This window comes from Nelumbo nucifera, chromosome 2 (assembly GCF_055504915.1).
Source record: "Nelumbo nucifera cultivar China Antique chromosome 2, China Antique-T2T, whole genome shotgun sequence".
Taxonomy (NCBI): domain Eukaryota; kingdom Viridiplantae; phylum Streptophyta; class Magnoliopsida; order Proteales; family Nelumbonaceae; genus Nelumbo; species Nelumbo nucifera.
Genome location: NC_142650.1, coordinates 112,444,471 through 112,516,559, shown reverse-complemented (window position 1 = coordinate 112,516,559; position 72,089 = coordinate 112,444,471). Strand labels below are relative to the sequence as shown.

Genomic DNA, 72,089 nt, shown 5'->3' with positions numbered 1-72,089 from the left:
GAGACAGAGACAGAGACAGAGTTGTTGCTTGGATAACATCTTCTCATAATACAGAAACTAACAGCAGAAGCATCAGGTGAATTGTTGTATTGTATGCAAAAGGCATGAAATATATGCAGATACCTTTTTAGAGTTTGTACTTGGTTATGACTGACTGTTTTAGCATCTATTAGGCAGAGGCGTTATCATGAGCTCGTGGTGGGGAAGAAGAGGAACAGTTATCCACTCGCAACTTTTTAAGTAAGAGTTGCTTTTAGTCAAAGACACCAATTTGAATAATATAAATATTATTATAGAAGATGACTGGGCACACGACCAACCACAAAAGTACCTCATGAACTTTTCCCATAAAATCTTCATAACACAAAATTTCATTCGCCATAAATGGATTTCTTACCAGCTAGGGTTGATTTAGTATAAGAATATAATATATTGGTCGTAAGATAGGAGGTCCATACAATGTACAAAGCATCTTCTATGATTCTACCAATGCCAGTCAGGAATATGTGAAAGCCAGTAAAATAGTCATATGATTAACTGTACTTCTGCAAATAAGTGCATTTTGGGGGATTACCAAGACCTTAACTTTTTTTCAGCAAGAGATAGATGCTAGCAAAAAATGATATAAGCATGTAGCAACAATGATAATTACAAAAGCAATAGTATAAGAAGCAAATCAAGCAATTAAGCAATAAAGCACTCTTAACGGGAAAAAACATGGGTCTCGAGAAACCTCACCAAAGTAGCATAAAATATTAATTTTATAACAAATGATAGCAAAGGGAAAGCATAAGTTGACAAATTAAGGATATAAAATAAACCTAGCCTCTTCGCACATAAGACAGTGTAATTGTTGAAAAATAGAATAATAAAGAATTAGAATGAGTCCATGTGCCAGATTTCCTACATACATAGGTATTGAAGAGATGATTGAGGTAAGGGGAAGTGACTTAGGTCTTAGGGAACTATTACAGCTTTTTCCTTTTTATTATAATTAGGAAGAACAAAGGTGCTTCTCTATACTAGGGCTGCAAGTCGGGCTGAGTTAGGTCGGGTTGAGGCCAACTCTAGACCAACCCTAAGTTCTAAACCCCCAACCCTAACCCTAACCCAATCTGGCCCTTCAACCCGACCTATACAACCCTAACCCAACTAAATTCCTTCAACCCTAACCCAACCCAACCTAATCCAAAGCCAACTTTGGGTTGGGCTGGGCTCAGGTTGGACCCAACCCAACCTTCTTCCCATCCCTTATAATCTCGTAGAACTTAATCTTAGATCTTAACTCAACTTTCACTACATATATAAATCCTATGTTTTATTAGTATTTGTTTGTTGATATTTTTATTGGTTCTTTAAGTACAAAATTCAAAAAAAAAGGATTTGAAACAACTATAATTTATTATGAGTTGTGACCTCTAATAGATTTTTTATGGGCATCAAGCTATGGGTGGCAAAAACTAAGAGGAGATAAAGAATAAAATATTCAAAAAACATAAAATATGTTACTAAGGTTTTAGCATTTTCAATTAGCATTAAGTGAAGTGATTATATTAAAAGAAATAAATGATAGTACGTGGTGGGGGCTATACAACTATCATGCATCTAAACAAATCAATATGAGTTGGGTTCGGATTGCCCTAGAGGTCAACCCAACCCAACCTGAAGTCAGGTTCATAAATTTCAACCCTAACCCTAACCCTAATCCTAACCCGAGCATCAACACGACCCTACCCAACCTGTCTATTTCGGGTAGAGGTCAACCATAATCAAGCCCAAAGTAAAGTCAGGCTCATAAATTTCAATCCTAACCCTAACCCAAGCATCAAAACGACCCAACCCAACCCAACTTTTTCAGGTTGGGTTCAGGCCAACCTGGCCCAAGTTGCAGCCTTACTCTATACACAATATAAGTCTCTAAATGAGGGGATTAGAGAAAGGAAGAGGTGATTGTGGTAAGGGTAAGCGACGTAGGGAACTATTGCAGCTTTTCCTTTCTATTATAATTAGAAAGAACAAAGGTGGTTCTCTTTAAACAAGATTAGGCTCTAAATGAGGGGATTAAAGAACGGAGGAGATGATTGAGGTAAGGGGAAGCAGGTAGGAACTATCGCAGCTTTTTCCTTTCTATTAAAATTAGGAAGAACAAAGGCGGTTCTCTATACACAAGATTAGTTTCTAAATGACGAGATTAAAGAAAGGAAAACTCCGAAGTAAGGAATAAGTCGATTGAATAGACTTCAATGCTCCTGTATCACTGAAAAGTTTTTACGACTTCATGTTAGAGTTGAAATTGAATAGAATCATGTGTTCCCACAGCTCTTGATTCCCGCCCATCAGTCCATTTGCAATTAACATTGGTTGAAGTGAACCAAATTTGCATACCAGAATTTACATTAGTTGAACTGACTTGAATGCTCCTGTATCACTTAAGAGCTTTCGGGACTTCATGTAAGAGTTCAAACCGAATAGAATCATGTGTTCTCACAATTCGTAATTCCAGTCCACGAGTCTATTTACAACTAGCATTGATTGAAGCAAAACAATTTTGTATCGTGTAAAGGTCTAAAGATTTTTTTTTTCGATGAATGAATGGTTGTAAAGGTCTAAAGATTCATTTTACCAGGAATAATATGGCAGTGGCCAGTGCTATGAAAATCAAAATGAACTGGAGCATAAACAATTATTGAAATTTTCTGGTAGATTCATTCATAAAAAAAAAAAAAAAAAAAAAAAATCCAGTAGATTCCCCACAAAATTCCATCAGCGTTAACCAAACTAAAAAAAATAGCATTTCAATTAAAAAACAACTTCAAACCGGTTTGGCGACAAAACCTAGCCCATCAGAAAATCAAGAACACTCTATACAATTGAAAACCCTCAACAGGTATCAATAAGAATAGAGTTGGTGAAAAAGAACGAACTCTAAAGATCGACAGACAAGAAAAAGGATGGAACCTGTTTGCATCGATCGCAGGTAAACGGCAAGAAATCAATTTGCTTACAATCGTCGACGCTGCAATGCTGGCCGAGATTGGGAAACATAGGAGTTCCCATCGAATCGAAAGAACGCGACAGAGAGAACAAAGAAAGATTCTACAAACGAATTTCACGGAGTAAATCCAAATCTCCGACTTTTCATCCGAGATTTGGATAGTCTATATCGGAAGCTTTCGATTTCCGCGTGAAGGAACCGCGGAATCGAAAGTTCCGAGAAACCGTTTCGATTATTCTCCTACTTCCAAAACTCGGTTTAAATGAACGCAGCACACAAATGTCAACGTATTGAACTCGGCACTGGTTTGCCTCGAGCTGAACCCGACCCTCCTACACACTAAGTCAAAACCCGATACCGACCCGAGTCAAACCCGACCCTCCTATTCTTTTAGAAATTCCTATTTCAAAATAAGAATTTTATTTATTGTTCCTTAAGATTAATAGATATGTTTGACAAATGGTTTTTCGAGAATTTTTTGTTTTATAGGAACAAAAATATCATTTGGATAATGAAACTATTTCTTAACATCAGTTTTGCAAACCTATCCACATTAAACCTAAAACTTTAACCATAAAAAACACATGCCATTGTCATAACGATGTCTTTATATTATCACCACCTAATCCTTAATTACTTGAGGATCAAAACAAAACATATAAGTAATAAAACAAAAACCCAACATGCCATGATACAACAGCACCCGCAAGTAGTAATGGTAACAACATGCCATCATGGCATGGCAACAACACATGCCATGATGCAACAATACATGTCATTCTTTGCTTGGTTCTTTTTGCACTTCAACATGTCTTCCACCATCACGGGGCATGAATTGGTCTACCCAAATGAAGTCATTTCTGTTTGCCTGCTTATAAAAAAACTTTTATTATTAAATATCCAAAATATTTCATAACAAAAAACACATAATCGATAAGAGATGTACTATTCTAGTAGGGCATCGATAGAACCACCGTCCATAATTTCTTTTCATTTTTGTCATAAATAGATGCATCCAGCCACGTCCACAAGCACAAATTGGGTGTTGATTCTTGACTTCCATACTTCATAAAAAAAAAAAGCAAAACAAATACAAGCACAATACATGTAGAGGTTATCAAATGTTTCGTAGCAAAGTATCATATACACAATCCATTCATAAATCATAACCAAAGTGCCATTTTGCTAGTCATTGTTACACTATCCATAACAAACAATGCAAAATAAGGAAACCAAACTATATCCTAGGCCATCTGATTAAATCATCTATTTGATTTGCAATTTCTCGTTGAAGTTTTGTCATTTTGACACATTATCTGCATTCACTTCATTATTGACCGGTTGATGTCCATCATTTGGATCTTCTTTCACTTCAAGATTATCATTCCCATATTCATTAAAAAGATCATCATCAATCTTATCTCTCTTAATTTCACCTCAAACAAAATTATGAATCACACATGCAATTACCACTATCTTGCACCGTGTTCTCAAAGAAAATGATGGCATGAGTTTTAAGATTGGAAATCTTGCTTTCAGAACACCAAAACACCGTTCTATACAGTTACACAAGCTTGAATGCCAGTAGTTAAACTACTCTCTCGCACCCCTTAGATGTCTTTGTCTTCGAAAGTCGGACAAGTGGTATCTCTCTCCTCGAAATGGCACAAGAAAGTCAATTTGGCTAGGGAACTCCAAATCAGTAAGATAGTATTTTCCTATTGTAATAAAATACACAACTAAATATTTATCACATTTGATGAAAATCCAAAAAATGTGAAAAATTTTACCTTGTGGTGCGAGAGGAAAATCGACACTAGTTGTAGTTAGTGTTTCCAAAAGAACACATGAATCATTAGTGGAGCCTTCCCATTCCGCATACACAAATGTAAAGCGCATATCATACATTTTGTGTGGTAGTTTGCTTCCTACCACGATACGGGATTTGTTGGTTTGCTTACACACTTGCATGAATATGTGTCCCATCTATGGCACTAATACAATCCTAAAAAATGATAGAGAACAATTAACTCGAATATCAGTGATATGGTATGAGTCTTAATAATCATGATATTAAATGTGCATATTGTCTTACTTTGAAGAATGGATACAACTTAGGATTGGTAGCAATCTCCGAAGGAGTGTTAAATGTAGTAGGGGTGTTATAAGATCGCGTGCCAGTTTGACAATTGCATTCAACACATCCTTGAAATGATGGTAAATTGTCTCACTAGAGTGCTGCCAAAAATCAGCTACCATCCTATTGGATAATCGATAGCACATTATCAACAAAAAAATTCCCATATGCTCCTCCACTGATACAAACCTAGAATCTTTCAATAACTCATTCTCCCTTAAAATTTTACACAAGTTAATGAACATGTAAGGATCCATCCTAAAACCATCTTGGCACCTTTCATGGTGTCCATTAAGCACTGTGAAAATATACCTCATACCTTTATCCGAATATATTCTTTTTGGCTCTTTATTCATTTAATTTTCATGATGCCAAATGATATTTGTCAAGAATATGTAAAATAACTCAATCACCTCATCATTATCATCAAAGAGAAACATTATTGTGGTTCATCTTGTTGATTTATGAATAAAATATCACATAAAACATTTCACTAAAAATATAAAGATAAACTCAAAATTTGTTTGAAAATAAGCACCATTAACCACAAGCTATTTCATGCTATAGCTTGAAATAGTTAACACCATAGGTTTTAAGTTCAACAAAACATAACAAAAACAAGTTTAGAACATATCTAATCCTCCTACTCCAATAACCAAATTCTTTTGTCCTCTTCAATAGTAATAAATGTTATTAGTGATGGAAGAGAGGAGAAGAGGAGAAGAGAGAAGAGAGAGAGAACAGAAGAGAGGACAAAAGATTGAGAGTCAAAAGCCCTGTTGGCGGCACCAGCTATTTTGTTATATATACTAGGGCGACAACAACAAAAATAATAAAAGGGTAAAAGTACAATAGTACCCATGTGGTACTATATTAGGAAAATAAAAGTTTTCAACACTCCCTCTCAAGTTGGGACATATATGTCAATCATGCCCAACTTGTCACATAAATCATGATGTCGTGAGTGGTGTAGCCCTTTTGTAAAAACGTCTACAAGTTGATCCTCAGAGCTGACATAAGGAATACACATTCCCCCTGTGACAACTCTCTCTGATAAAGTGTTTGTCGACTTCGATGTGCTTAGTTCTATCAGGCAGCACTGGATTAGCAACAATGTTTATGGCTGTTTTGTTATTACAGAATAGGGTCATAAGTCTGTTCACTAGAAAACCCAACTCACTTAACAAATTCTTTAGCCACATAATTTCAACCACTCCATGAGCCATTGCCCGATATTCAACTTCAGCACTAGATCTAGCTACCACATTCTTCTTTTTGCTTCTCCAGGTAATTAAATTTCCTCCTATGAAGGTACAATAGCCACTAGTTGACTTTTTGTCATTTAGGGATCTTGCCTAATCTGCATCAGTGTACATTTCAACTTTCAAATGTTCGTGCTTTTGAAACAACAAACCAACATCTGGGAACTTCTTAAGATATCTGAAAACCCTTTCTACTACTTCAAGGTGAGTGGTCTTGGGAGCATGCATGAACTGGCTAAGAACACTAACTGTATAAGCAATGTCAGGGCGGGTCATAGAAAGAAATAACAATCTTCCTATAAGCCCCTAAAACTGTTTCACATCCTTGATAGGTTCACCTTGGCAGTCACCTAATCTGTGGTTAGAATCAATAGGGGAATCAACTAGCTTCACTCCCAATTTTCCTATATCTTGGAGTAGATCTAGGACATGCTTCCTTTGGGAAATGAAGATACCATTTTTGTGAGCGAACAACTTCAATTCCAATGAAGTATCTTAGAGGACTTAGATCCTTTACTTCAAACTGTGTAGCAAGAAAAATCTTCAACTTTTGGATTTCATCCTTCCAATCACCAATGATAATTATATCATCAACATATACTATCAAAGCAACAATTTTTCCTTCCCCTCTTTTAACAAACAATGTGTGATCAAATTGACACTGCTTGTATCATTTCTTCTTAACCGTTGCATGGAACCTACTAAATCAAGCTCTCGATGATTGTTTCAGCCTGTATAATGATTTTTTCAACCTGCACACTTTCTGTTCATTGCCTTGTGCCCGAAAACTAGGGGGTTGTGCCATGTAAACTTTCTCTTCAAGGTCACCATTCAGGAATGCATTCTTGATATCAAGCTGATGTAGATACCAGTCAAGATTAGCAACAAGGGAGAACATGACTCTAATGGAGTTCATCTTGGCAATGGGTGCAAAAGTCTCTACATAATTAACTCTATACACTTGTGTAAACCCTTTTGCCACTAAACGAGCTTTATACCTCTCCACCGTGCCATCAGCCCTATGTTTGACTGTAAACACCCATTTACATCCAATTGGATCATTTCCCTTAGGAAGATCTACTAGTTCCCATATGCTATTTTTATGTAGAGCATTAATTTCTTCCTTCATAGCATCTGTCCATTTAGGTACTGAAAGAGTTTCTACTGCATTCTTGGAGATAAGTACACTATCAATGGAAGTGAGAAAGGCCCGAAAAGAGGGTGATGTTTTCATAGCAAACAAAGTGGGAAATAGGGTGTTTAGTGGTGCAAGATCTAACACTTTTCCCGTAAGCAATAAGAAGGTCAAGGTCATTAGCAACAGAGGTATCAATAGCAATAGGGTCAGGGACATCGATAGGAACCAAGATACCTGAGTGAGTATGATCCACCCTCGGAGAGTTTGATGGCATTGAGGGTACAGCTTTTAGGTTCTCCACAACTTTTGAATTTGATTAGCCTTTGTGACGACGAAAGAAGACACGAAAAAGAGGAAGATCATGAAGATGAGAGATCTGAATTAGTTTCTCCTCATTCCTACACTCCCCTTGAGGAGAAAAATGGAATAAATGCTCACTCTCAAAGAAAGAAATGTCCATGAAAACATAAAACTTCTAACAAACAGGATCAAAACAACGGTATCCCTTTTGAATGAAAGAATACCCCAGGAAGATGCAAAGAATAGAGCGAGGGTCTAATTTTCCACGAGTAGGTGACAAATTTTGGACAAAACAATAACAACCAAACACACGATGAGGAATGAAAATAATGGGAGCCTTAGGAAAAAGAAGTTAAAGTGGGGCTTTGTACTCTAACCAACGAGAGGGCATACAGTTGATGAGATAGGTGGCACAAAAGACAGCCTAAAGCCAAAATCGTTTTGAGACATTCATATGGATTAATAAAGCCTAGGCCACTTCAAGGAGGTGTTAGTTCTTTCTTTCGGCAATACCATTTTGTTGTAGTATTCGAGCACAAGAGCTATGGTGAATTGAACCACATGAAGCAAAAAATTCTATGAAATCACTATAAAAATACACTTTGGCATTATCTAATTGAAAATTTTGGATTTCAACTTGAAATTGGGTGAAGATCATCTGCTGAAAATCTTGGATAATTTTTTATATTTCATCCCTTGTCCGCATGGAATATACCCATGTATATTTAGAATTGGGTTATTTGATTCTCCCATTTATATAACCTATCTTTCCCCTTGTAGTAAAGTACAATTTGATCCCTCTTGACCATTCCTAATAATTTAAACCGTTGAGAGGAATAACAACCATGGGAAAGGATAGGTCCGCACCCCCACTCATTCCATTTGGCATTAAGGAAACATTGGATCTTCACCACTCATGATTTCAGATTCAATAAAACATTCTTAAAGGGGGTACACAACCTTAAAAAAAATCCTAACACTGAAGGAGAAAGGAAAACCCCTTTTTTCTTCAGAAACACACCTCTTTTCTATAAAACACAGGTGTTGTTACAACATTAAAAGGTCATCCTTTGACTTATAGAATTAACACAAGTGTTGCCACAGTGCATACAAGTCATCTATTGACTTACACAGGAAGGTTGTTATAGCAAGTACAGGTCACTTTTTGACCTTCAGTTCACCATAGAAACTGTTGTTGCAGCACACAAAATCTATTACAGCAAGTATAGGTCACTTTCTGACCTCTAGTTCACCATAAAAGCTGTTGTTGCAGCACACAAAAGGTCCTCACGACCTACAGTTTTATAGGGATCAGCCGACCCCACAAAAAATGAAAGAAAGAGGTGCGAATCGCCTCAAATCCAATCAGCAGACCTAGTACATGTTCTGCCCTGGCACACAACCAGAAAAAATGAGAGGGAGAAAAGTTACTTTAATGCGTAAGATCTTCAACCAACCAAACAATAGATGAGGGCGACAGATCTAGAAATCTGGTGCGAAGAAAACTATTCACTCGACTTCTCCTTTCAGATCTGATAGTCCCGCTCTGATACCATGTTATTAGTAATGGAAGAAAGGAGAAGAGGAGAAGAGAAGAGAGAGAGAGAAGAGAGGAGAAAAGATTGAGATTCAAAAAGCCTCTTGGTAGCGCCAGCTATTTTGTTATTAGACCTATTCATGGGTCGGGTAGTCCGATGGCCCGACCCAGCCCGGCCCGCACCCCAATCGGGCTTGGTCATGTAATTAGGCATGCGGACTTGACCTCGGGCCTAACACAGTAAGCCCAACTGTGTTTCAGGTCGAGCTCGGGATTTGTCAAAAAAGCCCAACCCAAGCCTGGCCTGGCCCAATTCAATATTATATATTTTATAAAATATATAATATGTATTTTATATATTATATAAAATATATAAATAAAATAATATTTATTAAAATATATATTTATAATTTAATATATACATTTTTTATTCTTTTCTTTATAATTTCTCTCTCTCTCTCTCTCTATTCAACCACTTCAGCAGTAGTAACAGTATGGGCTAAATTTCGGGCTCGGACCCAAGTTGTAGGCTCGATGGTCAGGCCGGGCTGAGGCTCGGGCCAAGCCCGACCCGACCCGGCCCGGCCCATGAACAGGTCTATTTGTTATATATACTAAAATAATAAAAGGGTAAAACTACAATAGTACCCCTACGGTACTATACTTGGGAAAATAAAAGCTTTCAACAGTAATAAATGTTTTCCTCCAATTCTGATCTTGCATCCGCTTGATTGCCCTCATGTATAATTTGCTTGCTCAAACCTTCCACACTTCGAAGAATTTCTTGACACTTGCTTATAGAGAAATCTGGAATCACTATCTCTTTGGATCCACCCACAATGCCGATTGTCTTCTGTCTAATGTAAGTTGTGAAAGCCTGGCATATTTCAACTATGGCTTTATTTGTGGTGCGTTTCTCGCACTTTCTTTCTTTGGGTCTGACATTATATTAGGAATCTTGTTCCACACCCATCATCTATCTCAGATACACCCATCATTAATTGTAGGTAGATCTTGTGTGGAGTCATGCAATAGAGTCATTGGAACGCTTTCTAATCCATCAACAAATGAAGCTTTATCACTATCTTCATCAGCTTCTTCATGATTAGTTTTTACATCTCCCTGCGCAGTAGATAGAGTTATCCCACCCACAACAGTTGTATCACCATAAATATCACATAGCTCCGGCCACATGGGACAATCAGCAGTGCGAAATTGCTTTGCCTTCAGGTGGTCCTGAAGTCTATGATAACATACAATATTTCATCATAAATTGTCTATCTATGAACCCAATCAGTGACTTGTATTATTAAGAAAAAGAAAAATCAAAACAAATTCACCTACCCTGATATATGCATCACGTACGAGTGATCCGGTTATATCCAAACCTAGTGTGCTTAAGTAACTTCTAAATTCCCTATACACCAATCTCAGCTTGTTAAATTTGTTTCTAAACTGCGTGCCTAAATAATCATTACCAGTCTTCTTACGAAATTGCTTCCTAATGACATTCCAACCAACTTTGTTGAAGGTTGTGGTTGGTCGGTTTCCCTTGAACTCTTCGTGCATTAAGGTGATGAATACCCTCTTGTCTCTCACACTCCATCTTGCTACATCATAACACTTGCCCTTTTCATCATCAGCCTGACTTGGAGCAATCTCCTTCCCTTTTTGACTTGATGCCATCTGTTTATAAACCCATCACAAATTACTCCACAGTTCTAGAAACATTCTAATAGAGAAGTTACAACACGACGTGCCAAAAACTACCATAGAAATGTTACAAAAATCCAATAAAAATTAACTAATAACATAAAGTTTTGACCCTTTTGTCCACCAATACCAGCTTATCTCACTAGATATTCTGCATAACTAAATAAAAAATACCCACTATTTCAGACATTATAATTAACCGATTTGCATAAGCTTGTTTTAGTCCTTATAATCAACAAAGAAAATTGAGAACTAAAATCCCCATCAGCTGAAATCAACTTTTGGTCATGATGGGTGTATGAGCTTGTTTCAGCTGATTTTCATAAGTTTGTTTTGGTCATTATAGTCAACTATCAGTTGATCATAAAAAAAATTGAGATCTGAAATGCCCATCAGCTGAAATCAACTTTCGGTCATGATGGGTGTGGGAGCTTGTTCCATCCGATTTGCATCATATTGTTTCAGAAATTATAATTAACTTTCAGTTGATAAAAAAATCAGACTTGTTTTTTGTATGGAACTTAATCCATTGAACAAGAAAAATAGTAATGCTCACAAATTGATGGTAAGCAGAAATTTTCATTAAGATACAATAACAAGGTTGCATCCACATTAGAGTCTAGGAATTTTTGTTTTTTCCTTGTTTTTATAAATTTTGGTTTATAGGAGTAACTCATGAGTCATCTTTATATCCTTGATGTGGGGTCTGGTCATTATTGAAGTTCATTCAAAATTTTAAAGTCAATGGTCAATAAATTAGAAGCTGCAATTTATCAAAAATAAATAAATAAATTAGAAGCTGCAGTGGCTTTGGTTTCTCTTAATAGGGTATGTCGTAGCATTTCATAATCACGGCAGACATTAACCCAAACCATATTCCTAATTAAGCTAGGCATATTTTTTTACCATCTCTCCCTAATGAAAAAATGAAAAATAGAATTTTTCAAAGATCCTGATTTTCTCCTATTTATCTCTCTAATCTACCACTATCTTCTACTCTCTTCTCCTCCAACAATATTAAACCTAGTGATGTAGGATGAACCCCATAGATACTTATAACCTTTCATCACGCCAAATCTCATCTCTTGATTTCATAATTTTTTATGTTACTTCACAACCTAGAATTTTCATCCTTGTGCAAGACAAACTCGAAACTACACCAAACTTGGTTAAGCATTTACATCCATCTAGGGAAAATTACCTACAACGTTTCATTGAAAAATTCCAACCATAGATGGAATTTGATGCCCACATCACTACTATGGTCAACCATTTACATCCATTTGGAATTACTACTATATCCCACCAAATATGGAGTCCAAGGCAACTCATTTTAAAAGATGCTGATCAATAAAACAAAGTATCAATGCTTCACTGAAAAAAAAGGAATAGAATAACCAAGACAAGTCATCACCATCAAGCAATTCTGAACAGCCTAGGCATCAATCACCTCTTTGTAACAAACCAAACATAACTTGTAAATGATTGGGTTTGCGATAAGAACTTGGGTTTGCGGTGGGAGTAAAAAACATATATAATAAATTCCAAAAAACATATATATATATATATATATATATATATATATATATATATATAAAAACCTACCTGACGGTGTGCGAGCTTCATCAAACATGACACAGAGAGGGAACATTACATCTGCCAGGGAAGAAGAGAATTTGAGCAAGAAAACTGGTCCAAATGGCAACGTTAGTAAGATGAGTGATGAGATGTCAATTTCACATAACATTAATGGTTGTAATAGACTTTGTTAATGCGGTGGGACCAAACAACGATTTCAGAGGTGAATCTGGTTAGAGTTTAAAACAGATGCCAAAGGCCACACCTATTGATGCTCGCCGGTGTGTTCCACTCGTTGGTGTGGTCTGCTCGTCGATCTATTCCACTTGCTATTCGGTTGGAGCCAAGCCAAGATCCTCCTTCCTCTGAGATCTGCAGCAGCAAGTTTTGGAGGAGTTCACAATCGAGAGAAAGGTTAGCAGGGTTTTCTATTATTTAGTGCGAAAAACCCAAAACACCCCTGCGAACGCATTCTTTGGGATAATCGATTTTTCACTCCCAAAGAACACGGAATTTGGGTGTTGTTCTCACGTGAGAACAAGGTACTTTTTTGTTTTTATTGTACCAAACATATTTATGCTCCACCGAGAATGCGTGAAATGTTCTCAAGGAACATTACCAAATAGGGCCTTAACTTCCAAGAATTAAGGCCATGTATCTTTCAATTTTCATTTTTTCTCATTCTTATTTAAGATGAATTTTTAAAATGGACAAGATTGAGTAAAAATAAGTAGAGTGAAAAAATATTGCTATGAATCAAACACATTTTTCTTAAAAATGAATTCTTTTCAGACTAACATGTGTCCTATGTTACTCATTTTCATTAAAAAATGGTGCTAGTATTCATAAACTGCTAGCCTAGGATGGCCAATAATCAACGGTGCTAGTATTCATAAACCGCTAGCCTAGGATGGCCGATGGTCAATGTTTATCAGTTGACAAAGATGTTCTGTTAAAGTACTTTTGTAAAATTGCTTTTATAAAAGTGCTTTTAAAAATGTACTTTCATAAAATTACTACCAAAAAAGTGCTTTTATAAAAGTACTTTCGTTATTGTGTTTTTATAAAAGTGCTTTCATAAAAGTGCTTTCGTAAAAGTACTTTTATAAAAGTTTTTTCGTGAAAGTACTTTTGAAAAAGTGTCTTCGCAAAAGTAACATCTATGGTAGCAATTTTGTAAGCAAAGTTATCTCAAAAAATGAAAATGAGCAAGATGGGGCATAATTATTTTTCATGCTGTAGGCTACTCAATTTTTGTGTTATGGGGCTGATTTTTTATTTTAAAAAGAATGTGGCCCATGGCAGGAATTTTGTAACCAAACACTTTAATGTTATTCATTCCTACCCAGTCTTACCTAGAATGAGCAAGAATTAAAAGAATGAGGCCTAGAGTTGTGAACCAAACATGGCCTTAAGACTTTAAAGCTTATGAAATCATATGTGTGTTTTGTCATTGGATTCGAGTGACCCTCGCTTTTTACATTTTCCAGGTCATATTGGTTTTCTTCTCCACCCATATACAGCCTATATAGGCCATATAAGAACTAAAAATATTTAAATTGAGCTCTCCAGCACACAGTTTTAAAAATTAGACCAGACCAGACGATTGAATAGTTTGACCCAAGAATCGCCAACTCACCAGTTTCGTTTTGCCCTTTAATAGTTGTTTTACAAAAAAAAAAAAAAAAAAAAAAAAAAAACTATTGAAATGGTCTGAGAATTGTTGATTCAGGCAATCAAACTGTTAAATTGTTCGACTCGAGTAGTGGTTCATAGTTTAATGAAAATAGTTTTTTTTAATAAAAATTAAGAGAGAAAAGAAGAGATCGAGAAATGGGGGAGGGATTGAGACAAAATCTCATATTTGAGAGAGAAAGAGAAGACCTCATATCTCAAGTCTGAAATCAAATAATGAGAAAGATCTAAACAGGTTGGAGAGAAATGTCACCATTTTAGATCTGTTGCCACCACTGCCATCGTTGGTATCACCACCAACAAGTGTAGTCTCATCCTTCTCCTTTTTCTTCTTCTTCTTCTTCTTCTTCTATCCTTCTTTTCTGTTAGACAATGTATGGCCTTAGCTCCAATTAGATTAATGTACTTATTGACATTTATTGTAAATAAATAAAGTGCATAATTGATCCATGTTATTGTGGTGTGTTTTTGTGTAATACCCTTAAACTGAACACTTGTGAGAATCGTGGTAGTTTAGAATCTTCACAGTCGTTGGATAGACCTGGGGAGGTTTATTCTATCAAGGCTGACACTGATGTGCTGCCAAGTGGGTTGGGGTAGCTTGTCTCAGCTGCCAAGATGCGACCTAAGGCACATGCAGTATAGGTTTTCTTGAAACCCTGAACTAGACCAAATTCCAGTATTACCCTCTAGACCTTGGGGACAGATGGGCAAAACAAGAATGTTACACCTGACCCCTAGACTCGATTATGGTACTGCACTAGGTGCCCAATTGGGTTATCTTTGATATGCCAATCAATGAGATCCTTAGTGGGGGTCAAAACCTGGGTATGTTGGGGTAGTTTGAAAATTCACCTAAGTGGGTGATCATAATAACAGAATCAGCCCATTTGTCGGACAAAGTGAATGATTGGGGAATGCACTCTCTCTGATGAAAACTTAAATTGCCGGCAGTTGATTTCAAACTTGTTGAGATTTGTTTTGCAAAATATATAGAGATATACATATATATTATGGTTTCACAAAATGTTTGCAAAATGTTTTAATTCCCGAGATCCATGTGAGCAAAGAGTGCAACACTGTACATTGTAGCCGAGGGAGAGGTTCTCTCTTGTCGAGCAGTGTTTGATCATTATGGGCTAAAAGGTTAAGTGTAAGACCATTTAGGGATAATAAACCTAATGGGCTAACCCCACATCTGCCTACAATTCTTGGGCCTTCATAAGATGGTTGGACCCAATGACCATTTAGTGTAAATGTTGGGCCCATAAGAGCCCATATTGATGAACTCAGGGGTTCACTGTATTTAATAGTGAATTCGATCAGGCCTTGTAACAGAGGCTAGGCTAAACCCATGTGGCTGATGTGGAGATCAATGATAGGGTCCCATGCCATACAAAGAGAACCAAACTAGCCAGCACTTAAAGGGAAATGAGCCTAAAAGCTTAATGGGCCCAAAGCCCAATTCGAACTAGGTTTATCCACTTAAAGAGTCCAGGTCCAAATAAAGATTTGGATTAGGAAACTTCTAGTTTGATTAGGAGTAGTTGATCTTGATCTGTAGATAAAATAAGGGATAAGCCTAATCACTTAAAGAGTTCGGATCCAAATAAAGATTTGGATCAAGAAACTCCTAATTAGATTATGAGGTTAACTCTTTAAGGGTTATATATAAAGAGGTTGACGAACTGAGAAAGGTTACACAGTTCCACTATTTTCTACATTTAGTTCTCTTTCCCTCTGCTCTTTCCGCCCTACACTGTTCAATATCCACCTCATGGAGTGATCAAGATTGGATCTTGATATTGTTTCTTGGTGGAAGAAACAATTTTGAAGTTGTGCTCACTTCCTTGTTCAATTCTTGTTGAAGAATCGGAGGTTCTTGCTGAAGAACTCTTTGTTGATTCTTCCTCACCCTAAGCTGTGTCATCTTCAGTGGATGAAGGATTTGGTAACCTCTTTGGGCGTGACACCTACATTGGGAGGAGCTTTTGTGTGGATTTCGTATCAGGTATACCTCTCCCTAATCTTGGTTTCAGATTTGGTCCGATTTGTTTCAAGAATGAACCTTGAAAAATGCAGTTTTTCTGAAACAAGGAATAGGATTCTCGAAAAGGAGAAATAAATTTTTGAAATTTCGCCCAGCTACCCTGCATGGTTCGGCGATCCATAGATGGATGTCCCTTCCATTCACTTTCTGTCTTTCACTTTTTTTCTTTCTTTCCTCACCCAACAACTACCCACCCCTCTCTTTTCTCATAACCTTTTACCTTAACATTCTAATCCAAGGCTTAAATACCTCACACCGCTTGAACTGTTTGACCTGGATGATCAAACCGTTGACCTAGAAACTAGTGGCCAAAGTGGTTCTGTTTTCGAGTCAGTTTTTAAAACCTTTCTCCATCATGTGAAGATGGAGACCGGAATTGCTCCTTACAAAACGCTACTCACACCAACCTCATAGACTTTAAAACCAAACATCAAGAACATATTTGCATGTTGTCCTCAATCGAAAGATGCTCCCAATACAAAGCTGCAATGAACTTGGATTAGCTAAACATGATGGTTGTTCAACGGGCTATGGAACCATTGATGAGGTTCCATGCTAGTAATAATTTCATGGTTCCCACTATAAAAGATGTGGGCCCCATGTATTTTATTACTAGCATGGAACCTTATCATTGGTTCACAGCCCGTTGAACAACCATCATGTTCAAAAAATCCAAATTTTGAAAACCTATTTCATTGGAAAATGTTGCAATAAATCAACATTTCTTCAAATACAATAGGAGGAACTGATGCAATACACAGATTTGTCAAGGGAAAGTAAAACGATAGAAATTGATAACTATTATAAGGAAGGAATGCAATGTTTTTTAAAATAATTAATCTTTATTTTAGTGATTTTTTATAAAATTAATTTAGTAATTTGGTATTTTGGATAAATTATATTAATATTTTTAATAAAAATAATAAATTATTGCTAGTTACTTAATGAAATAATTATTTTTCCATATTATCTATTAGTGCTCTATTTTATTTATTTTACTTTATCAATGTTAAATGTTAAAATTTTTTTAAATATTACTTAAATATTTAAAATACTTAATGCATAATTTATATATTACATGTAATATATGCATTATTTTATCTTAAATTTATATTTTTAATTCAGTTTTAATTTTTATTTGTAAAAAAAAATTAAAAATTATGATTTGAGGCCAATTTTTTTTTTTTTTTTTGAGAAATATCAAGGCAAGGCACCTTTTGCCCTTGGGACATATAGATATGCAAATGTTATACCCAAAGTCAAGAAAAGATCTCCCCAATTAGACATTTAAGTGCAAAATTATGGCCTCCAAATGTTTGCATATACATTTAATATGCAACACATGGCCTATTGGCTTGGTCAAATGAATCATCAGTTCAAAAGCTTGGGTCTGATTATCTTCGACTATGTCAATATTTTTTTTACCAAATACTAGGGGTCTGTTTGGTTCCCTGGGATAGGTACCTATAATTATAACTTATTCCGTTTTCTACCATTTGTTTTGTTGGAATGGAATTCCGATTTCCATTCTTGGTGGAATGGGATTCCCATCCTAGAGTCTATCAAGAAGTAAAGAACTCATGACAAAAAACCCTCAAACCCCAATGTTAATCAAATAACATATTATTAAATTAATAATAATAATAATAATAATAATAATAATAATAATAATAATAATAATAAATGATATATAATAAAATAACAGTGCCACAATAAAATATGAATAAATTAATAATACTAAACAAAGTTATTAAATATTAAATATAATAAAAATAAATTATTAACAAAATATTCTAAAAGTAATAATAAGATAATAATCATAAAATAAGGATATATTAATAATTAAAATAATAAAAAGATATTATTAAAATATTAATAAAATAAAAGTATTGTAATAAATTAATAATAAAATACTAACATACTAACTTTTAATTAATAATAAATTAATTTTAAATTAATAGAATATTAATAAACTAATAAGAAAATATAAATAAAATATGGGTTAAAACCTTAAAGTACTTGTATGGTTTAGCAAATGGATAAAAAATTACCCTACTATTTAAAGAATTATTTAAGATATATACCTTAAGTTTTCTCACAATTGACAAAATCCTCCCTTACCGTTTGTGTGCAATCCGTTCGCATGTGATGTCATGTGACTAATATAATTTTTCATAATTCAAAAGCTACACTTTTGCAATCGATTTTGCCCTTTATTATTCTTTAAATTTTCAAAATAAAACCTAATGAAAATTTTGCTAATGAAATAACCTTAAATGAATTGGGATTATGAATCCCTTTCCATCTCTCTAGAATTTAGAATCTAGTGTCTCCTAAACCTCCATAGAAGTTTTTTCTCCAATCAGTTCCAGAGAACGTACTTATGTTGTTGAATTGTAACTCCTCTGCAACACTTCTTAACTCATCCTCAATTTTAAGGATTGAATTTCAACCTCCTTGGCCCTTTCATCAACTTCATTGTCAAACCCCAGCAACACCTCCCTATAACATTCATTCAATGAGCATTCCTTCTCCCACTTTGAACATTGATTCAAAAGGCTGGCACACTTGACCACTAATTTTTGGTTCTCTTCAACAAACTTCTTCAAACCTTGAGAATTCATACTAGCTTCAAAAAAGGTTTAAAATTTCACAACATATTGGTCCGTATTAGCTAATACATACCGTTAAGATAGGAGACCAATACACGGAGCATGTAGAATTACATAGTTTCATGCTTTTTGTTTGTGCCGAACTGATACGAGCCTGTATCGGCCTCATATTGGATCATTTTGGGTTTGTATCTGCTGATACAATCCCGAACGGACCACATGTATGAGCCGATACAATCCAAATTTAATTTCCCTATGACTCATTTAATACACCACCCAAATAGATTGTTGAAAACCATAATTTATTTACAACAAATCCACCACTATGCCATCCTTAATTCACTAATGGAAAATTCATCTATAGAGGCGGCCAAAACTATCTCTAAAAACTTAAAAAATGCCTCTAAAGATTATAGGAGGTAGCTAGGTATGTGCCTCTAAAAGCCCTGTCGCTAAAGGTTTTAGTGGCACTTGGAGAAGCATTAGAGGCGGTTTTATAATCCGCCTCTAAATTGGACTTTTAGAGGCACATATGACTGCCTCTATTGCACTGATGCTAAAAGTCTTGTATAGAGGTAGTTAAAAGTGCATCTAAAAGTTCAGTTTAGAGGTGCATTTGAATGCCTCTAAATGATTTTGCGGCAATTTAATGCACCTCTAAAAGGAACCAAAGAATAGGAAAAATTTGTATGCTTTAATATTTAGAGGCACTTTTGGCCGCCTCTAAAAAGGTTTCATTTAAAAAAAAAACAATATATTGTGAATATTGCTACATAAAAATTCCAATTGATACACCTGTATGAAAATATATTCAATCAAAACATAAAACCAATCTGAAACTATATATAAAATCCAAAAATATACACCTTATCCACAACATTCCAATTGACTTCCAGCATCATTTAAAAAAAAAAAAAACAACATTTAGCCCATCATTATATTCATTCTTCCTTTTGAGTAGATGCCATCTTTTTTTAACAACCTACAAATCAAATATAGAGTAATTCAAAAGAAATTCCTTTTAACATCTCAAAAAAAGCTCCTTGTAGTCTTCATCCAATCTTTTCTTCCTCTACAACCTGTAAAGAATAGCAATAAAAAGAAAAGAAAACAAAGTAAATTAGTATAATTTTTGTAAATTAATAGCCATTGGCTATCTAGTCACATATAACAATAAAAAATGAAATAAAAATAATTATACATAAATTTGTAATATTTACCAAAAACGAAGGCCAAGCAATAGTAACTCCAACAGATGTTCAATTGCCTTATGACATCCATGGGGTCTTATTAAAGGTTCCTCACAAATTATCAGTACCTCAACATATACCTCTTAGAAATAATCTTGACCCAATTAAGTATCTCCTACTTTTTTACATTGGTCTTTGCTTAGGGTTGATATGGAATGACTAGGGGAAATTTCATAGCTATCAAGAGGTTAAGTTTACCATTCTACTATTTGGGATAGACTACACAATGTGGTTGTGGCACCATATATAAGAACACTTGAAAGAAATTTAAAAATCTTAGAATGATTACAAAAGAGTTGCAAACAACCTCGTGTGAAGTTCAAGAATTAAGAGTTTTAAAAAGAAGGTGAAACTTGCAAATAAAAAAAAGTTCCGGCTTTAAGGACACTGCCAAACACATCAAATGGAACCCGATAAACATATTTCATAACATGATTGACAAGATTTTGAGACTGTACTGCTTAAAGACTTCACTTTATAGCAAAGGTGTTCATTACCATACGATTTTTTTGGGGGATAAATAACAGCCAAATCATTTCAATAAAAACTCCTAACTACCCAAACAGGCAGCAGGCCAGAAGATTACAAATACAATCAAAAAGAAAAGGAAAAAAGTTACAAATTGATTCCCGGACCAACTGATCCTTACAGCCCCAGATCTTGCTAAGGAGTCAACCAATACATTTAGACACCAGAAGAAAATAGCAAACGAGAACCTCTTTTGAATAGGAAAATGTAATTAAACCATTAGAAACCAATAAAATTGGAAACGGGGAATTATGGGTAGCGTTGTTTCGTTACTGGATAACTCATAAGCTGAACCACCATGGAATTGTAAGCCCATAAACCCATAATTGATGATGCAGTAAGGATTGCGCAAGGATAACATGACAAAAGTATTTTAACTGAATCGGCATTTGAATGGGGACAAATAATCTACAAAAATTTTGAAGCACAACTCCAATGTTTAAACTTTAAAATACGAACCAGATGTAGAGAACTAAAAACCCAGCTTGGGGTGGTGGGTAGGGTTTAACCATACACCATTAGACTTGGCGTTTCAGCCGGTGTAAACAGATAAATGTGTATTCAGCACTGGAGAACTTGAGTTACAGGGATCACATGACGTAGGAATTGAATTATGAACCAAAAAGTCAAATTTTCTGTAAATGTAAACAAATCCCTTAAGTGGGTCAATAACATTAAACCTGAAACTACCATGAGTAATGTACAAACGCAGAAGAAACCTAATCCTTGGACACCAACTGAAGTCTTTGATTGAGGGGCACGATGTAAATTGTAATTCTATTGGGGTTGATTTAATTTGTTACTCAGAGATGTCTATGCTGAAATAAATTAGATAGTGCTAACAGATTTCCCCAACCCAACAAAAGGGCCTGGGCACAGGCCCATTTCAAACTCAAATCTGGGCCCCAGAAGGGTGGATGTGGTTCAAATATTTATGGCAACACGGCATTAACAGGTTGGTAGTTGGTAGGCTCAAAACGGCTATCCAAAATCCAGGATAGAAGCCCATCAATCCGGCCCAATCTGTTGAAAATTGTATTCGGCTTGGTCACTGATACAGGTGACAGCAATTTCATGATCATCAAGCCATGATTTCAAGGCGAATTTGGTCCCTTTGTGCATGTAGATGGAACTAACACAAAACACAGTAGCTGCATTAGTGCAACCGACATCATACCTTTATTCTTTATGAATCATTTCATAAAGTCTAGGTCCCTAGTTACTTGTGTGTTATACGTATTGAACAGTTGAAGACCCAACTACTGTGCAGTCCTACCTAATAGGGGAGGGGCCCAACCTTCTTTTTTCTTTTTGAAAGGTAATATAATCATTAAAGGCCAAGACCCAAAAAAGTATGCTGGTGGTATGGATCCAAGTTCACACCCTTTTAGAGGCACCTGACTCTCCAATGGACAATGGTGCAGAGGAAATGGATATGGAGAGCTGGCATCCCATCCAGACGGCCTTCTTTGTTTGGACTGCAATTCTTGAGAAGGTTCCCACAGTAGACCGCCTGTTGATTAAGGATATGAGGTTTGTGTATGCCATTTATATGGAGAAGCAGGTGAATCAGTGAACCATTTGCTGATTCATTGCCCTTTTTCTTATAAGATATGGATGCATCTTGTTAGGTGTTTTGGGGTCTGCTGGGTGAAGTCAGACAGAGTTCAATGTCTGTTCAATTCTTGGCAGAAAGCTGTGTCCTGTACAAGTGGAAAGCATTTATGGTCTATGGTGCCCTTTGCTGTTTGCAGAAGTATATGGAAGGAAAGGAACAGGAGGATTTTTGGAAACAAACCTCTTTCTTTTGAATAGTTGGTGGGCAAGGTGGAAAGAGTGATTTTCAGATAGGCTGGGCTCAGAAGAGACTCGGCTGAGTTGACATTCCAGCATCTCTCTTCCAATTAGAATCAAACTATCTTTCTGTGAATATGTACATATAACCACCATACACTGCTCTCATCTAATATAATCTATACACTCTTCAACCTTGGAGCTTTTGAATGGTATCAATATAATTTTTGTCTCCCATGTATGCAGCATAAGCACATGCAAAGTGCAAACATGTTCTAAGTTAATGTTTTGAGCTCATTAATAATCAAGGTGGGACCAATAGAATGGTAGCTTCTGATAATAAACATGCATGAGGAGACAGGTGCTAGAATATTCTACAAATTCTGTGGCCCCAGATCATGGCTTTCAGCAGCATGTTGCAAGTGTATTACATGTATGACAACAAATAATATATATAATTACTGTTGATTCTTGGTGATCTTTATTGATACTTTTTCGTACAGCAGAACAGATTTTCTTATTGATCCATCTAGCATGGAGATACTCCTGGGATGTCAACCATGACACCCATTTCTCATGTGCCAAGTATCAAACCACATCTTTTTACCACATGGAAAAAGAAAGATCTGTGCTCTAGCTTTTTTTTTTTTATCTTAAATGTAAAACTAAAAAGTCAACTACATAAGCTGATACCAGTATGGGAAACCAAACAAATAGCAAACTTAACAAATCTTTGAAGAGTAGAACACACAACACATGGACTTCCCAAATGAGGAAAGCGATTTCAACAACCTAGAAATCTTAAGACTTGGTGGTATATTTGGTGGCCCAACAGGACTCCAAGTATGACTTCCTAGGCTCAGTTACTCTTACAGGGGCAAGTTTCAAACTGGATAGGTTGAGAAAGATCAAAATCAAAATGGAATTAGACACCCTCATCTTGCTTATTTGAGGCTAAGTTTAAGTATACCCAACAAAAGAAGCCGAACAGGACTTAAAAGTGCTCAAATATTAAGAAAACAAGTGGAATCAAATCAAACCTTGATGATCCAATCAAATTATACTGGGAAAATCTTTCGTATAAAATCATCTTTCTTTAAAAAAAATATCTTTACTATTTCAAAAATCATATGAGACCTACATGAGTTGGCAATCAACTTCTTGGGCTTGCTAGAATAAGCTTAATATTGTGCCCCTTGGTCTCAATTCAACAATTAATTGGGTTTGGAATTGCTGAAGATTTTCACAGGGAAATGAAATTGAGCCAGATTCAAATGGATTTGTGAAATCTGATTGCTCTTTTATCATAAGAGCTACCAGACAGAGCGGTCAAAATAAATAAATAAGAGCCACTCTGGATAGACCATACAAATCTAGTAAGGAATGGATCCAGCTTTCCTTTCTGCCTTTCACTTCTGCATCAATTGAATTAGCTGAAACACACAAGTATATTTAGAGAAGGGACACATGATGTCATATTATAAAATTATTTTCCATGGAACTGAAAACAAAAATATTCTCCTATGGGAGATTTTCCAATTCATGATAAAAATTTTCAACTCTTCCAACCACACCCAAAACAAAAAACAAAAATGCTTTTGGAGACACTCAAGGTCAAGGGAATGACTCTCAGAGATTGCAACCAATCAAGGACCAATCCTATTAGAAGAAGTTTATTTGGTAACATTAACACGTTAATGGAGATGAAGCTTTTAAGAAGAGCCCTATCTTCAAAGAAATTAAGAGATATCCATCATATAACACCTATATATATGAGTTTTGTGTCTCATTAACTACTCTTGGAGATTTATATGACTCAATTTTATGTCATAATCAAAATTTCACCGGCCCAAATCATAAGAATGATATTTGTTTTTCTGTGTTTTTATTTGATTTCTTGAGATGATAGGTCTCAAAGAACCATTCAACCTAAAAGCTTTTAGTTGTTAAATGAGGTCCTTGAATAGGTTTTATTCTCTAACAAAAGGAATTGACTCCTTCCTTCCACAGGGTGGGAAACCATGGAAGATTCTAACTTTATTGCATCTTAATTTTAGAGTCCCTCTGGATTAACAAATTGCTTAATACCTTTGTTCCTTTGCTCAAATCAACTCATACCCCATACTCTATTTCACATTTCCTCTACTAGTGATGGCCTTTGAATATTCTGAAGATTAACTATTAAAGACAAAGAAAAATCAGCCACAGTTCAGATAAGAAACATGGACCAAAGGGTGAGGTTTTGGGTTGAGTTTGAGTAGGTTTTCTGCTGCAAATTGCAGCAATGGCATGGATCAAGGTTGATAGTTTTGGGGCTGATTTCATGCTAGTTTTCGGTAGTGGGTTGCAATGGTTACAGGGAATGGGTTCAGGGGTGAGGTCAACTGCAAAGAAAAAGCACTCCAATGTATGCATTCATTCATCCATTCCACCCCTAATGTCCGAGAGTACCTCCCTCTCATCATCCATCCATTCCAAGATCACCATTCAACAAATTCATGACAAAATCCAATGCACAATTTAAAATCTAAAGTTTAAAGATCAAAATTCCAATTCCACCCCTAATGTCAGAAAAACACTCCTTTTTTTTCTCTTATTTTCCTTTCAAGCTATTTCCCACTCCTCTTGATCACATAACATGACTTCTTCTGATTGCCTGATAGAAAAAATTGATAGTAAATATTTATATTTAAAGAAGAATATGACCTTTAATTTCGCAAAATATCACAAATAGAAATGTGGCAATTGGAGAAGACAAACAATGCATTGAATTAGGAAGAAAAATGGTAAAACCATAAAGAAAAATCAAGTTTGGAGGTCATTCAAACAATGCATTGAATGTTCTTTTCTTTAAACCTTTCTCCTCTCTCTCTCTCTCTCTCTCTCTCTCACTATGGACTATGAGTTTCTCTGTATACCAATTGTGCCACACAAATAGCTCATCATCTTCTTCATAAAAATTAAAGTTTCTCCATATCTCCCAACTTTATTACACAAAACTACAATTCAAAAAAGGCTTTGAGGCAAGGCACTAACACACCTTGAGGTGAGGCAAAGCCAAAACGCCTATCCTTCTCATGAGGCATATGCCTCATGCAAAGGGCTTCAAAATTGAAAAAATGAAAAAAAAAACAAATATATTAGTTACAAACTTCCATGCTCTCTAAAATTCAAGAAAGCTTAATTATTTAGTCGAATATTAAAAAAAGGAAAACAATTTAAAGTAAAAAAAATCTCTCAAAAAATATTATTTCTACCCTAAAATTGTAGTATTTACTGATTTTGTCCATATTTTCTTAATTAGCATGTTCCTATATATTTTATCAGCCAAGAAGAATGCCATAGCCAGCTTCTAAGACTAAATCTAGCCAACTAAATTTCAACCAAAACACTTTTGGCCCTAATAGATCAAGCTAATTAAATCCAACAATGAGGACATATCTAAACTAATTTAATACAATCCAAACAAAAGCTAATATTTTTTTTTGATAAAATATACACCTCAGCCCTTTGATTTTCATTTCCCACCCTCAATTTACATTTAACAAGCAGCTATGACAAAGGAGACTATAACCAAAAAACTACAACAGTCAGAAACACTACATCCATACCCCCAAGTTCGGTGAGTGGGAGACTACTACCAAAACACAAGCCTTTCCCCCCAAAAAAGCAAAAAAAAACAACCCCCTTCTTCTATTATCTCATCTCTGGATAAACAAGGGCACCCATTGGCCACTATCACTGTGCTACTGCTATCAAGAACCTGTAGATATATTTTTCTTTACACCAGACCTAATATGGCTTTAGTTTCTAGGTCCTAAAAACATGCAAGGAAAATTTGCCCCCTATCCATGCTGTTGAGGAGCTTTACCCACCCTAAACCACTCCTCCCCTAGAGGTCAGTTAGTGTCGGGTTCACAAAATGCAAAATTAGTCAAACACCTTAGTGTTAGAACCACTCGAGATGCCAAATTTCATGCTAGTCATGGTAGACCAACATCAAGTTCATGCCTGGTCACAACATGCTGGAATCAAGAGAAACGTTATGAGGTAGTTCATTGCCATCCCTCGACCAGTTGCTAGAATGGAAGCTTGGTGGAAGTTGTTATGTGCTATCATTGTGCCATCGTCAATGCCTTTGGATGATATTGAACCGTTCTTCAGGGTTTGCTCTAACAAACTCACCAGCGAAAGAAATATTTCCACCCTTGTTACATCCCTGTTTGCCTCAACTACAAATCAAGCCCAGACCTTGTCATTTTGGGCCTCCATTACCCCCTTCAGAATGGTCAGCCCTAACCCTCTAATTATATCAATAATCTCAAGAAACAATCCCCTTTCTTCACAAAGCATCTCCACATGGACTTGGTTATTTATCGTCATCTTGTTAACCAGAGAACAGACTTCATCCACTTGACACCGAAGCTGAGAAAGAGAAAGGCGACTTTTTGGGGAATACCGTGCATGCTCATAATAACATTCTTCCCAAACCAAAAGCTTGGGGAATACCATGCATGGTCATAATAACATTCTTCCCAAACCAGAAGCTTCAGATTCCGGCAACCGATCTTCCAGAAAAATGCATACGACCATCTATTCACATCGCAAACACCTCAAAGCTTCTCTCAACAAAAGCCACATCTCTCCGGCAACAAAATCAGAATCTCTAATAAAAACAACCAACTAACGCAAACAATGAAAAGCAACCAACAGTGGATGTTTATACAAATTATATTTATTTATAAATATATATTAACTTCTATACATAATAAATATTACCTAAATCCATATATAATAAATATTACCTAATAAATGGCTTCAAAAAATATTAACTAATAAATTTAGTATATATACATACATACATATCAATTAAGTCATGATACTTTATATAAACCATTAAGGTATAGTTTTTATGTTAAAATAAATTAGTTATAATTATATAAAATCCATTTTCGTTGTTGTTAACATATTTTGGGAAAGATTTTTTTTTATTTTCTACTATATCCATGCATATCTTGATTTTTCATCCTTATCTATACATATTCAAGGCATTTCCCTATATCTCTTAAATTACCTTCTAGATGCACCTTACATTTCTAATACTTTAAACCCTAGCTTCAGGATAACAAATCATCTTCATCAACCCATAATCATGAATCTTGTAGAAATAGAACCAAAGAACCAATAAATCACCCTAAAAATGTTTATAGAAAAGAGGACAAGGATTGGATTGTCAGTTTGAAAAGACTCTAGTATAAGGAAGCAAAAGCACTATCGAAATATGTACCACCACACCCTTTGTTTTTTTCAGGAGGAGCTTTCACAAAAAACATGGGTTGGATTGTCAATTTGAAGAGACTTCTATATATAGAAGCATGTCCAAAATCTGGGTAATTTTGTCGAGTGACTAAGATGAAGTTTTGAAAAAATAATCTCATAAAACTATGCAGGTGCCCAAACAATAATGATGTGGAAATTTTCTTCATTAGATTATCGATTATTGAGTTTTGAATAATAAAAGAAAGGGAAAATTTTACTTTAGTACCTTGAACTTAAGTGATAGTGTTAAGTTAGTATCCAAATTTTCAAACATGTCACTGCAATATCTGAACTTTCAAAAAGTGTTTAGTTGGTCCCTGTTGTTAATCAACCGTTAGTTATCTGATAATGTGATTACTTGTGCAACTTAACATTTTTGAAAATGTCAAAACTACCCTTCAAAGGAATGTACACTATCCATTGTCTTCTACCTTGAGATTGAACTGGTTGAGGTGTTTGAGATTTTGGGCTAATGAAGATACCATCCATTGTCTTCTACCTTTAGATGATAGGCCCACTTCTAACCAGAATGGGAACGAGGTAGAGAGAAACGGTGACACTTCTAACCAAAACAAGAAGGAGGGAGGATCAAAAGGTGGCACCTCAGTACCCATTTGAGATTATTAAGGAGTCGGCCAACCCTAGCCCTCCTCTTACTAAAGACAGCTCTAGCCTTCCTTCTAAAGAGAGCTCTAGATCTCTTACCGAAGAGAGAACTAGATCTCTTACTAAATAAGGCTCTAGTCTAACTGCTAAAGATGGACCAACTACTATACAAAGAGTTCTTATCAAAGAGAGACCAATCAAAGCAAAAAGGAAACTCTCCTCTTAGGAAGTTTCCTACTGAAGCTCCTTCCTTATTTTTTTATTTCTATACTTGTAATTATTTCTAATTTATTCCTTATTAGTCTTGTATATATTTAACATTTTATATTCTCTTTATAGCTAATGAAATTCGACCTATTATTTGAGACCATCCTCTTCATATTATTTTCTAACTTGGTATCAGAGCCATGGTTTACAACACCTCCATTGCATCTGAAACAATGAGCTCAAGCTCAACCTCTTCCCAAACCACTTCTCTACTTATGAGCATCAACTCAATTCCCAACGTCTCACATTATCTGACAATCAAGCTTAATGGTGACAACTTTCTTCTTTGGAAGGCTCAATTGCTTCCAATACTTCAAGCCCACAAGTTGATGGGGCTAAGTGATGGATCGATAAAACCTCCCTCAGAAGAGATACTATATCCCAATGATAACAAGAAGAAAATTCTAATTCCAGAATTCTCTACTTGGGTACAGTTAGACCAGCAAGCTCTAAGTTGTCTTCTTTCTTCTCTAACTAAGGGAGTCCTGGAACAAGTTTTTGGACTTTCTACAACTACCAAAGTCTAGAGTGCTCTGGAAAGATCATTCTCTTCTCATTCTCAATGCAGGGTACTACAACTTAGGCGCCAACTTTGGAACCTCAAGAAAGGAAATCTCTCCATAAGTGATTATGTCCAAAAATCCAAAACCATTGCAGATAACCTTTCTGCAGTTTTAGAACCAATAGCAAAGGAAGATCTGGTTCTATATATTTTATCTAGTTTGGGAAGTGAGTATGAATCCCTTATTACAGCCATTACAAATCGAGCTGATGCAAATCAACTCAACATTAGTGATGTTCTTAGGTTACTTTTGAGTGTTGAAGCTTGGCTTTTACAACATAATTTTTCTAGTGAGAGTCCTAATGCGAATGTTGCTATGAATAATAAAAATGTGACTAACAATTTTCAGTCATCTCAGAACTCCTATAATCAAAACAAGGGTGGCAATAATCATGGCAGAGGCAGGGGTGCAGTGGTCAACACTTAGGCTATGAACAAGGTCGTGGAAAAGGAAATAGCATTACTTGTCAACTTTGTAACAAACTAAGCCATGGAGCACTGAAGTGTTACAAACAGTTTGATCTCTCATATCAAGGAGAGAGAAATTCACATCCAACAGATCCTACAACCTTTCATGGCGGTGTATCCCATAATGGCTCTATGTCTGGATTAGGATTTGATCCAATTTGGTATTCAGATAGTGAGCGCCACTCATCATATGACACCAGATGTTGATAACCTACAAGTTTGAACCAAAAATCAAGGTTCTGATCAAGTCAAGATTGATAATGGAGTAGGTTTGACTATAAATAATATACGGTCATCTTCTCTAGTTTGCAATCATAGTCATTTTGCCTTGAAGAATATTTTTCACGTTCCTTCTCTTACTAAGAATTTTCTCTCTATAAGTAGATTTACCAAGGATAATAATTTGATCTTTCAATTTCATCCGGATTTCTTTGTCTTAAAGGATCATACATGGAGAGTTTTACTCCAAGGACCTAGTAGAGATGGACTCTATCAGTTTCCTAGAGCAATTCAACATAAGACAAACAATTCAACAGCTTTTGTAGGCAAGAAAACCTCATTGCAAGAGTGGCATCAACAACTTGGTCATGCTTCTCTAAAAGTTGTGAAAAATATAATTTTTAAATTTGATCCACCTTATTTTGGATCTCTTAATTGTCATTTCTGTTAGACAGTGTATGCCCTTAGCTCCAATCAGATTGATGTACTGGTGCATTTATTGTAAATGACTAATAGTACATAATTGATTTGTATTATATATGGTGTGTTTCTGTACAATACCCTTAATCTGGACACTTATGAGACTCGTGTTAGTTTAGAATCTTCTCAGCCATTGGGTAGACCTAGGGACATTTATACTGCCAAGGCTGACACTGAAGTGCTGCCAAGTGTGTTAGGGTGGCTTGTCTCAGCTGCCAAGGTGAGACCTGAGGCACATGCAATGTGAGTTTTCTTGAAACCCTAAACCGGACTAAATTCCAAAATTGCCCTAGACCTTAGAGACAGATGGGCAAAACTAGAATGTTACACCTGACCCATAGACTCGATTATGGTACTACACTAGGTGTAGATTGGGCTGTCTTTGATATGCCAATTAGTAAGATCCTTAGTGGAGGTCAAAACCTAGGCATGTTGGGGTAGTTTGAGAATTCACCTGAGTGGGTGATCATAGTGATAGAATCAGCCTCTTTGTTAGACAAAGTGAATTATTGAGGATTGCACTCTCTCTGATGGAAACCTAAATTGCTAATAGTTGATTTCAAATTTGTTGAGATTTGTTTTGCAAAATATATAGAGATATACATATATATTATGGTTTCATAAAATGTTTGCAAAAGGTTTTAATTCCTATGATCCATGTGAGCAAAGAGTGCAACACTATACATTGCAGCCGAGGGAGAGGTCCTTTCTTGTCGGACAGTGTTTGATCATTATGGGCAGAGTGGTTAAGTGTAAGACCATTTAGGGATAATAAACCTGATGGGCTAATCTCACATCTGCCCACAGTCCCTGGGCCTTTTTAAGATGGCTAGACCCAAAGGCCATTTAGTGTAAATGTTGGGCCCATTAAGATCCCATACTAATGGACTCAAGGGTTCACTGTATTCAATAGTGAATTTAGCTAGGCGTAATAGAGGCTAGGATGAACCAATGTGGCTGATGTGGATATCAATGATAGGGGCCTATGCTATACAATGAGAACCAAACTGTCCAGCACTTAAAGGGAAATGAGCCTGAATGCTTAATGGGCCTAAAGCCCAATTCAAACTGTGCTTAATAATAATAAGTAAAAGGGGGCGATCTGGGTATGGATCAACATAATAGGATAGGAGATTAACTCTTATCCACTTAAAGAGTCCAGATCCAAATAGAGATTTGGATCAGGAAACTTCTAATTAGATTAGGAGTAGCTGATCTTGATCTGCAAATAAGATAAGGGATTATTCTCACCACTTAAAGAGTTCAGATCCAAATAAATATTTGGATCAAGAAACTCCTAATCAAATTAAGAAGTTAACTCCTTAAAGATTATATATAAAAAATTGGGCAAATTGTTAAAAGGTTATACAATTCATCTGCAATCTGCTTCCAGTTCTCTCTCTTTGCTCTTGCCGCCCTACCCTGTTTGATCTCCGCATCTTTGAGTGATCAAGATTAGATCTTGATATTGTTTCTTGGTTGAAGAAACAACCTTGAAGCTGTGCTCATATCCCTATTCGATTCTCGCTGAAGAATCTAAGGTTCTTGTTGAAGAACACCCGACTAATTCTTCCTCATCCTAAGTTGTGTCATCTTCAGTGGAGGAAGAATTTGATAACCTCTTTGGGCATGAACACCTACATTAGAAGGATCTGTTTGCGTGGATTCCATTTCAAGTATACCTCTCCCTATTCTTGGTTCAAGATTTGGTCCAGTTTGTTTCAAGAACGAACCTTGAAAATGCAGTTTTTTAAATTAGGGAATATGATTCCCGGATGGGAGAAAGAAAATTTTTGAAATTTCGCCTCACCAACCTACATGGTTCGGCCATCTATTTGGTGGATCTCCCATCCCTTCACTTTTGTGTTTGAAGCTTGTCAGATGGGCAAAACCCATATTTTAAGTTTACCATCTTCGAATACCACTTTTTCTTCTCCTCTTGAATTAGTGTTTTTTGATGTATGGGACATGCCCCTATTTTGTCCAATAAAGGATTTCACTATTATGTCTTATTTGTGGATGCATATTCAAAATTTTCATGGATTCTCAATTATCCTCATACGCATGAACAGAATAGTAGTGCTAAATGCAAACATTAGCACATTATTGAGTCCACATTATCTCTACTGGTGTACTCTCTCCCCTAGTCCTTTTGGGCTAATGCTGCTGAAACTACAATCTTCCTTGTGATGACTACTGAGTTCAGGTCTTGGTAATCTCTTTCCTTATGAGAAATTGTTTGGCAAACCTCCTGATTATTCTATCTTAAAGGTGTTTGGTTGCAAACATTATCCTCTACTTCGCCCTTATAATTCACACAAGATGGATTTTTAGTCTACTCCTTTTATATATATTGACTACAAAAACAATCACAAAGGGTACCATTGTTACAACCCCAATACTAGTAACGAAATCATTGCTCACCATGTTGTGTTTGATGAACATTCCTTTCTTGGATTTGTACAGTTTTTGCCATCTTTTAGCCCTACTACTCCCACTGGTGTTACTCTCTCTTCTTTGGGTCTCATTAATGCTAACACATGTCCAACTCCTTCTACTCTTGCTAATCCTACTCCTGAGGTATCCCCTTCTTCCTTGCCATCTATATCTATTACTAATGAGGAATCTACTCCTTCCTCTGAATCAGAACAAGAAGCTTCCATTAGTAATGATTTCTTACTAGTTTGGCACACCAGACCTATTCAAGAACTGCTCAACACCACTCCTATTGTAGGACCTCTTGTGCGCACTCATTCCAATATCAACAAGCTCTATGTTATCAAGATCAGCCCAGGCTTTATCTGCTACTCACCATCCTCTTTTGCCTACTCCACTTCATGATGTCGCTACTCATGAAGAGGAGCCCTCTTCTTACGAACAGGCTACTAAGTCCCTTTATTGGCACTCTGCCATGGCTACCGAATTTCATACATTAATTCAAAATGGTACTTGGGAGATGGTTCCCTATGATACTTCTATGAATGTAGTTGGGTCCAAAAGGGTTTTCAAAATCAAATGGCACCCTAATGGTTCAATTGACCCCTACAAGGTTGTCTTGTTGCACAATGCTTCACTTAAGTTCCAAGGTTGACTTCACTAAGACTTTTAGTCCTATGGTCAAACCTACAACTGTGTGCACTGTTATTTCACTTGCAATTTCTCATGGATGGGACATTCACCAATTGGACATCCATAATGCCTTTCTTAATGGTCTTCTCACTAAAACTATTTATATGCATCAACCGAAGGGTTTTAAGGATAGCAATTATCCCCATCATGTTTGCAAACTTCACAAGGCCCTTTATGGACTAAAAAAGGCTCCTAGGGCTTGGATCTCTCATCTGTACAATCGATTATATGACCTTGATTTTTGTGGTTCACAATGTGACCCCTCCCTTTTTATCTATAGCCAAGAGCAGATTATCATTTATATTCTTGTTTATGTTGATGATATTATTATTATTAGCTGTTTTTTTGCTCATGTTTATCAACTTATTAGTAGTTTATCTCAGGCATTTGCCCTGAAGGACTTGGGGTCATTGCACTACTTTCTTGGTGTTAAATCTCACTGTGATGCCACTACTTTCTTAGTGTTAAATCTCTTGTTGAAGACTAACCTTGCTGCAACCAAACTGGTTTCTAGTCTAATGGCCACCTCATCTCGCCTCTCACAGTTTGATGGTGAACCATTATCTAATCCCACTCAGTACTGTAGCATTGTAGGTGCTCTTTAGTATGTCACCCTTACCAAGTCGGACGTTGCCTTTGTAGTAAATAAAGTCTATTAATTTTTACATGCTCCGACTGAAGAACATTGGGGCATAGTTAAGTGTATACTGCAGTATCTCAAAGGTGCCATTGGCACTAGATTATTTTTCTTAGTGCACACATTCGATAACTTGACTACATACTCTGATGCTAACTGGGTCGACTTCCCTAATGATAAATGGTTTACTGGTGGATATGGCATTTTTCTTGGCTCACACTTGATCTCATGGAGTGCTAAGAAAAAACCTATTAATGCTCGCTCAAGCACAGAGGCTGAATTTCGAGCTCTAGTTAATGCCACCACGGAACTCTTGTGGCTGAATTCTCTTCTTTTTGATCTAGGAGTCAAATCCAATTGCCACTGGTGTAATACTATGATAATATTAGGAGCCATGTATCTTGTAGCTCATCCCATTTTCTGTACTCGTATTAAACACATTGAGATCAATTTTCATTTTCTTTGGGATATTATTATTAATAAGTCTTTGGTCCGATTGCTGATATTTTCACTAAGCTACTCTCCTCTCACCGGTTCAAGTGGCTTCAGTCCAAGCTTCATGTGCTTTCAGCACACTTCCACTTGAGAGGGTATATTGAGGAGTTGACCAACCCTATCCCTCCTCCTCTTACCAAAGACAACTCTACCCTTCCTGCTAAAGACGGGCCAACTACTATACAAAGGAGTTCCTAACAAAGAGAGACCAATCAAAGAAAAAAAGGAACTCTCCTCTTAGGAAGTTTCCTACTAAAGCTCCTTCCTTATTTTTCTATTTCTATAGTTGTAATTATTTCTAATTTATTCTTTATTACTCTTGTATATATTCGGCATTGTACATTCTCTCTATAGCTAATGAAATTCAACCTATTCTTTGAGACCATCCTCTTCATATTATTTTCTAATTGAGATCAATGATGGATGTGGTGCATTCCCAGTATTGGAAGAAGTTAAACTGTAGTGGGGTAGTTTCAGCCCAAAGTAGAGAAGCAGTCAAACCCCAAATGGTGATTTGTGTCATGTTAAACTATAGTGGGGTGGCACATTAGGTTAAGAGAAGAGAGAATGGAGATGTGAATGTCCTTGCTAATCGAATCGGTTACTAGGGTTCAAGTCCGAAGTAGAGAAGCAGGAATATTTGATCTGATAATAGTTGGTTCTTGGGTTCAATTTTATTGCTTCCATTATCAAAGCCTTCTAGTAGGAGATCCTGATACTTCATGGTCATTCAAATGTTTAGTGTTGGTTTCTTTCGATGACTTTAGTCTTCCATGATCAACTAATTTACAGACAAAGAAAAAATAAGTGATCGGCAGGGATTTGATTCAAGTAGGTGGTGTATCCTTGGAGAAACATTTGTCCTACTCATGATTCTTCATTTTTGTTTTTTGGGTTGGACTCTTCTTTGTGGTTCTCTTATCATTATTATCTTTGTTAATTTTCCTTCTGTTGTTTCACCTCCCCCTTTAAGCAGATTGCAGGGATATTGGCTCATTGCTTGGGAAGCAGAAAGATTTTTTTGCACCATTCTGATTTGCCAAAGAGGTTGTCCCTTCTTTTCCACCATTCCTATTTTTTATGCAATCTGATTGCTTTGATATCCATATTGTTAATCATTTACCATGTATATCTAGAATGTATAATGTAGATCATTCGACACCAATTGAAGTTCAAGAGTGGTGGCACTAAAGTTAAAAACCATCAGTCAAAATAACATTCTTAATTCTTTTTTGTTCTTTTTCTTTTCAAATCAATGTATCTTGTTGATAGGTTGGTTTAGATTGGCCTATTAGATTTTTGTTAGTGGAGTTGTGTCTTTTCTTTTGTTTTTTCCTTTCTCCATGCTTTTTCTTTTCTGTCTTTTCCCTTGTTTTTTTCCCTTAATTTTTTCGTAGAGAAGTGTAGGCATTTCAATGGGTTTGCACAACAGCTGTGTAACATATCTATGCCATTGCCTACAATAATGAACAACTTTGAACTTCAACGTCGGATACCAAATATAAGAAAATTAGATGATAGGTGAAAGGGCACTTTTGTCCTTTTACATGATACTTAATGCCTATTAGCAGTTTTGAGCCAACTTGACACTTTTTGAAAGTTTGGGTACTATAGTGACACATTTGAAAGCTTGGGTACTAACTTGACACTACCCCCATGTTTAAGGTATATTAAAGTAAAATTTTCCCAAAAAAATGTTTTAAGTGAAGCATTTTTATTTTTTACTCTTTAGCCATTGGATAAAGAACAAAAGAACTTTTCTTAGAGAATAGTTTTTGAAATATATCGAAGACTATGATGTTGCTTTCCATCTCCCTGGTTTCTGGTGAAAAAGAAACCAATGACCTCTTTCAATTAGCTTTTGATCTAAAGTTGAACAAGCTGCTTTTTTTTCTAGAATTCAAGTTGGATCATATAAGGAAAACGAAATCAAATCAGAGGATGAAACAAAGAGAGATTTTAAGGTGGAACTAATCGTAGCATACATCTAGTGGATGTATGTGCCCTTGCTCAAATTCTTCAAAAGTCTTCAAAGATGCTAGCCAACTAGAATTAATGAAAAAAATTTCATCAATTGGATTTTATTTTGAAAATTTGAACAATAACGTAGAGCAAATTTGATATTTCATTTTTTGTCAATTTTCTAAACCATAGGGGTATTTTAAGTATTTAACCCTCAAAATATTATTAAATTAATAACAAAATAATAATAATAATATTTTAATAAAATATTTATAAACTAGTAATAAATATTATAATATTAATTATTAAATAATAATAAATTAGAAATTAATTCATAAATATTAATGAAGTAATAATAAAATAACAATAGACTAATACAAAATTAAAAATTTTTAGTTGATTCCAATTCCAAGTAGACATGTTCACAAGTAGGGCTTTAGGCCCAACTTTACACTATGTTGGGCTTGGGCTTTAAGCTGACCCTATTCAAATTTTGGCAAAAGCCAAGCCTGAGCCTGACCCATAAATAGGTCTGATTCCAAATCCAAATGGACCAAGCAAAAACTATTAGAATTCGACTCCGATTCCTAATTGAACCAAAAAGGCATCAAGAATAGGTAATTTTGATTCCAATTCCAATCCAATCCTTTTCTCAAACCAAATTGTAGCAAAACCAGATCGGGAATTAAGGCCAAATAATGGTTGGAATAGTTTAGCCAGCTGGGTCAATAGTGGGTTTAAAAAATGTTTCGCACACAGTATTCTATTTCTTATCTTGTTTCGTTGACTCAAAATCCATGCCAAATCCATCCCATCGAAGTAAAAATATGGAACTATATATGTAAAAGCTAAGGCTATCTTTGGATAAACTTCTACCAAAGTACCAATTACATAAATACCTTTACTTTGGTAATTTTGTTGTGAAAACCATTTGAGTAAAAACAAATTGTAAAGTATGCTTTAAAAAATAAAAGAACCATTTCCCGTTTGGAAAAAGCACACTATTCAGATGCAGACAAAAAGATCAATGGTTGCAATAATATAAGACAAGAATGATGCCAGATTTATAATGGAAACAAATGCACAAGCAGAACTGTATAGGAAAGAGAATGACATAGGAAACCAATATAACATCAAACAACATAGTTCTAACCGCAATGGCTCATGTTCAATGTTTAGGAAACTAGAAAAAACTCTAACCGCAAAAATCAAGTCATTCTATGTGCAGCTTTGATGAGTAAATGGAGTGACTCCTTTAGATTCAGATATAACTACATCTATTAGCAAAATGAACAATGACAAACAAGCATCTACAATACACCATCTTTGTCAATGTGTGCTAATGTGACCCATATATGTATCTGATGATAAATTGGTGACTTCAAATAGTGGTCCAAGATCATCTACAGGATTTTCCAAAGATAAACCAGTCTTTTAAGTAGTAGACCCTATAGAGTTTGTGCCATTGTTTTGCCATTTCTATGATAAAACAAAAATTGGCTCCAAATTATTTAGAATTGCTTTCCTATTTTTTTATACTCAGTAGGTGAGTATCATTTCACCAAACTAAATAGTTAAGTATTGATAATTGTGGTAGGTTTGGTGGCATTGGATTGTTCAACTAGACTAGATTGGATTGGTCCATTCCACTATCTTATTGGATTGTTCAACTTAGAATTTATTGGATTTTCCAACTCCATTGTCTTATAGGACTGACCAACCTGAACCAGACCAGACTAGTCCATTCCAATCCATTGTCTTATCGGACTATCCAACTTGTTCTATTTGCTTTTAATTCAGATTGTCTCCAACCCAAAACTGGTCCATTGACAGCCTTACTCTTATCTTTTGTCAATAGACTACATATTGGTTCAAGCCATCCTAGTCCAATATAAACCATTATAAATGGACTAGGTGCAGTCCAATCTAAAAATAATAATACACAACCAAAAACACATATTAGAAACAAAAATATATGAATAAAGAAAAACACATAGGAAAGAAAACAACTACTTCAAGATCCAAATTTTAACTTGCTTTTTGTAGTTGGAGCTTCTAACTAGTCTTGCCTATAAACCAAAGCTTCCACGTCTCTAGAAAAAATGAACTACGACACTGATCTACTATTCTACCCCCAATACTGAATGTTCTCTTGGATGCTATAGTAGATACAGAAATTTCCAAAACATCATGTGCCAATCTAGAGAGTTTCAGAAACTTAGGACATCAACTCGTTAGAATCTCTAAATATCAAACTCTCACCACTACTAGGAAATAGTTTTTCTTTAAGATAAAGATCCAACTCTAACTTTTGAATGCCTAGACAACACTCCAGACACTCTTCAGTCAATCATCAATCAAAACAACCCAAAAAATCTATAACACCACGAATCCTCAAAGGCTGAGATGCAATACTAGAGCCAACAAGTGACCCATCCTCTATATCAAAACCCACATACTCTGAATATAGGCCATGAAGTGACTCTCTAACTCCTGTAACATGTCTCTTAGCAGTCTCTCCATAAATGAGATTGTAGTCATTTGTTACAATCTATATCTTAAACTTGGGGTCAAAGACAATCGCAAGCACCAAAAGACATTCATCACAATATTTATCAAATTTTTTCTTCATTCTATTTTCCATTGAATGAATATAATCATAATCACTATCAACCACTAAATCAATAAAAGCTTGATTGTGCAAATATCGGGAAAAATACATTTGAGGTTGGAGAAGTAGTACTTGAGAAATTTTTTGTGCAGATATAAAAAACTGCCCCCATCTCCCATTCCTCATCAAAAGGTAGATTCTTGTAATTACGTTCTATCTCATCTAGTCGAAAAAATGCTTCATTCAACTCTGAAGTTGTGTCCAACATGTCATATGTGGAGTTCCATCATGTTAGACAATCAACAACCACCCTCTCTTAGGTTGTACTTTTGCTTGGCTTCTTTCATTGTCAATTTTTTTCTCCTTATGGGGTGTCATCCTTACATATTTAGCACTTTCTTGAATCTTATGTAACAATGGTGATACTTCTCTTAACCCATCTTTCACAACAATAAGATTCAAGATGTGAGCAATATATCTCACATGAAATAGGCACCAAGCAATGGGGGCAAACCCTTAACACAGAGTTGATTCCTAAGCCCCCTAACCATAACATCATTGTTAGAGGCATTGCCAACTGTTATAATATATGTTTTTTTATCAATGTTCCAAGTCAACATCCTCTCCATAATGAATTCATACAAAGTGTTTCCACCATGGGGACATTCAATTGCCACAAATGCAATAATTTTCTTCTTCACCGCCCACCAATCATCTATAAAGTGTGTTGTTAAACAACAACGCCCCAAATTTTGTTCTGAAGTCCACATATCAATACTTAAGCTAATCTAACAATCCAAACCATCAAAGTATTTGTATAGCTTCTCCCTTTCATCCAAATAAATCTTCATGACATCATTCTTTATTGTATTTCTTACAAACATAAATGATGGCTGAAGATTATTGACAAATATCTGAAAAAACTCTTCTTCAACTAAAAGGATGCCCATGCTTCATTATCATCTTTTCTAAGTAGTCCACTTGGCTCCTATGTTGGTCAAATTTAAAGTTTTCTGGAACTTTTTATTCACTTGTGCCCAATTTTTTTAATTTAGGACATCTTGGTACATGCCCTAAAATGTGGCTCATTCCTTTAGAACTTCCTCCTATATACTATTTTCGCAATGTTTACAAATAGCTCGATGCTCCCTTGAATCCAAATTTATTTTCTTAAAATGATCCCATGCTTTGGACCTAACCCTCTTCCCAGTAGAGCTAGATGTCATACATGATTCATCGGGGTTTTCAAGAACATTTGCATTTTTGTTACTTGGTTATCCATCCTTAATGCAATAAGTAAGAAAATAAATTAACTTTCACACTAACATGAAACACAAGAAAGTCTAACAGATTGTTTACAAACAGGGTTGTCAATGTATTGGATATTGCTCCAATTTGATATGCCCTGATGTGAGTCCAGTACAAATGGATCATGTCAATTAGGTCTGGACTAATCCAATTCAATTAAGTACTCATGGCCTCATAGGAAAAAAAAAGGCTAAAACATGTTTCCTTGCTAATAATGAGAGAATAGATGTTTTGCAGACCGAAAACTATTGTTGGCCAGGTTATTTTCCTATCTTTAAGCAACTATGTTAAAACAATGAAAAGAACAAGAAATCAAGTGAAGCTTAACCTGTTCTATGCTAGGTTCTAATGACTAGGGCTGTTCACGAGTCGGGTTGGGTCGGATTACTGGGGTTTTCCCAACCGACCCGACCTGGTCGGGTTACCTGAGGTGGAAACCGAAACCGACCCACTAATAGACAAAACCGATCTGGTCGATTTGAGTCGGGTTGGGTCGGTTTCGGTCGGTTTCGGTTTTTCTCCTGTACAAAAAGGACAGAGAAGCCTAGAACTAGAAGGAAATTTATTTGACCATCATTTCAGCCATCTGAATTTTATTCAGAGTCCAAAATAAATCTTCATGTAAATCTGAATTAGTTGTTGTTCAAGAGTCAAAGATAAATCTGAATTCAATTTAGGTAAAGAATAAAATCAATAAATTCTTCATGTAAAAACAAGTGTCAAGTAAGACAAAAGTTATCAATAAAATAGAAAGTCAAACTGTTTTATAGAAAGAAGGCTGAAATATTTATATTTCAAGAAACTTTCTAAATTCTAATCTAAGTAAAAAAGGACACCTAATTCTAATTGTAATTGCCTAATTAATTGCCTATTTAGTGTAAAAGACTATAGAAACTAGGATAGATACAATTTAGTTAAGTAGGAACTAGAACTCTAGAAGACTAGTTAAGTAGGAACTAGCTAGAAGACTAATTGGTTCGATTCGGTTCAGGTCGATTTTGGTTTTCACACAAGAAAACTGAAATCGACCCGATATATCGGTTTATGAATTTGCCCAACCTGAAACCGACCGATGCTGATGAAAACCTGGCCAACTCGGGTTGGGTCGGTTCGTGTTGGTCGGTTTGGTCGGTTTGGGCCTTCTTATGAACAGTCCTACTAATGACAAAGGATTGATGAAATACCTGAATGAACAAAGCACAGAGGTTAGAGGAGCCTATTGCGAGAGAGAGAGAGAGAGAGAGAGAGAGAGAGAGAGAGAGAGAGAGAGAGAGAGAGAGAGAGAGAGAGATGCAAGAAAGAAAATGACCAAAATATGATTGCCTGAGAGAAGAGGGAGTGTTGTCACCACTAGAGAAAGTGAGAGCACACTGAGAGAAGAGAGAGTGTTGTACTACTGTCACTAGAGAAAGTGAGAGGGCGATGAGAGAAGAAGGGGTGCTTTTGTTGAAGAAGGGCAGAGGGGGAGAGGAAGATCGCCAGTGGGAAGGAAATACCATTGGAGTTTGCTCGAAGATTCAAATAAAATACCATCGGCGAGACTTTGGGGATGGAACAACGGAGGCATCAATCCCTAGCCTTCAAAACTTTCCATGGTTCAAACGAAATGAATGGACCAACGGACTCGTTTGAACTAACTGGCTTTGTCCACTTTTGGATCCATTCTATGAATGGGTAATTCATGTTTGGATCGGTCCGATAACATTTCAATTTTAGGCCATCCAAATCCATCCATAACACTTTCAATTTGGACGGAGTCCAACCTGAAACCGGTCCATTCGCACCCCTAATTGCAACTCCTTTGCAACACTCCTCAACCCATCCTCAATTTCAAGGATGGGAATTTCAACCTCTTTGTCCCTTTCATCATCTTCATTGTCGAACCCCAACAGCACCTCCCTATCACACTCATACATTGAGCTTTCCTTCTCCCACCTTGTACATTGATTCAAAAGGATGGCACACTCAACTACCAATTTTTGGTTCTCTTCAACGAACTTCTTCAAACCTTGAGTGTTTGTACTACATTCATCCAAGTAGCATTTGATCTATGGTCGAACAAGCGTACTTTTCCTATAGTCCAAGTTGAATCAGATAAGAGAAATGAAATTGAATTGGAGGATGAAACAAAGAGAGATTTCATGGTGGAACTGATCGAAGCATACATCTAATGGATGTATGTGCCTGTGCTCAAATTCTTCAAAGGTCATGGAAGATGGCTAGCAAACTAGAGTCAATAAGAAATTTTTCATCAGTTGGATTTTATTTTGAAAATGTGAGGAATAATGCAGGGTAAATTTGTTCGTCAATATTTAATGAATTGTCAAAAAAAACTTAAGGGTACTTTAAGTAATTCTTCAAAAAGTAGGATAAATTTTGTCCATTTGCCAATTCATAGGAGTACTTTAAGTATTTACAACTCAAAATATTATTAAAGTAATAATTATAAACTAATAAAGTATATGTAAATAAATGAAAAATATTAAGATAATAATCATTAAAAACTAAAAAAATAATAACAAAATACTAATAAAAGAATAATTAACTTATAAATATTAATAAAGTAATAATAAAATAACAATAAACTAATACAAAATTAAAAATTTTCAGTTGATTCCAATTCCAACTAGACCTAGACCTGTTCATGGGTGGGCTTTGGGCCTCACTTTACACTATGTCGGGCTCGGACTTTGGGCAGGCCCATTCAAATTTGGAAAAGATAAGACTGAGCCCGAGCCCGAGCCATAAACAAGTCTGATTCCAACTCCAAATGGCCAAACAACAACGATCTGAATTTGATTCAGATTCCCCAACTAAACCAAATAGGCATAAAGAATAGGTGATTTTGATTCTAATTCCAAATCCAATCCTAACCACAAATCAAACGGATACTAGGTTTGCCAAATACCGATTAATTGAACGGTTCAACCGGCTGGGCCAATTGTGGTTTTAAAACACTGTTTCTCAAACAAAATTCCCTTTCTCATCTCGTTTCAATTCCTTGACTCAAAAATCAAAATTCATGCCAGATCCATCCCATCGAAGTACAAATATGGAACTATATGTAAAAAGTAAATAATTAAACGCTTTATTAAAGAGACGAGAGTAACATGGCATCCACAATCAACGCAGAAACTACTGTATATAGATACATACTACTTTAGACACACAGAGAACACGTACAGCTGCAACGCAAACAAACTTATAATTAATAAGACAAGCGAAATAAGGGAAGATTAATACATATTAGTTGAAGTTTTCATGCAACCCCAACAGTACTCTAATAGATAATGTAAATAAGCACACACTTGAGGAAGATTTCTGGAGCCTGTAAACTGTAAATGCGACACCGATTTTCTCATTTAAAAAAGATTGAAGAAAATGTCGACCAAATTTGGAAAGCCATCAACGGCAATATCTGAATCAACTGGAACGTCATGATCGCGTATATCTGCAAAATCACACCGTAACAACGTCAGCAATTTTATGATCAATTTCTGCGCAGTTATTGAGAAGGTGAAAATGGCGTTAGAGTTAATTAACCATCTTCAGAACAGTATGATTCGTATTCTCATTTTTACCGTATGATTCGTATCCTTCGTTACCAATGACAGGGTTGTCGTACTGTCGGTTAGAACTCAGGTGGTCTCCGTGGTGATCATTATCTTCGTTACCAATGACAGGGCTGTCGTACTGTGGATTAGAACTCAGGTGGTCTCCGTGGTGATCATTATCTTCGTTACCAATGACAGGGCTGTCGTACTGCGGGTTAGAACTCAGGTGGTCTCCGTGGTGATCATTATCTTCGTTACCAATGACAGGGCTGTCGTACTGTGGGTTAGAACTCAGGTGGTCTCCGTGGTGATCATTATCTTCGTTACCAATGACAGGGCTGTCGTACTGCGGGTTAGAACTCAGGTGGTCTCCGTGGTGATCATTATCTTCGTTACCAATGACAGGGCTGTCGTACTGTGGGTTAGAACTCAGGTGGTCTCCGTGGTGATCTCCGTGGTGATCATTATCTTCGTTACCAATGACAGGGCTGTCGTACCGTGGATTAGAACTCAGGTGGTCTCCGTGGTGATCATTACCATCGTTACCAATGACAGGGCTGTCGTACTGTGGGTTAGAACTCAGGTGGTCTCCGTGGTGATCATTATCATGATGAAAATGATCTGTAATATTCAGAGTGGCAGAAATAGCTGACATTGTTAGCACAGCAGGTGCAACGGTCGTGCTAAACATTTTGCCAATTCCACCACTCGCGTTCTGGCCCGACGACGTTGATCCACTACTCTCGGTGCCAGTAATTTTAGTATTGTCTGGTCTCTTACCCGGTAGTATTCCACTTGGTCCACTGATCGCTGAAATCTTTCCTGATTCGTTGACAGAATTGCCAGATCCACTGCCAGCTGGAGAGCCTGGATTATTGTGGATAAACGCCTCCTTGAACATAAACGAGATTCTAACTGTTCCAGCTTGCTGTTCGGTGGGACTTGTTAAGTAAATCCTGCGATCAAGCGGGGTGTCGGTATCTCTTCCCTGCTGCCGGCATGTGTCATAGATAGCCTTGAGCCTGATACTGGCCCCTCCTATGCTTCCGCCCTCTTCCTGACTATGCAGGTCGATGACAAGTTGGAGGCGGTCTTCTTGGAGCATCCGGTCATTGAGAGAGAACTTCATCTGGACATTCCAGACCGGGTTTGAACCACCGTTGCAATCGACAGGAGTTTTCTTTTTCGAAGGGGCGTGGTTATTGATGGAAACGTTAGCACAGACTCTGCCCTTGTTAAGATTGTTGGCAGAAATAACGGTGATCACTAGCGGCCGAGAGGTCGTCATGTTTCTTCTTTAATTCTATGTATCGTGCTCGACCTGATCAAGAATATATATTATTATACCTGGAGGAGAGTAATGGAAAGAAGAAAATGCTCTGCCTCAAGAAGGCAGGCAAAAGGAAGATGAAAGAAAAATTTGGGAAGAATTTGACGTAGTTAAAGTGGAGAAGCTCGGCTCTTCTTAAAGATGTGTGTGAGAATAGTGTCCTGGACACCTATACAAAACGATGTGATGGACCAACAGACAAAACATTGGGAGAGACCACATGGGTTATGGGTCCCACTTTAATGGATCCCACCTTCTCCAAACCTCCGATAATACCTGTCTCCTGCTCACCCCTATCCCTCATTTCATTTTTCTCATTGAAACTATACTTGATATTTTATTATTTAAAAAAGACTTGTTCATATTTTATTATTTAAAAGTCAGCATGACAAAAGTTTAAAATTCAAGGACCAGACCATTGAATCAATGTGAAGTATCCCTTTTATACAAAGCCATCAATGCAACCAGAAGCAGGAGTCTTCTACACAAAATATTTTAATTCTCTGATGCCAATTGTAAAGATTATTCACATTCCATTACTTTTAGTTGAACAATTCAAATAAAGAAACATTTTACCATAGACACTTAAATATAATCGATAAAGAATGAAACAATCGATATTTTCTTTTTTTGTAAATGCTAGCCTGTGAGAGAAATGCTCATTCTATATGATATGATCAGAAATGAACTATAACCAGCATGCATGCCACTTATATGCCTCAGCTCCCATGAAATGAAAGTATGAGGCTCGTCCCTGATTCGATGGCTTGGTTGAAAATAGGTTTTTATTTACTAATTAAATCCATTTTCTGAATCCCTATAGCTAAATATACCGTAAAGAATGGACAGGCCCATTGCAGATTTCTGAATTCCAGTACTGCATACTTATAAAATTTTAAAATGTCAAATACCCCCAAGCTACACCAAACTACAGTCCACAACTGTTGATTGATTGTGTACATCCATAGATCTGATCCACACCTACAATGGTGTTTTATAGGTGTGGTGTGGACTACTTCATACTGTAATTTTTTATTCCATATATCTCATATACATTTATATTTTATGGGAGATTTACATAATTAATCATAAATGTCTAATTTTTTGCATTTTACATGATAAATAAATTGAAAAAAAGGCATCAATATGTAGACAACAATTGCATTTTTTTAAATAATTAAAAATAAAAATTAATATTTTAAATTTTATTTTTTGATAAAAATATTAAAAATTTATATTTAAATAATGAAAAGAGAGTTGAGAAGGAGAATCATCAGGCCTATTCTATAATTAATATTAAAAGTATTATTTTAATAATAAAATATTAAAAATTTAAAATTAAAAATTATTAAAAGATTAAATAAAATGAGAATAATTGGACCAATGTGATATATATGTCTTACACTGAAACATTTCCACAAAATGATGTGGATAATCCACAAGAAAATATTGTGGACGATAAATTAGGGTGTGGCATATCCCTGTTCATGGTATTTTATGAATGGGGACCATCTACACAAAGCAGAACATCATATCTTATAGTAGACGGGGCCTATGCACTACCAAATGCCACCTTAATGAATAGTTAAGAACATGGATAGAAGCCAGACGTGGTAGAGGGGGGCCATATCCCTGCCCCCCAATCCCTTGAGAATCCCCACAATTCCAATTTCAAACTCACTTATATTTTGGTTCCCCTACTATCCATGTTTCATAAATTCTGGCCTCCCATTCAGGTTTATTATTTTTTGCCCCCCCCCCCCCCCCTCAAGAGAAAATCTTAGCTTTGCCCGTGGTTGAGGATATTTTTGTCTTTTACAATTTAAGGATAAATTTAAATAGTTTCTTAAATATATATAAGTAATTAACCTTTTTTAAAGAGAACTCAAAAGCAAAACATGGATTTTACAAAATTTTGACAAATTGCGTGATGTGACAGAATGTAACGGGGAATTAACGGAAGAGTAACGTGTGTCTCTGAGGACTACTCAAATCAACTACTCTAGAGGTACATGAATCTTTCCAAGTTCCTGGTTAGTTAATATGTCAACATCATTATTATGAATTATTGTTAGAAAAGACAATATATTGTTAGTTAATATGTTCAACAATTTACCGAAATAAAAGGAATCTAAAGATTACTAAAATTAGAAAAGACAACTAAAAGATGTAGACTTATTTTAATGAAGATTTGATATTTTAAAAATCAAACATATTATTTTATTGAAGATTTGAATTTTCAAACAAAATTATTAAATTTGTATCTTAATAAACTCACACCCAAATTTTCTTGGGTAGGTGAGCATTGGCCCCATAAAGAATTTTTCATTGAAAAGGGATCAAACAACCAAATGTAGGTGTCTTTATGTATGCATTCATTTGTACATAATTATTGCATGATAAAGCACTTTGTTGCTCCAAACCAATTTTCACCCAAAAGTTCTTTGATACTAGAGTCCTATTTCACTTAATGATCTAACTAGCAGATCTACTCCTTTATGTGTGTATCTATTTACTTTTATATGTAATTAATGAAGAATGAAGCTTGAAAGTATTCTTTTTTATAAAAACATTACTAGATATTATGTCTTGAGATCTTTTATCTTTTTAACATTTTCAATGTCAATTTTGAAAGTCTAGCTACCACCCATATCCCAATTAAAGCACAGATTTCATTTAAAATGCTTATGAGTTGCTAAATGCATTAAAACCCTAATTAAACCTGTAGACGTTAGAAATGTAGTTTTTAATGCTAGACATTGCCAATTTGTAGGCTTTGACTAGGTCATAGATATAGATATAGATATAAATAGATAAATAGAGAATAATAATTGAAGATATGAATTTCCAAATAATTTTTTTTTCAATGTAGTTGAACATTTTTATTGTCCATTTGAAAAGTCCAATTAAAGCTCACAATTGCATTTAAAAGGTGTAAGAGTTGTTAGATACATTAACCTTCATTTCATAAAATTTATTTATAAGTATATTTCAATTTTTAATCAACAACAAACCTAAAAACCCATGAACAATAAAATAATTATTCTATTATTGGTCTTTTATTTATATAAATTTTCTATGATGAAAAATCATTTTTTATAAAATTTTAATTTAATAGATCATTTATTCCATTATGCTTATAATGGGTTTGACTATGACACCGAAAAACTTACAACCAATCAACAGCTAACATAAAAAAGGTAACCAATTAGGTGGCATTCATAAAAATTCATGAGAGTGCTTTGAATGGTCAATGCTCTTCTAGTACCAGGTCTTCCCGGTATCATAGACTTTTCCCATTTATAAAATACTAATTCGAAAGATTGTTTTATACTAAATAAAATAAAATACATTTTATTTCATTTTTTAGCACAACAATAAAAGTAGATAACCTAATGGTTTAAAGTTTTATTTAAAACATGGGTGATGGTAAACTTGGGTACAAGTTATGTCATCTGCATTTTATATGATAAATAAATTGAAAAAAAGGCATCAATATGTAGACAACAATTGCATTTTTTTAAATAATTAAAAATACTATTTTAAATATTAAAAAATAAAAATTAATATTTTAAATTTTATTTTTTGATAAAATTATTAAAAAATTATATTTAAATAATGAAAAGAGAGTTGAGAAGGAAAATCATCAGGCCTATTCTAGAATTAATATTAAGAGTATTATTTTAATAATAAAATATTAAAAATTTAAAATTTAAAAATTATTAAAAGATTAAATAAAATGAGAGTAATTGGACCAATGTAACATATATGTCTTACACTGAAACATTTCCACAAAATGATGTGAACAATCCGCAAGAAAATATTGTAGACGATAAATTAGGGTGTGGCCCATCCCTGTTCATGCTATTTTATAAACGGGGACCATCTATACAAAGCAGAACATCATATCTTATAGTAGATAGGGCCTATGCACTACCAAATGCCACCTTAATGAATAATTAAGAACATGGGTAGAAGCCAGATGTGGTAGAGGGGGGCCATATCCCTGCCCCCCAATCCCTTGAGAATCCCCACAATTCCAATTTCAAACTCACTTATATTTTGATTCCCCTACTATCCATGTTTCAAAAATTCTGGCCTCCCATTCAGGTTTATTATTTTTTGGCCCCCGCCCCTCAAGAGAAAATCTTAGCTTTGCCCGTGGTTGAGGATATTTTTGTCTTTTACAATTTGAGGATAAATTTAAATAGTTTCTTAAATATATATAAGTAAATAACCTTTTTTAGAATTATGAAAGAGAACTCAAAAGCAAAACATGGATTTTACAAAATTTTGACAAATTGCGTGATGTGACAGAATGTAACGGGGAATTAACGGAAGAGTAACGTGTGTCATGTTTCCAAAAGTTTTAAGGGTGTTTGTTAAGAAGATAATTGTTAGACAATTTAGCTAGGAATACTTTAAATAATTGTCAGATAATTTAAGAATACTTTTTAAGTAAATAATTCTTTATTTGAATTATTGCAATTAAATAATAAATTACTCAAAACGGTATTTCCTTGTTAAAGCGACTAGTATCAAAGTGCATGAAAACCACAAGTATAGGAAACTTGCAGTGGGGTTGACAAGTCCCTCAGACCATGATCAATTTTCCATGGGAAACTACCATATGGATTCCCACGAATTTAATTGCAGACTTCTTGGGACTGAGTCAACTGATGCTAGTTTCCCACGAAACCAAATGGTAGTCTCGAAGATGGACCCGTCCCAGCTTCAGTTAGAGCTCTAATCATCAGTCGTGTCAAGGACATTAGAGACGAATCTGCACGGCAAGACGGCCAATTGAGATTGAGATTTTGGAGAAGTATACCACATAGTCTCCCCCCCGCTTTGCACGGTGGGACTGTGAGTCTCGAAAAAATATCTCATCCTCATAATATTATGCTTATCGCAATTATTTTCTATCTATCTATATCGATAACATATATAATTATATAAAGCTTATATTTAATAAAATTTATTCTATATGTACAACTTAATAGTTTCGTACTGTTTTAGTTTAAAAATAATCAAATGGACTTGGATAAAGTCCAAATCTAAATTTGAGAGAGGATACTGTCGTTGTTAATCTTCTTTAATTTTGAGGACATGACATCTTAACTTTTGTCATCTTTATGATGTACATGTAATCTAATGGTTTAGATTCGAGGGGTAACTTGTTCAGTCCACCTGAGAAGTGAATGTCAAGGGAGAAAAAGATTTCTAAACCACGGGGATATTTATTGTTTATAGAGGTGGGATACATTTGAAGAATTAATTTATGAATTATGAAGAGTAAATGGATTTGGATTTCAAATGTATATCAGGAGAATTGACTTCTATAAAAAAAAAGCAGATAAAATTTTACCACGTTTCAAGAATTTACCCAAAATAAAAGGAATCTAAAGATCACTAAAATTAGAAAAGACAACTAATAGATGTAGACTTATTTTAATGAAGATTTGGTATTTTAAAAATCAGATATATTATTTTATTGAAGATTTGAATTTTCAAACAAAATTATTAAATTTGTATCTTAATAAGCTCACACCCAAATTTTCTTGGGTAGGTGAGCATTGGCTCCATAAAGAATTTTTCATTGAAAAGGGATCAAACAAACAAATGTAGGTGTCTTTATGTATGCATTCATTTGTACATAATTATTGCATGATAAAGCACTTTGTTGCTCCAAACCAATTTTCACCCAAAAGTTCTTTGATACTAGAGTCCTATTTCACTTAATGATCTAACTAGCAGATCTACTCCTTTATGTGTGTATCTATTTACTTTTATATGTAATTAATGAAGAATGAAGCTTGAAAGTATTCTTTTTTATAAAAACATTACTAGATATTATGTCTTGAGATCTTTTATCTTTTTAACATTTTCAATGTCAATTTTGAAAGTCTAGCTACCACCCATATCCCAATTAAAGCACAGATTTCATTTAAAATGCTTATGAGTTGCTAAATGCATTAAAACCCTAATTAAACCTGTAGACGTTAGAAATGTAGTTTTTAATGCTACACATTGCCAATTTGTAGGCTTTGACTAGGTCATAGATATAGATATAGATATAAATAGATAAATAGAGAATAATAATTGAAGATATGAATTTCCAAATAATTTTTTTTTAAATGTAGTTGAACATTTTTATTGTCCATTTGAAAAGTCCAATTAAAGCTCACAATTTCATTTAAAAGGTGTATGAGTTGTTAGATACATTAACCTTCATTTCATAAAATTTATTTATAAGTATATTTCAATTTTTAATCAACAACAAACCTAAAAACCCATGAACAATAAAATAATTATTCTATTATTGGTCTTTTATTTATATAAATTTTCTAAGATGAAAAATAGTTTTTTATAAAATTTTAATTTAATAGATCATTTATTCCATTATGCTTATAATGGGTTTGACTATGATACCGAAAAACTTACAACCAATCAACAGCTAACATAAAAAAGGTAACCAATTAGGTGGCATTCATAAAAATTCATGAGAGTGCTTTGAATGGTCAAATGCTCTTCTAGTACCAGGTCTTCCCGGTATCATAGACTTTTCCCATTTATAAAATACTAATTTGAAAGATTGTTTTGTACTAAATAAAATAAAATACATTTTATTTCATTTTTTAGCACAATAAAAAAAGTAGATAACCTAATGGTATAAAGTTATATTTAAAACATGGGTGATGGTAAACCTGGGTACAAGTTATATCATCTGCATTTTTTAGTAGGGGCTAACAATCTTCAAAAGCACTCTAGTACATATCCAAGGCCTGATCTGAAATCAAATCTGATTATTTCAAATTCGAATGATGTGTTTATGTAATTGGACCAGATTTGGATTTGACTTCATCTAATCTTATTAAAGTTTGAATCTAATTATACCATAATATTTATTGGCTTTAATATATAAGGATTGATATTTCACTTTTATTTTTACTTTTTTACTTTTGATTTTATAGGAATTAAAGGAAAGGAAGAAATGTTGGGATGTTTTAAAGATTTTTAAACATGTGTATCAGTTCATCCATATGTATTTGGGTATACCAACCAGATATGAGTGCATTAATAGTGTGTCCGGAAGCATGTCGTTAAGCACTTCGGAACACCAGTTTTATATTCATAATTTTTTTCCAATTCTCAAACAATTACAAATGCAATAAAATGATAAAAACGGGTTGTATCCAAAGGGAAGCGAGGGAAAAATTAATACATACTAAAATCTAGACAAGAGAACACAAGAGGGAAGTGCAAAAATATAAAAATTAATTAATTAAACTGAGGAAAATATAGAATTCGAACAGTACTAAAAGTTAAACATATAGAAATATAAATAAATATAGAAATAAATAGATGAAAGAAATGAAATAAAAATCTATAATCCAATCAGAGGTAGCAGTCTCTGGATCTCTCCTTTGACCCTCAAACTTCTCAAGCTAGGCCTTCCATCTTGCCTGGCCAAATTGTAGATCTGCAGAAAAGAAAATGAAGACCAAACAAAATAAAAGTAAATTACAGAAAGAAAATAATAAAACTGGAATTGAAAGAATAGAAATTAAAACTAAAATAAAGTAAAAGTGGTTGGGATTCGATTCCAAAGGTAGCAGTAATGGTGTTGAAGAACTGCAAGTAAGAACCCCTCATCTTGCTTAGGTGTCCTCTTCCTCTACCCTTGAACTTCTTAAAATCAGCCTTCCATCTTACTTGGGGGCAGAATCCAACTATTACTCAGGAGCTCTTGGATCCTTTTTATAGAGAATGATGGATACAACTGGTATTAGAGAGAAAGAAGGGGGCAGTAGTTGGGTTTTAGCAAAGATATGGGAGCCCTAGGGTTTCTAATGGAGGGTTGGGATGGTTTTGAAGTGATCCTAAGGCTGAGAATAGAAGGAGAGGGTGCCCAATATTATGTAGGGTTGAGATTTGGGAACCTAGAAATAGATGGTGGAGATTGAGGCACCTGGAACTAAAAGGTGGAGATTAAAAGAGGTGGGTGGCGCCCTAATGTGGATGGCTGAGATAGAAGATGGAATGGAGGGCTAAGATCTAGTGGTTAGGGGTTGAATGGTGAGGATCAGTAGTTAGGTGGCACCCTAGGGCTTAAAAGCTACAAAAAGAGTGCCCTAGAATGAGTGCTGGAGATTAGGAGTGGAAGGTGGAGATCAAATAGCTGGGGGTGGATAGGGTTTGCTAAGGAGGAAAAGAATAAGTTAAAAGGCACCATAAGGTTTGCTAAGGAGAGGGGAGCATGCTAATATAGTAGGAGGCACCCTCTTGTTCTCAGTTTTTCACAAAAACACCCCCGCTCTCATTTGGACTTCACACCAGTTTCCCAAAAACTACATTTCAGCCTTGTAACTTCCCCGGTTTTTCACAGAAGTTTCATAAAGACCCTCAAAGGTTATAACAATGAATTTAACTAGGAAAATATCACACTTTGACTATTTTAAGGCCGAAAATACCCCTAAAATGATGCTCTTAAGGCATCAAAAAGCAGAGTTATCAATTAATGTATCAATATTTTAATCTTTGATATCATGGGCTTCTCAATGAAAAAACGATGGTACTATGGAGGAAAATCTAACAATATTAGTGATATTAAAAATAACATGAACAGGTACTTCCTAGAATAATCCTAGTAAAGTAAAATAAACACTAAATAAGATAAATAGGGAAAGGCATTGGGACTCATAAGCCACACAATTAAACTTCAAGAAAAAATAGTTGAACAAATGTTACAACTTGAAACTAGGGTAGCAAAAAACCAATATAGTATATAAAGACTAATACAATATACTACTGATCCTGGAGCTCTTTCGTGAGTCCCAAGACTAATAGAGTATATAAAGACAGGAACCTCAAGGCGAAAGTATGCGTGATTTTTCTACTCTCTAGCTTTCGGCAAAGAGTCTTGTATGTGCATAGCTTTCTCCATCACTTTCACAGGGGTAGTTCAGACCTGGTACCAGAACCTCGCACTAGGATCAATCAAGAACTAGGCGCAGTTTAGCAGATCCCGAAGATCCTGGAGCTCTTTCATGAGTCCCAAAACTAATACGATATATAAAGACGAGAACCTCAAGCTGAAGGTATGCGTGATTTTTCTACTCTCTAGCTTTCGGCATAGAGTCTTGTATGTGTGTGGCTTTCTCCACCACTTTCACGGGGGTAGTTCAGACCTGGTACTGGAACCTCGCACTAGGATCGATCAAGAGCTAGGTGCATTTCGTAGATTTGGTTACCTCGCACTTCATCACCAGCAAGAAGTGCCCAAGGTCGCAGGAGAGCCTCCTCAACGTGGTTCAGAGAAAAGGAGAGTCGATTAGAAGCTATATCAAGCGCTTCAACGACACCTGCCTACAGATCCTTGACTTAAACCCGATGGTAAGACTCACAGAAACTAAGAAAGGAATAACACATAGAGAGTTTAAATGGCATGTAGTGGCCAATAAACCAAAGACATCACTGAATTCCTCAAGCTAACCCGACCAATTCATCGGAACCAAAGAAAAAATAAACCAGAAGACTAAAAACCCGACAGAAAAAAGAAAAAGAGACATTGACAACACAGGTAGTGATGGGCACAAAAGAAGAAAGAGCAAGTCCCCGAGTAGGGGAAGAAACAAATCTAGAAGTCGATCTCCTTCGCGATCTCGCAAGTCAGGTCAACGCTTCAAGACCCCACCTATTGAAAGGACGAACTACACACCTCTCAACGCTAAGCAAGGAGAAATTCTAATGGCCGTCAAGGACTCCTCCTTTGTCAAGTGGCTTCCCAAGTTGAGCGGAGATCCTGCAACAAGAAACCGGAACGTCTACTGTCATTTCCACAGAGACCACAGGTACAACACAAAGAACTGCAAGAACCTCTGTGACGAGATTGAGGAGCTCATCCACCACGAGTACTTAAAAAATTTTGTACAGTGAGAAGAGAGAAGCCAGGCAGATTGGCAAGCAAACTGGCAAGGGAACCGGCAAGGGAACCAGAGAAGGAATGCCCCCAAGACCAGCAATAGGCAGAATGAGAAGCCACCACGACAATCGCAAGGTGTACTTTGGCAACCGGATGAACCAATTTACTTCATAGAGGATGATGCACGTGGGATCCACTATCCTCACGACAATGCTCTGCTGATAAAACTGAGGCTCAATGACTTCGAAGTCAAGTGCATCCTAGTGGACTCAGGTAGCTCGGCAGACATACTATTCAAGGACACCTTCGACAAGCTGCAGCTCCAAAAAAGAGACTTAAAGCCATCAAACACTCCCCTGGTAAGCTTTAGCGGTGAGGAGGTCAGACCTCTCGGGTGAGTCTCAATACCTGTAGAGGCCGGCACATGGCCGAATATCACAAGATTCGAGCACACGCTTCTGGTGGTCATGACTCCCTCTCCTTATAATGCCATAGTAGGTCGACCCATTACACACACCATACGTGTGGTAGTATCAACCTACTATTTGGCAATGAAGTTCCCAATGGACTATGGAGTAGGAGTTGTGCGAGGTGACCAGCTCAAATCTCGCAAGTGCTACGTAGCCGCCCTCAAGGGGAAAGCAAAGTTAACAGCTGACATCGGGCTCGAGCGACCAATAGAGTATGCCGACGAGCGAACTGCCCCAACAAAGGAGACGGTCCACATCCCAGTCTCAACCAATGACCTGGCCAAGACTCTCTTGATCGACGCTTCGATCGATGAGCCACTTCGCTCTTAGATGGTAAGCTTCTTACTAAGAAATTTAGATATATTTGCCTGGTCCGCGGCAGAGATGCTTGGAATAGATTTCAAGATTCTAACTCATAAATTAAATATTGATCCCTTAGTTAGGCCAATTAGATAGAAAAAGCGCAACCTTGCCTTGAAACGAGGATAGTCAATGAAGAGTTTGGGAAGCTCCTAGCGATAGACTTCATCAAGGAAGTCCATTACCCGAGCTAGGTAGCTGACCCAATTCTAGTAAAAAAGGCCAACAACAAGTGGTGCATGTGCATCGACTACACCGACATGAATAGAGCCTGCCCGAAAGAGTACTTCCCACTACCCAAGATCAACCGCCTAGTGGATGCAACCTCAGGGCATGAGTTGCAGAGCTTCCTCGATGCCTATTCCGGTTACAACCAAATTAGGATGAACCCTACCGATGAAGAAAAAACTGCCTTTATAACAGAGCTCATGTTGTATTGCTACAAGGTCATGCCCTTTGGACTAAAAAATGCCAGGGCAACCTTTCAACGCCTTGTAAATAAAATTTTGGAGTCGTTAATCAGCAAAAAAATTGAATGCTATGTTGATGACATGGTCATGAAGACTCAGTATTCAAATTTTTTGCTAGATGATTTGCAAAGTGTTTCTCAAATTTTACGAAAATATAATATAAAATTAAATCCCAACAAGTTTGTCTTCGGGGTCACATCGGGTAAATTTTTGGGCTATATAGTCAACCGACATGGCACCAAAGCCAACCCGGAAAAAATAAAAGCCATCTTAGATATGAGGCCACCTCACAAACTAAAAGAGGTTCAGAGGCTGAATGGCCGGATAGCTGCCCTGAGTTGTTTTATGTCCAAATCGGCAGATTGCTGCCTACCATTTTTTAAAGCCATAAAAAAGAGTAAAGACTTCGAGTGGACTGCAAAATGTTAGAGTGCCTTTGACGAGCTGAAAAGATACTTAGCTAGCACCCCAGTTCTAACCCGACTCGAGGAAGGGGATGTATTAAAGTTGTACCTCTCCGCTAGTGACAAGGTAGCCAGCTTGGTACTAATCAAAGAGGTAGATCGGGTCCAATGACCCATCTACTATGTTAGCAAAGTTTTGTAAGACACAGAAACCAGGTACCCAGAGATCGAGAAACTAGCGGACACACTAATCATATCAGCTCGCAAGCTTTGTCCATACTTCCAAGCCCACACCATCGTCGTCTTCACCAAGCCTCTAAGACAGATAATGCTCAAGCCCGAGTTGTTTGGCAAATTGACGAAGTGGGCTATCGAACTAAGTGAGTACGACATCCGATATGAACCTCGAACGACAATCAAAGCCCAAGCCTTGGCCAATTTTTTGGCAAAATGTACATTAAGTTCCACAACTCCCGAGCTGACCAAGCTCGAACACACAATGGAAGTTTCAACCAGTGCGGCACCGGTCCCGGTTAGAGCAGGTCTGACCTGGGACAAGGAGCCTTGGATTCTCCAAGATGACACCTCATCCGACCAACAAGGAAGTTGTGCAGGAAGAATTCTATATGACCCAAGCGAGGTGAAGCTGGAATACGCACTTTGGTTTAGGTTCGCGACATCAAACAACGAAGCAGACGAAGTATTGGTCGTCGGGCTCACCCTAGAAAGGGAAATGAAGGCAAAGCACCTCATTATATGTAGTGACTCTTAGCTCGTAGTCAACCAAGTCAGCAGTGAGTATGAGGTCCACAACCCCCCCATGGCTACTTACTTGGCCAAAGTTAGGGAGATCCTATGCGGCTTCATTTCCTACTTCATTAGACAGATCCCGAGGTCTGAGAATGTTGAGGCCGATGCCTTGTTCCGATTAGCCAGCACAAGCAGTAACACCATGCGGACCTTGTATATAGAGGACTTAGCTCGGCCTAGCATTCTCGGGGGGGGCAGGAGAGGTCACTCTTGTAGCATAAGCCGAACCGAGCTGGATCGATCCACTCATGAGTTAAAGTGCCAATTGGCTAAGTACATCCTTATAGACGGACAATTGTACAGAAGGTCATTCACGCTCCCCTACTTGCGCTGCTTGTGACCCTCAGAGGCTAAGTATGTACTCCATGACACCCATGAAGACTTATGCAGAAGACACTTGGGGATCTGGGCTCTTGCACAGAAGGCATTACGGCAAGGCCACTACTAGACCACGATGAAGGCAGATGCACTCGAGCTCATCAAAAAGTGTAACAAGTGTTAGAGGCACGTCAACATCCACCACCTACCTATTGTCGATCTAAAATACCTCACTAGCCCATGGCCCTTTGCATAGTGGGGAATCAACATCCTTGGCCCATTCCTGCTAACGATAGGACAAAGGAAGTTTCTGGTCATAGCAGTAGACTATTTTACGAAGTGGATGGAAGTTGAACCTCTAGTAACAATCACAGCCCGCAACATACAGAATTTCTTTTGGAAGAACATAGTATATCACTTCAAGCTACCTCGGGTACTCATCTCCAACAACGGAAAGCAATTTGAGGACATCAAGTTTCAGAATTGGTGTGCTGAAATGGGAATTCAACAAAATTTTACCTCGGTGGCACACCCCAGGCGAAGGGGCAAGCAGAAGTCACTAACAGAGCCATACTTTGTGGATTGAAAGCTCGCTTAGCTCGACCCAAAGGGTTGTGGGTACACGAACAAAGCAGTGTACTCTAGGCCTATCGGACTACCATCAAGACAGCATAGGTGAGACTCCTTTTAACCTCACTTATGACACAAAAACGGTAATCCCAACAGAAATTAAGGTGCCTACACTATGCTTAGATGCCTATGATGAAAAGACAAATAATGACAAGCTCTGTACCAACCTAGACCTGGTGGAAGAAGTATGAGACATAGCATACATCCGGATTGCAGCTTACCGGCGTTGGTAAGCTTGGACCGAATTGGGAAGGTTCGTACCGAGTAAGACGGGTATTCGGGGAAGGTACATACGAGCTCAAGACTTTGGAAGGGAAGCAAGTACCTCGAGCATGGAACATTGGCAACCTAAGAAATTATTACTTCTGATCACCGAACTAGAGAGAGGACTACGAGTCACTCCCAGAAACCCAAGGGCTATGATGCCAAGTTGACATAAGACCTCAACACTACGATAAGTCCTAATCGCCTCTTCGGCATAGGCAGTTAAGTCTCAGTCACCTCTTCAGCATAGGAAGATAAGTCCCAGTCGCCTCTTCGGCATGGGCGGACAAGTCCTAGTTGCCACTTTGGCATAGGCAGTCAAGTCCTAATCGCCTCTTCGGCATAGGCAAACCAGTTCTCATGACTGAGGCATAGACAGTTCAGGTACAAACCTTAATATGTCTATCCCACCTCGGCATATAAAAATAGGTTGATCCCATTTGAAGTCAGGCCAATGGCTCAGCACTGAGGGATAACCGACACCTAAGCGAGTAGCCTATGTGCAGATAGGTCGGGTGTATACCCTATAGTGTCTGCCCACCTCGGTGTACAACAATGAGAGGTTATCCCTACCAGTAATTCCAGCTCGTTAGCTCGACAGCTTGAGATAACCAACACTTGGATAAAATTTACTCCTATTTTTTATTTAGTTCACCAGTTAGGGAGTTATTTACACTTAGAAAGTTTCTTGCACAAAGATAACCAAAATACTTGTATTTCATGAATGTAAAGTTTTGAGTACGAAAAAATAAAAAAAAAAGAGAGAGAAGAAGAAAAAAGAGAAACTTTCACTATGAACCGAGCTCGGAGGCTTGAGGTATACATCATAAAGGACCAAGAAAAGAGGCTTCTAGTCACTTTGGAGCTCCCCATCCTTGTTAGACGCTTCGGCAGGAAGATCTGTCTCCATATGGCTCTCACCAGCACCAATCTCCTCACCCTCATCGAGCAAGCCGCCATCACTTTCTGCTTTGGAGTCCAGATCTTGAGCAACTTCAATGGTCGTCTCCTTACTGATCCTCGAAGTGGTTACGACATTGAGGTCAAGCTGGGGGAACTCACGTTGGGTCAACCACCTCCTAAGCTTGAAACCTCTATGGTAGCTCGTCGTGCCCACCTCGACCATCTCCTTTTGGAACACCACCGAAGACTTGTACTCCTCGATGGTCTTAACCTTGGCCTCCTCCATTGCTTGAAGTAGTATCTCAGTTCACTCCTTCACCTGAGCCTCAAGGTTTTCCACCTCCCTCTTTAGTGACACCTTTCGCTCCTCGAGCTCCCTCTTCAAGGCTGCCTCATGCTCTTCAACCTCCTTCTTCTCTGACATCAACAACATGAACAGCTCCTTCTTAGCCCGTGTGTCCTTCTTTAGTTGGTTATTTTCATTGAGGGATAAGTTCAGCTCGGTGTGGGCCTTGTAGGAAGACTCCTCGGCTATGAGGGTCTACTTCAAGTTCACCTCAGACTGATAATCCAAGGCGTGGATGGTGAAATTCACCTGCCAAGATAAGAAAACAAGCGTCAACACATAAAAAGCCAAGTTCAAGAAAGATCGAGCTGAGCAACCGGTAGCTTGGCCCAGCTAGCAACCTCCTCGGCAAACACTATGCCTTTGCTCTTGAGGAGGCCAAATTTTGGAGTCAAAATGCTCCGAACTGCATCATTGCTGCTTAAAGAAGTGGCAGTTGTCGGGGCGGGCTCCAAAGACGTAGCCTCCTTGGGTGCGTGGGGTGGGGAGAGATTGCCCTATTCCTCCTCGGCCAAGTCTATCACAGGAGGTTGCTCAGGCTCCAGAACGACAGCTAGCGGGGACTCAACGCAAGCTCTTTTTGAAACTCTCTTCTTTTTCCCCTTCTTCATACTCCCGAAGAGTTCGTTGGCGGGGATGTCCACGATAGGTGCGATAAAAATGAGCTGTCAAAAATAATACCAGAGTAAGGCAAAGAAAAAATACAGAAAATACCAACTGACAAGGACTTAGATCGGCCTACACAAGCTTCTTCTCAGTCACGAAGTCTTCAAAATTCAGGCCAAGCTTTGCCCAAGATCGGAGTGCCTCCCTTGTCTTTAGGTTCAACCTAACACTGGGGTCTTGGATGGCTGCCCTCCAATGAGTTGGGAAAGGCCACCCCTCAGTATTACGAACCATGAAATAACGCTTCTTCCAGGCTGGGACCTTGTTCGGGAGCTCATACAAGAGTTTGAATCTAAGATGAGGTGAAAGGTAATAAGTTCGCCTGTGCTCGGGCAGAACACAAGACAAGTTCTTTTTTATGGAAATAATAGAAGAAAAGACATCGAGGTCAAGAGGAAGGTTATAGTCGTGGAAAAGAGAAATGATTCCTATGATGTTGTGGATAAAGTTCGGGTGCAACTGGTCTATTGTGATGTTGAATAAATTTATGATTTTGACTATCAAAGGGTGAAGTGGAAGACGAAGACCAACTATGATTTGTTCCTCGAAGATCACAATCTCATCATGACCATGTTCCTAAGGGAAATTACCTAAGAGGATACTGTAGACGAGGTCATTGGGAAGTTTGTACTGGGCAACTAGGGATAAGAGCCTGTCCACCATCATTGTTTATGGGCTAAAGTTATCTGGCAACCGACCTCGATGTGAGGTGGAAGCCAAGCTACCAAAGGCCTCTCGCTCCCCCCGAAGTAAGTCCGCCGCAGAAGGACCGTTGACCGCATTCTAACCCGAAGTAGACTCCTCGGTAGGACAAAGATCTACGGCCTGAGCTGAGGTACCCACCTCGGATCCAGTGGATTCACCGCTCCCATCTAAGAGGCTATCGAAACTAAAGCTACACATAATGGAAAGACGTGGAATTGAAAAAGAGAGCCAGGGGAGACTCACCAAAAGAAAGACCAGAGAAAGGAAGATGAACTCAGAAAGACACCGAACTGAAAGACTTGAGTGCGACCTAAGATTATGGGTAAGCGAACTTGTGGCAAAGAAAGTGAGCCCCTTGCCTCCTATTTATAGCCGGTGTATCCAGGGATCAATGATCAAGATCACCATGATCCGACGGCTCCTAGGAAAACCAGTTGCATGACCCCCAAGGTTGAAATCGGTTTAGGGCGTATTTTGATGTCTGTGGAGTTTATAAAATGGCATGACGTCCGCACATAGACTAGACGCGACCTGGGTTATTCCTAGTTGTAAATGGATGAGAGATTCATCATATGGATAGCCGAACCTTGCAAGTAGGTAGGGTGAAATTTCAAAAATTTCTCCCTTTGTTGCTAGCAATTGCAGCAACAGGAGGAGGGTGCAAGGGGAGAAGATGGTGTAGTATTACTATAGCCGCTTGCTCTCTTCTATAATCTAAAATCTGTGTCTATGGAGTCCACCCCCTCCTCATTTTATAGCCTTAAAGAGAACAACTCCTAATCCCAATAGGAGTTTCCTCATCCAAATCTTTATTTGGATCTGGACCCTTTTTAAGTGATAAAGATAATTCCTTATCTTATCAGTAGATAAGATCAGCCCTCCTAATCTTATTTGGAGTTTCCAAATCCAAATCTTTATTTGGATCTAGACTCTCTGAGTGGATAGGGACAATCCCTTATCCTATCTGTTGATCTAAATCCAGATCCGCCCCCTTCTTTAATTAATCCAGATCCACCCTCTTCTTTAATTAATCAAATTAATCTAATTAATCTACCTACAGTTTTGGTTTCCATCAGAGAGAGTGCATCCCCAATCATTACCTTCGTCCGACAAAGGGGATAATCCTGCCACTATGATCACCCACTCAGATGAATTCTTGGACTGTCCCAACATACCCAGGTTTCGACCCCCTCTAAGGATCTCACCGACTGGCATATCAAAAACAACCTAATCCGATACCAAGTGCAGTATCATAATCGAGTCTAAGGGTCAGGTGTAACATTCCAATTTTGCCCACTAATCTCCAAGGTCCAGGGCAATACTGGAATTCTGGTCCGGTTCAAGGTTTCAAGTAAACCCACACTGCATGTACCTCGGGTCTCACCCTGGCAACTGAGATAGGCTACCCCAACTAACTTGGTGGCACATCAATGTTAGCCTTACTAGGATAGATCTCCCTAGATTAATCCACCGGTTGTGAACATTCTAAGCTAACACGGGTCTCATATATGTCCAGTTGAAGGGTATTACACAAAAACACACCATAATAACATGAATCAAATATATACTTAATTTATTTACAATAAATGTCGTAATGTACATCAATCAGATTGGAGCTAAGGGCATATACTCTCTAACAGCTCCCACTTGCACTTAGGTCTAATCTGGATAAGCCAGAATCTCATACTTTCCACGTGTTTCTCAAACACTTTCTGTGTAAGTGGCTTAGTCAATGGGTCTGCTACATTCTCCGCTGATGCTACCTTCTGAATTAGGACGTCCCCTCTTCCAGCTATCTCCTGCAGTACATGGTACTTCCTCTCGATGTGCTTTGACTTTGAGTGGGCTCGTGGCTCCTTAGCCTGAGTGATAGCTCCATTGTTGTCACACAACAATGGAATGGGTGATGTGCTAGGTGGAACTACTCCCAATTCATGAATGAACTTCATCATCCATACAGTTTCTTTGGCAGCCTCATTTGCCAAATCTCGTAATCACGGTATGCTGCTATAGCTAGCAAGATCCTAATGGATTTAAGCATGGCCATAGGCAAAAAGGTTTTCTCATAATTGATGCCCTCTTTCTGAGTATACACTTTCACCACCAGACGAGCCTTGTAGGTCTCAACTTTACCACTAGGGCCCTTCTTCCTCTTATAGATCTATTTGCAACCAATTGCTTTTACCGCGGGGGGTGGATCTACTAGAGACCATTCTCAAGTTCTCCGTATGTGATGAATTTGTTGTTTTTTTTAATAGTAATCGTATTACTAAAGAAAATAGAATATCCATCTGCACACAATTTTGAAACATAAATCAACTTTATTCTCAAATTCTGAACATAAAGACAATGTTTTAGTATAATAATTCCTTCTCTAAAAATAAGTTCTACAGTTCCTATGGCCGCAACTGCAACACTTGCAGAAGTCCCTAAGTAAAGAATCCCCTCTCCTTCACTCAGTCTTCTGTTTACCCTGAACCCCTGCAGTGAGTTACACGCATAAGTCAAAGCCCCGGAGTCAATACACCAGGAAGTAGAAGTTACCAATAGATTGGTTTCTATGACAGAATTCGAAATTACCTTTCTTGAATTCTAGGTACTGAGGACAGTTCATCTTCCAATGGCAGGTCTGTTTGTAGAAGTGACAAGCATCTGATGCTTTGTCTTTCCTCTGCTTCTTGGACTTGGTGGCTTTCTTCTAGGGCCATCTCTTTGCCTTCCTCTTATTCTTGCTCGACTTGCCTCCTTCAACAAACATGGCTATAGGCCCATCCTTCTTAATCAATTCCTCGGCCCTCTACAACATATTGTGGAGTTCCTAGATGCTAACATTTATCTGGTTCATGTTGTAGTTCATGATGAACTGATTAAAGGAATGAGGCAAAGAGTTCAAGATGGCATCTACCTTAGTGACATGGTCAAGCCCGAATCCAAGGGCCTCAAGTTCATTAATATATCCTATCATACAAAGACAATGGTCATGAACTTGATGGTTCTTGGACATTTGAGCTATCATGAACTATTTCAAGACCTTCTGGAGAGTAGAACGGTTCTACTCTTCATACATTGTCTTTAGACTGTCCAATATGTCCTTGGACAACTTGATCTGATTGAACTGCCTTTGTATCAGATTATCTAAAGAGGTAATGATGTAACGCCGGGCCGGGGAATTTTTCTCTTCCCATTCTTGGTATTCCCTCTTGTGATCCTCAGAAGCCCTATCTCCTGGATGCTCCGGGGCAGGATTTTTAGCCACTTTGTCTAGTTTTTCAGAGGTAAGAACCAGCATAAGGTTACGATACTAGTCAGCATAGTTTAGGCCCTTAAGGTTACGATAGGCCCCTCCCAAATCGGTCTATGACGCCCCTATCATCTTATGAAACATTCCAACAAATTCAGCAGCAAATGGATAGCCCAATTTTATGGTGTGTTTCCTCATTACTTGAAGGACCCATCTTCATGCTAATGATGAAGGCCTTTAGAGAGTTCATCATATGAATCTCCCTATCACATGCACTCATATTTCTGGAGGGAACAAAAGTTATGCCCTAGTTTAATTTAGGTCAAACCAAAGTGGCTCCCACTAACTTTCATAAAGCCAAATTCTGGTGGGCCCTAAACGGCTAGGGTTCCACATGAATCCTTTTCAGTGGTGTGGGGCCCACCACTCAGGGAGGTCATCCAATGACCCTAAGGGACACCATGGCAATGATGTGCATTCATCCATGGTGTGCACAAGAGTCACTATCGTATCTGCAAGGACCAAGTACTTATGGCCCATGAGCGTTGCACATCATACATCCATACATCACATGCACGGATAGAATTGATCCAATCAATTAATATCTGTAAAACCCATCTTCTAAGCCCATAAATATCCACAATATTACTAATTAATATTGTCTAGGTCTATGGGCTGAATAGCAGTTAGCAGTTCGGCCCATATAGCATTTATGCAGTTAGTGGGCTTTACCAGTTTTAACATTTTAAAATTGGGCCTTATAGGTGTGGGCCGAATTAAATCTTACGATTAAACATCAATCCCTGACCCACGAGTGGAAGAAACATGACTGAGAACAACCCCCATCGAACCACAGATTCGATCCAACCATTTTGGTCCAATCTGGTTCGAATGGGTCTAGGGTTTTGATTTTTAATTCAAGAATCGATCTGAAATTAAAACTACTGATTAAAGACAATCAGAAATCAGTACTAGGTCTGTTTGCACATCTCCCAACCTGCAAAACATAAGTTAGACCACAGTATGCAGTTTCCTAAACTGTAAATCGCAGATAGCGATTTCTCCATCTACGAAATCTCCTTCTCTTGCACAACCAACTTCGATCTTGAAATAAAATAAATAGAAAATCCTAATTTTTCTATTAATATTACATCAAATCGAATTCCTATGCATTCAGTCTAAAAATTAAAAAAAAATATAATAATTACAGACCAGAATGTGAAAAACTACAAATCGTAGATTTCCTGTGCCATTAAAGATTTCAATCTCCACCGTACGAACATCCCAAAAACCAAGAAAAATATAAAGAATAATTCTAAATATATTTTAGATTTATAAAGAACTAATTTCATATCATTCGTCCTTAATCTAGGAAATGATTTCCCAAAAAATCCATAATCTACGCAAATTGAGTAGAACACATTCTGCCCATTTGTACAGGTTTAGATCTGTTCTATTTTGATTCAAGATTTGAACCATGTCTCCGATACCACTGAAGCGGTGAGAGATCCATCATATGAATAGCCGAACCTTACAGGTAGGTAAGGTGAAATTTCAAAAATTTCTCTCTCCCATCTGGGAATCACATTCACTGTTTTAGAAAAATTGCATTTTTTAATGATCAATCTTGAACCAAGAACCGAACCAAATCTGAAACCAAAAGGTAAGAGAAGGGGATACCTGATACGAAAAAATAATATCCTCTAATGAAGGTGTTCACACCCAAGGAGAAGCCAAAGACTGCTCCCATTGAAGATGACACAATGCAGGATGGAGCAGAATCAGCAGGTGGTTCTTCCCAAGAACTGTATCCTTCACCAAGGATTCAATGAAGGGTATGTGAGCACAACTTTAGATCATTTTTTCTCCAAAAACTGATATCAAGAACCTTTGTTGATCACTCCTACAGATGTGGAGATCGAATTGGCAATGGCGGCAACAAGAGAAGGGCACAAGGGGAGAAGATGGTGCAACGTTACTGTAGCTATCTTCTCTCTTTTGTAATCTAAAATCTGTGTCTATGGAGTCTGCCCCCTCCTCCTTTTATAGCCTTAAAGAGAACAATTCCTAATGCCATTAGGAGTTTCCTAATCCAAATCTTTATTTGGATCTAGACTCTCTTTAAGTGATAAAGATAATTCCTTATCTTATTTGCAGATAAGATCAACCCTCCTAATCTTATTAGGAGTTTCCAAATCCAAATCTTTATTTGGATCTGGACTCTCTAAGTGGATAGGGATAATCCTTTATCATATCTGTTGATCTAAATCCCAGATCCCCCCTTCTTTAATTAATTTAATTAAACCAGTTTGAATTAGGCTTTAGGCCCATTAAGTCTATGTGCTCACTAACCTTCCAGAATGTTGTCCAGTTGGATTTCCTTGTATGGCATGGGATCCAAACATTGATCTACACATTAGCCACATGGGTTCAATGTAGCCTCTATTACAAGGCTTGGCCGAATTCATAGAAAAGACAATGAACCCCTTGAGCCCATCACATGGATTCCTAATGGGCCCAACACTTACATTAAGTGGTCCCTGGGCCAAGACACTTTATAAAAACCCAGGGACTATGGGCAGATGCAAGATTAGCCCATCAGGTATTACCCTCAATGGTCTTACACTTAACCTCTCAGCCCATAATGATCAGACACTGCCCGACAAGAGAGGACCTCTCCCTTGGCTGCACTCTCTACTCACATGGATACCGGGGATTAAAACCTTTTACAAACATTTTGAAACCATTATGTATATATATGTATATACTTATATAAATATATATTTTGCAAAACAAATTTCAACGATTGAAATCAACTGCCGACAGCTTTAGTTTCCATCAGAGAGAGTGCATCCCCGATCATTACCTTTGTCCAACAAAGGGGCTGATCCTATCACTATGATCACCCACTCAGATGAATTCTTGGATTGTCCCAACATACCCAAGTTTGGACCCCCTCTAAGGATTTCACTGATTGGCATATCAAAGACAGCCCAATCCGACACCTAGTGCAGTATCATAATCGAGTCTAGGGGTCAGGTGTAACATTCCAGTTTTGCCCACTAATCTCCAAGGTCCAAGGCAATACTGGAATTCTGGTCTGATTCAAGGTTTCAAGTAAACCCACACTACATGTACCTCGAGTTTTACCATGGCAACTGAGACAGGCTACCCCAACCAACTTAGCAGCACATCAGTGTCAACCTTATTAGGATATATCTCCCCAGATTAATCCACCAGCTATGAACATTTTAAACTAACACGAGTCTCATATGTGTCAAATTTAAGGGTATTACATAGAAACACACACACACACACACATATATATATATATATATATGACCAATGTTAGAATACTAGTGGAAGCGATTTCAGATTTTATAATTATGATGGGTCTTCACCAAAGTTCAACACTTATCCCTTATCTATTTATACTAACCATAGATGAATTGACTAAACATATATTCAAGAGGAAGTTCCATGATGCATGTTGTTTGTAGGTGACATTATTTAATTGATGAAAGAATGCAAAATTAAGCTTATGTTCAAATGCCTTAGCTAGAAATAAGAAGTTATAAAATAAGTAGAACCGAAACAAAGTATACAACATGTAAATTTAATACTAATAAGAGAGTAAGTCAGGAGATATTTAGGGATAAGGGCTAAGAGATAACCCAATGTGACCACTTCTAGTACCTTGGTTCAACAATTTATAATAAGGGAGAAATTGAGGAGGATGCGGAGGAGGTGGACCTTATATAATAGGCAAATACTACCTAGACTAAAAGGAAAATTTTATAAAACAATTGTAAGGACAAATATATTGTAAGGAATAGAGTGTTGGACAGTCAAGAAACGTATCTAAAAAAGGTGTAGAAGAAATGCAAATACTAAGATTAGATGAGAAAAAATTAGAAAGAATAATTATTCCAATAGGTGATAAAATGAGGGAAGTTAAACTAAGATGGTTTGATCACGTGCATAGAAATAACACCAACTCGATGAAGTGATTTGTTACAAGTTGACCTGGAGAAGACTTGGGCAAAAATAATAAAAATGATTTAAGCACTAATAATTTAACAATGGATATAAAAATAAACAGATTGACAAAACAGGATTCATTTAACAGACCCCGCCCATATAAAAGGCATGGATGATGATGACTTATAGTTCATTGTATGGGCTAAGATAAATATAAGACATTAATTTAATTTTCTCTCATGTGCCAAAAACTTGAAGAAAAAAAATGAAAACGGCAAGAAAGACCAACAGGAGGCTTGTTCTTGGCAAGCATACATCCATAATGTTTACCTCATATATAGCTAGACAGTACAAGCATAAACAAGCAAATACAAGAGCACTAGTAGGGAATACTTTCTTGGAAACCGATCGAATGCAAAAACTATATATAAAACACAACTTCAACAAAGTTTTCAGATTCTTATTCTGCAGGATTGATGTGATGTGCATGAGTTTCATCATCATCGATCATGGGCGCGTCAGGCATCCTCATTCTGGTATCGACCTTCAAATCCAGTTGGAATCTCAACGGCGTCCAGATCCAAAAAATCCAACAGCATGTCAAATGGAATGTCAATAGTATTACTGAAAAAATTAACCACCCTAAACGTAAGAAGCGTAACTCTTAAGAGCACCCACCATCCACTTCGATTCACCCTCCTCATCGCCCCAAATGTAATGGTGAAATGAACTACTCCAGCAGAGTTGCTTAGCTCGCTATAAGATATTTGAGCAGAATTTTCTCCATTGGTGAAGAGACTTTTAAGTCGGATAGAGACTTTACCCAAGGAATTGTTTGTTTGATGGCAGCATAGGCGGATGGTGAGATTGATCCTATCTTGTTGGAGCCTCCTTTCATTGACGACGAACTGAAAACCGGAATTCCAACTGGCGTTTGAATCAGTACGGTTCTCATCGACGCCTGTTCGCTTGGTGATATTGCCGATGGAAAAGACGGCATAGACACCCCTCTGCTGAATACCCGTGGCTGAAATCCGGCTGATCTCTAAATCCCTGACATTCATGTTTATAATAATGCTCGAGAGAGAGAGAGAGAGAGAGAGAGAGAGAGAGTTCTCTTGAGTGAGATAGATTGCAAGATAGCTCGAAGAAAAAATATATGGCATGGTGAGTGGAATTTTCTTCGTTTGAGTTTTTAAATATATAAATTTTCTACATTTATTTGGAAGCCTCACCAGTTGACTTCAGTTGTGGTGGAATAAGTATTGTAACAATAGTTTTCAATTATATATATATATATATATATATATATATATAAAAAAACAAATTTGCCTTATGCATCAACCTTTAAAAATAAATATTGAGCCAGCCTCTATTATTAATTACTTAAACCCTTCCTGTATTTTCTGATAAACGCTTTAACCTCTCCTATGTTTTTTTCCTTTCTCGCATACGGACGTAGTCATACAAAGAAGGGAGACCGCTGTGCACCCGTGGGTGCATTGGACGCGTGAACCCACCAATCATAAACCTCCACGTCGGCGTGTTTAAAATTTACTATCTTAAAGGACGTTTAACAGTTAGTTAAAGAATCTGGTTGAACCGGACACAGAAAGACAAAAACATAAAACACACCTTACACGAAATCAAGTTGATGGTGTTTTCCTCCTCCTCCTCTTCCTCTTCTTCTTCTTCGAGAAGAAGACCATCTCTGCCACCATGAACACAAGAACCATAGGTTCTGGCAAAGAAACTGTCATTCTTGCACATGGGTATGGAGGAGATCAGTCTGTATGGAACAGAATCCTTCCATACCTAGCTCAACGTTGCTGTGTCTTAGTCTTCGACTGGTGCTTGTTCAGGCGCCGTGGCCCATTTCAACCTCTTCGACCCTGATAGATATTCTTCATTTGATGCTTTTGCCAAGGATCTAATTGCTACAGGAGCTGAACTTGAGCTCCTTTGCTACTCTTTCCAAACTGAGCCTTTGGTTCTTAACTTAAACTAACAAAGTGCACTCTTCTAACATCCAATCACAGTGAGTTCTTTCCCAATAGAACTCATCATTTTCGCATCCAGTTTTATAGGTTAATTACAAAGTCTTAATTCTTCTACCATTAGCTCATCAGACGATGGAAGAGAGTGGATTTCAGCCAGGAGGAAAGCAAAGTCAAATTAAAGCTAAAAATACATAACTAAACCAAATATTTGATGTGGACAACATTGACTTAATATATAGATAAAGATAGATAATATAAGAAATTTCATTTTTTCTAGCATGCAATGTATACTATAAAAATTAACAATTTTAAATTATTTTTAAGTCCATTTCAAAATAATAGAATTTTTTAAAATAAAATAACAATTATATACTTTATAATGTTTAATTTATAATTAAATATTCTAAATTATTAATAATTGATTTATAGTTAATTATGACTATCAAATTTAATTATTAATTTAAATTAAGTATATTAAGTCCATTTAAAGTTGTTAATATATAGTTAAATATTAATGATTTAAAATTGACAAAATTTAATTTTATAAAGTTTTATAATTATCTTTAAATTTTATTAATCCAACAACAATTATTTATTTTATAATTAAATGTAAAGCCCATTTAAAATTAGCATAAATTAAAAAATAATAAGAAATTTGTAAATTGGGATACCCGATCAGAGATGGTGAGTGAAGTCCATGCCCCAACCTGACCTCGAAATGTTAAATTTTGAAAATAGTTCTATATAATTACAAAATGCCATTATAAGCATTGGACGAATATCAATTCTTTATGTTATCTTGGTTATTAATTATGATAGTTAAATGCTAAATCAATTTATATTAATGAATCCCATTGCTATTACTCAAACAAGCATGAAACGTATGCTTGCATAGTCGTCCATAGGTCAAATCGGATATGTAATATTGGAATAATTATTGGAGACTCAAATGAAGGATATGCAAGCATTCGTTTGTCCTAAATCAAGCTTTTAATCCAAAAATATTGAGGATTTGAACTCCTGATGGGAAACCCATCTCCATTGAAGATTGTTGATGGAA

The 72,089-nt window shown here is 36.8% G+C and overlaps 3 protein-coding genes and 1 pseudogene across 5 annotated transcripts in view; all 4 read right to left on the bottom strand.

Annotated features, from left to right (window-relative positions):
• LOC104585895 (zinc finger (C2H2 type, AN1-like) family protein) overlaps positions 1 to 3,258 on the bottom strand; it is a 4,581-nt gene extending 1,323 nt beyond the window's left edge. Inside the window, exon 1 of the mRNA XM_010242926.3 lies at positions 2,959 to 3,258. Within this exon, the coding sequence (XP_010241228.1) occupies positions 2,959 to 3,057 (99 nt within the window). The 5' untranslated portion in view covers positions 3,058 to 3,258. The remainder of the gene's footprint in view (positions 1 to 2,958) is intronic.
• Positions 3,259 to 9,970: 6,712 nt separating this feature from the next.
• On the bottom strand, positions 9,971 to 13,078 carry LOC104585898 (uncharacterized). Of its 3 annotated transcripts, none has more exons than XM_010242927.2 (4): positions 12,926 to 13,078; positions 12,688 to 12,771; positions 10,714 to 11,055; positions 9,971 to 10,491 (listed from the first exon to the last, which is right to left on the bottom strand). In XM_010242927.2, the coding sequence occupies exons 2-4, from the start codon at positions 12,706 to 12,708 to the stop codon at positions 10,351 to 10,353; spliced, it is 504 nt and encodes a 167-aa protein (XP_010241229.2). In that variant the 5' UTR covers positions 12,709 to 12,771; positions 12,926 to 13,078; the 3' UTR covers positions 9,971 to 10,350. The 3 variants fall into 3 exon arrangements, with proteins under 3 accessions (XP_010241229.2, XP_010241230.2, XP_019056133.2); XM_010242928.2 differs by having other exon boundaries at positions 12,688 to 12,738; positions 12,926 to 13,077; XM_019200588.2 differs by having other exon boundaries at positions 12,688 to 13,069.
• Positions 13,079 to 38,747: 25,669 nt separating this feature from the next.
• On the bottom strand, positions 38,748 to 40,570 carry LOC148802824 (zinc finger BED domain-containing protein RICESLEEPER 2-like; annotated as a pseudogene).
• A 3,145-nt stretch (positions 40,571 to 43,715) lies between these two features.
• On the bottom strand, positions 43,716 to 45,649 carry LOC104585899 (uncharacterized). Its single transcript, XM_010242932.3, has 2 exons — positions 44,234 to 45,649; positions 43,716 to 44,103 (listed from the first exon to the last, which is right to left on the bottom strand). The coding sequence occupies exons 1-2, from the start codon at positions 45,492 to 45,494 to the stop codon at positions 44,015 to 44,017; spliced, it is 1,350 nt and encodes a 449-aa protein (XP_010241234.2). The 5' UTR covers positions 45,495 to 45,649; the 3' UTR covers positions 43,716 to 44,014.
• Positions 45,650 to 72,089: the final 26,440 nt, after the last annotated feature.

Excerpts from the sequence above, each read along its gene's own strand:
- LOC104585899 (XM_010242932.3), bottom strand. The coding sequence starts at position 45,494 with ATGACGACCTCTCGGCCGCTAGTGATCACCGTTATTTCTGCCAACAAT. Across the intron at positions 44,104-44,233 it reads CGAAGGATACGAATCATACG|ATATACGCGATCATGACGTT; the intron begins GTAAAAATGAGA and ends GTGATTTTGCAG.
- LOC104585898 (XM_010242927.2), bottom strand. The coding sequence starts at position 12,708 with ATGAAGCTCGCACACCGTCAG. Across the intron at positions 11,056-12,687 it reads TGAAGCTCGCACACCGTCAG|ATGGCATCAAGTCAAAAAGG; the intron begins GTAGGTTTTTAT and ends GTTTATAAACAG. Across the intron at positions 10,492-10,713 it reads TACGTGATGCATATATCAGG|GGAGATGTAAAAACTAATCA; the intron begins GTAGGTGAATTT and ends TCTACTGCGCAG.